At 43.1% G+C, this 60,948-nt stretch overlaps 3 protein-coding genes, 1 long non-coding RNA gene and 1 other non-coding gene across 8 annotated transcripts; 2 read left to right on the top strand and 3 right to left on the bottom strand.

Moving 5' to 3' along the window:
• Positions 5,805–9,756, bottom strand: LOC110430385. Its single transcript, XM_021448044.1, has 5 exons — positions 9,677–9,756; positions 8,814–9,007; positions 8,703–8,738; positions 8,355–8,615; positions 5,805–5,938 (listed from the first exon to the last, which is right to left on the bottom strand). Exons 1-5 carry the CDS (start codon positions 9,754–9,756, stop codon positions 5,805–5,807), a joined length of 705 nt encoding a protein of 234 aa, XP_021303719.1.
• Positions 15,961–24,617, bottom strand: LOC110430053. 4 transcript variants are annotated; one of them, XR_002447248.1, is made up of 5 exons: positions 24,358–24,617; positions 23,735–24,268; positions 17,538–17,759; positions 16,729–16,981; positions 15,961–16,608 (listed from the first exon to the last, which is right to left on the bottom strand). It is a non-coding gene; the product is annotated as an uncharacterized LOC110430053 (long non-coding RNA). The 4 variants fall into 4 exon arrangements; XR_002447249.1 differs by having other exon boundaries at positions 16,729–16,931; XR_002447250.1 differs by lacking the exon at positions 16,729–16,981.
• Positions 18,777–22,627, top strand: LOC8071225 (putative receptor-like protein kinase At3g47110). Its single transcript, XM_002440633.2, has 2 exons — positions 18,777–21,750; positions 21,861–22,627. Exons 1-2 carry the CDS (start codon positions 18,777–18,779, stop codon positions 22,220–22,222), a joined length of 3,336 nt encoding a protein of 1,111 aa, XP_002440678.1. The 3' UTR covers positions 22,223–22,627.
• Positions 24,677–24,758, bottom strand: TRNAS-UGA. Its single transcript has one exon. It is a non-coding gene; the product is annotated as a tRNA-Ser (tRNA).
• On the top strand, positions 29,867–31,507 carry LOC8071224 (class E basic helix-loop-helix protein 22). The gene has a single exon (XM_002440632.2). The coding sequence runs from the start codon at positions 30,410–30,412 to the stop codon at positions 31,211–31,213; it is 804 nt and encodes a 267-aa protein (XP_002440677.1). The 5' UTR covers positions 29,867–30,409; the 3' UTR covers positions 31,214–31,507.

Here is a 60,948-nt window from a genome sequence, read left to right as displayed (position 1 = left end):
GCAAGGCCAGAAACAAGGGAGGATTGAGCATTATAGACATTGAAAAACAGAATGATGCCTTGTTGATGAAGCATTTAAATAAGTTCTACAATCATGCAGAACTCCCCTGGGTGAAATTGACATGGTCCAAGTTATATTGCAGCAATCAATCTCCCCCACAAGCAAGAAGCCTAGTTAGATCTTTCTGGTGGAAAGAAGTCTTAAAACTATTTGGAGAATAGAGCAAACTCACAGAATGCACACCCAATCGAGGAAACAGTGTCCTTTTCTGGTCGGGCAATTGGTGCCCAACAGCCCTGAAAGACAAATATCCTCAACTCTTCTCCTTTAGCAGGAAACCCAAATGCTCCATCAGATTCTTCCTTGATCATGAAATGGAAGTGAACTTTAGACTGCCGCTATCAACTCAAGCTGCTAGACAATTAAGTGACCTTCTGAACTTCGAATTAAGTAGAGATTGGGATGAAAATGTGATTGATATTTGGAAACTCCCTAGCAACAACAGATATTTCAGCAGCAAGAAAGTTTACAAAGCCCTTACTCAGAATGTGGAAGAAGCTTCTCCACTCTTCTCTTGGCTTTGGTCCTCCAGCAACCTTGGCAAACATAAGTTTTTCTTCTGGTTACTTCTTAGAGACAGACTGAGCACAAGAAACCTGTTAAGAAGGAAAAACATGCACCTGGACGGATATAGATGTGTGCTCTGCTCCACAGGCTCTAAGGAGACTAGCTTACACCTCTTCTTTGGATGTACTTTCAGTCAGGCTTGCTGGAATTCCATATCAATTAATTGGAACCTGAATCTACCACCCCTGGACATGGTATTAGAAGCTAAAAGACAGTTTGGAAATGCCATCTTCCAGGAAATAGTCATTACTGGTTGTTGGGTTACTTGGACTTTGAGAAATTCCATCATTTTTTATAATAGATCTTGTAGCCTGTCACTCTGGAGAAGCAGATTCAAGGATGAGTTGGACCTGTTGTGCATCAAGGCCAACAAAAAGAGAAGAATCCCATTAACAGTCTGGAGAGATAGTTTCCTCTAAGCCTTTTTTTCCTCTTTTGGGCCTATGAGCCATGTAATTTATTTTTGCTTTGCTCTTTTTCTTCTTGTACAGAACATTCCTTTATTCAATTGAAATACAAAAAAATAGGTAGGGGATTTCCCTACTGATCCCCTTCAAAAAAACATGTGGAAGCACAAGAGGTTGTTGTGGGAGAAGATGCACTATGATGGAGGGGTGGCTCATCACGGACGCACACTAGCATGACTTGTGTGGTCAGGAGGTTGAAGCAAAGACATAGGGCATGTTTATATCTCATTCTCATGTGGATTCTAGATAGTGAATTTAGAATATGGATTCTAGATAAAAAAGAGAAATGTTTGGATGTCATTTTTTTAGTGGTTATTGTCTTTTGCAAAGTGAAAATCTCTAAATATAATAGGTTTATAATATATAGTCCTAAATATTTGAAGTTGCTTAGAGTCTTGAATATGTGTTTTATGTTCTTAGATTTTAAAATTCAAAATTCAAAATTATCAAACAATCTTGATGTTCACATGGTTAATAATAAAGTTGTAGCGGCCAACAAAGTCTACAAGTTTGTTGATGTTGAGTTTTTATTTGGAGTCTCAACTATTTGTTTTAAATTCACATATTTTGATACCAAATCTTTCAAGTTTTGAAGCAACATTGGACTGAGATACATCCACATGTACCAAAATTATAGTGCTGAACAAGATGTAAAACTTTCAAACTTCTTTCATTTGAGTTCATTTACTAGCAAAAATATTTAATACAAGATTACAAAATGTGTGTGTCTGTGTGTGTGTGTGTGTGTGTATATATATACACGGTAGCGCTATTCTACACCCTAGGTGTAGAATATTATTCTACACCGCAAGTTAAAACTGAGCAGAAAAAAATGCTAAGCACTACTGAACAACGTTCAATATCATTCATGACCATGTATACTTGCATACTTGATATACATACTATCCTAGATGATTTAGTATGATCATATACTACGTCTACATATACTTCGTTGGACCATATATATCGTAAATCTAGAGATACACACATGGGAGTAACTACTCCTAGGGAGTAGCATGTAATAAGGTCTTGGTGACCTCCCAATGGAGACATTGGTGGTCTCCTAGGCGTCAACCCTCTGTTCTTCACGTGGAGCAACGACGACTTGATATGTAGGGGACAAGGAGAGTCCCGGAGAAATTATATAGTGGACATGGTGTTTACCTAACCGAAAGAGTCAGGTGGCCGTGGTGGTGAGACTTGATGACTCACGAGCCACAACACTTGCTTTTGGTTGGCAACGGTCTTAGTGATTTTAACATAATGTGACCAGAAGAGACTTAGTGATCAAGAGAGGCATGCCATGGATTGTGTTTTTAGCAACTTATCTACATATAGTCAGATAATCGAATTGCCTCATTTGGTTAGTGAAAGGATCTGGCAAGTGACCTAGAGGGGGGGGAATAGGCCTTTTTCTGAAATTTAACAACCTTCAAAACAGTCAGAACGCGGAGCCTCCGAGCCTTAGTGTGGAGGTTCTGAGGTCACGGAGGTTCCGGGGTTATGCATGGAGCCTCCGGGGATCAGAGTACACAGATAAACTACAGCAGAATATAATGAATGAAAAACAGAACAATTCTAAATACCAGTCTTCCTGTTGAATGTGTTGAGCTATTTGAACAGCTAGATTCACCTAAATGATATGGACAAAGTAGATCGGATGCAAAACCTAAGGAACAAACAAATCACAAGTAAAGGCTGCACCAAACTCAATCACAAGACACACAAGTAATTTTTCCATGGTTTGGTTCGCCACAAAGGCTATGGAGTCTCCTACAACTCGCTTCTCATCTCCAACCTATCACCAAGGCAATAAGTTGGAGGGTTGCACTAAATCATAAAGGGTAATACAAACTTCTCGGTGCTCAACCACAACGGATTGGGAGCTCTCGGTCGACCGCTAGCCGTCTAGGAGCCAAGATCCAAGAGTAACGAACACACAAAGCGACTAGGGATTCACCAAGTGCACGGGAACAGAGAAGGATGATCTTCTTGAGGTTTCTCACACTCTCTAGAGTCAAATCCCTCAAGTAATCACAACGATTTGAGCAAGGGAGTTGAAGCACTGAGCTTGGGAAGAGAGAGAGCTTCTGTCGTAAGTCTGAGTGAATGAGGAACAGATAACCGTTGGGGGCTGCTGACAATTCTTAACGCAATTACTAAAAATAGACTCTTAAACCTATCCTTAGCAACGGCGTCAAAATTACTTAACATCACTTAAGCTAGGTTGTCATCCCTAACATGATGTAGAAGTGCTGGTATTAAATCTATATGCTTTTCTAGAAATAAATAAATAAATAAATAAATCCGCAAGCGCAGAGATAATACCATTGTAGCATTTTAACCAGGAGTATTCTAGATATCGCTATTGATATTTTTACCACTGGGAAGGGACTTGCAATGGATAATGAGCTATGAGCACGGCATGTAATCATGGAGACCTTAACCATGTCTTTATCTATCTCTCATGCAGGGTAAGTGTCATATGAGATAAATATATGAATATGAATAATAAGTGACAAATGATAAGTAAGAATTCATAGCCATATGATAAATATGATAATCATCTCAGTTAGATTACTCTAAGTCTATAGCACTAGCATGGTATTAGGACAATCTACAAGAATAAATCCTAAACTATACTGTCAAAGCATTGATTAGTGTAAGTACACCTAGCATTATCACTAGAAAATGTTATATCTATGTATAGTGATATTAGCGAGAAATATTATGAACATAGCAATCACTTCCCTATAATAATAGTGCTCTACAAACCTTATAATCAGGAGAAGGAATACAAAGGACTCAACAGGACTGTCACTCTCGCGATCTACCTCAAGCTCCGTACTATAAGGGGTAATCGCAGATAAATACGGTCTAGGCACCTCACCTACACAATATCTATCACTTACCCATCGCCCTAATGAGTAAGCGCTATACGATCCTATGCATAAATATAATTCTAATTTAACTATGATAATCATATAATCAAAGTAAACTGATAACAATATAATTGAGAACATAAGCAAATAGAATAAAGTCAATTATGATATAATCAAATAGATCAAAGCCATATTTATAGTAGCAAAAATTAATATAAATATAACAAAGAGAATAAGAGTTTACCAAGAACTGAAGATATAGATTCAGACCTCAAGATTGACTTGACTCCTTCTAAATCTATTCCTATGTAGCTATGCTAAAGAACTATAGAGATCTAATTGAGATGGTTGCTAAGAACCCTATAGAGACAGATCCATTCGAGGGACCCCTCTCTGTCTAATTCTTCTCTTGATCTTCTCAGAGAATTCTTCTTGATTCTCTCTAGGGGGGTTAGGGTCTTATTTATAGCCTCCTAGAAAGCACCATAGCCATTGGATCAAACCGACTTAAATGTACGCTTAAGATTACTTCTCAAAGGCTGTGGAGGCAGGATCCACGAGGTTCACCCTGATTGGTGGATCTCTCCGGGCGGCCGCCCCTGCCCTATGGTAGGCGAGCTCCATCTTTCAGGTGGTGTCTTCCCAAGTCTTCTGGAGTATTTCTGAGTTGATGTTTCACGTAATCTCTCTATGTAAATCAGACATGTAGACCTCCCTTTGTTCTTATTCTGATAACCCCCTGTAAAAATAGACAATCACCAAAACTTGTGGAATTCTGTTAGTGATAACCCCTATAGCTAGATAGTATTCTGATTTAAGTCCTTTCTCATGCTATGTTGATGGTTGAAAAGAGTACTTATCTACCGTCAACAGGGGCGAAGGGGATAATATAAGTACCATCCACGTCACCCACACAACGATTGGGTCAGACAGACCCCGGAGCCTCCGACCAGATCCCGGAGGTTCCGCGCTGGCCAGAGCAGAAAGGAATTCAGCATAGCTGGCTATTTATGGCTGGAATAATCTGAGATAAGTAAGGTAAAATAAGCACTTGGTTTCCTCCCAAACCACTATTAGTGTCCTCCTTGATAGTACGGCTTGTCCTATGACTCAATTTCAAAAGGCAAAAGAAATAACTTGCTCTTGAAGCTGTTGCAAACCATCCATTCGAATTTGGGGGTCTCCTCCTTTGTCAGTTTTGCACCCATGACTGATGTTATGCTGTCATACACTTGTCAAAGTCATTAGTTCTTTAATTATGTTATCAACATCACCAAAACCCACTTAGAGCTTGATTACACTTACAGTTAGTAACACTAAACCCTCATGAAAATGGCCTCCATTTGTAGTGATGTTTTACCATATGTCCACAGCCATGGTTACGGAACAAAAGGATCAAATTTTCTACATATATAGGTGGTCTGTGATATGAACTGGATTAAAAAAAAAACTTTCTTCATTTCAAATTATAAGTTATTTTGACTTTTTTTGTTACACATACAATTTGCTACGTACGTAGACTAACATATATATGTCTTGACACACAACAAATTGGATGATCAAAAGTGACTTATAATTTGAAACGGGTCAGAGACCAACTTGTATAGTTAGGCTATATCTACGAATCGTCCATATCCATGTCCCACTGTGGCACGGTGTGTTGCATGGCCGGCACGGATCGACGGGAATATCCGGCGGTCCTCTTGCCGTGTGTGTGTGTGTGCCGGCATCGATCGTGGCGTGTGTGTCAACGTCTGGTCCAGGGTGCCGTGCCTCCGGTCCGGTCCCGCCGCTCACTGTCCACACGCGTAGCTAGCTAGTGGCACCGTCACATGGGCTGGCCGGCCGCGCCACGACGACGTACGGTCGCGAGCGCGTGGGTGGCAACGACGACGACCCCGGCCGGCAGGCGCATGCAGCAGCCGAAACCCCCAGCCGCCGTCGTCCCTAGCTGATGCTGATCTGCATGCATGGGCACGCAGCAGCCAGCAGGCTAGGTACGTACGTAGCTAGCATGCATCCACGGCGCACTTTGCCTATCCCCCACGGCATCAAATGAGGCCGCCCCGGCGGCCGGCCAGGGCGCCCACCACCCAGCCAAGCAGCACCCGGCCGGAGAGAGCGCCTGCCTTGTCGGCACGGAGACGTGGGGGGATTATGGCCTTATTTAGTTCCATTTTTTTTTTACAAAATAAATACTATAACACTTTCGTTTATATTTGATAAATATTGTTCAATCATCGACTAACTAGGTTTAAAAGATTCGTTTCGCAAATTATAGGCAAACTATGCAACTATTTATTATTTTTTATCTATATTTAATACTTCATGCATGCATCGCAAGATTCGCTGTGACGTGGAATCTGATTTTTTTTTTAAAAAAAAAATTGAAACTAAACGAGAGGCCTATTCTCGAGAACAAGGATATATATCCGGGTCGGTCGAGTGCCCTGTGCCGTCTACACGGATTGGATATACGCGAGGGATCGCCGGACGCGTGCGATATGTAAACTCATTCAAAAGATATGTTTTTGTGTGAGTGGTTGTAAGGCTATTGTTTTTTTTTTTTTTGAGGAAGCCATTTGGCGCACTTTATTGATTTTGCAAGACAGTTACATCGTTCACCAAAGCTCCTAGCAGGAATCTAGGGGGTTCATCGACCCAATTATATGTAAGCTTATCCTGAAGCGCAACTCTAGCTAATTCATGGGCTACACCATTTGCTTCATGATTACAATGTTCTAATGAAATAGAAACAAAATCAGGCCACATCAGTTCACACTGCTCATAGATTGGACCACTGATTGTAGCCGTGAAACCCCCTTGTCTCATTGTTTGCACTACCTCCAGGCAGTCCGATTGAATTCTTATTCTATTGCATCCCATTGTCTGAGCTAAAGCTAGACCTTCTCTAAGTGCAGTCACTTCAGCAGTAATAGCATCAGACATGAATTCAAGGTAGCTTACCCTAGCCCCCAGGAATGAGCCCGTTGAGTCCCTTATAATCGCATCTGTTCCTCCCGATCCGAGTTCGGGTGTATAACTTGCATCTACATTCAGTAGTAATTCCCCTTCAGGTGGTCTTCTCCAGCCTTCTTCTTTCTTGCCAGTTCTCCCCACCTTCTTCAATGATCTCTGATAGTTCGTTGTTAACGTTGCAATGGACAGTGCTGCTCTTGTCGGATTTTGAACAGGTTCCCCATGAGTTAACTGCCGACGTTGCCACCAGATATACCAACCTCCCGTGAGTATTAATTCAGCAAGCCCAATGTGATTCAGTTCATCAATCTGCTTTGGCCTTGTAATCATCTCAGCAACCACAACTGATCCCGAAGGGTGAAGAGATAGCGCCGAGTTGATATTGTCAGCTACTCCCAGAATTCTCCAAATCTCTTTAGCTTGGTTGCATTCGAACAGAGCAACATTTTAATGTCCTCACAATGAGATTGACAAGCAGGACAACTGCTTGAATTTTCTATATGTCGATTTGCCAGAATACCTTTACATGGAATGAGACCATGTAACACCCTCCAACCAAAGATTTTTATTTTTGCTGGCACCTCCAGTTTCCATAGCTGAGACCACACCTTATCATCGCCTATTCCACTTGCTTGTTCATTAATTCTATTTTCTCTAAACTTATGTAGCCATTGTAGATGATAGGCCGATCCAACTGAGAATAAGTTATTCTTTGTGTAGTGCCACGCCACAGTATCTTCTCTTCCATCTCTTAGAGGAATCTGTAATATTCTGTTAACATCAATTTCCCATAACATAGACCTGATTAGTTGGATGTCCCATGCACCCGTGATTGGGTTAATGAGTTCCTCCACTCTTGTAATCAGACTATTTCCTCTCGGTGTTACAATCTTCAAATTATGACTTGATGGGATCCAATTGTCCTCCCTGATTTTTATTTGGGACCCATCTCCAACTCTCCAGATACACCCTTCCTTGAAACACTCCAAACCAGCAATAATACTTTGCCAAGTAAATGAACTTCCCTTTTTCAGCTTTGCATCCAGTAATCTTCCATCTGGGTAATACTTCGATCTTAATACTCTGGCACAGAGTGAGTCCGGTTCCACCAGCAACCTCCAGATTTGTTTAGCCAACAGTGCTTTGTTAAAAGCTTCTAGATCTCTAAAACCCATACCTCCTTTACTCTTTGGAATACATAGCTTCCACCAAGCTTTCCAGTGTATCCTTTTGTGATCACCATCATCACCCCACCAGAATTGGGATATGGCGTCGGTAATCCCTTTGCATATGTTTTTTGGGATTTTGAACACCATCATTGCGAACACTGGCACGGCTTGAGCCACTGATTTTATAAGGACTTCTTTTCCTCCCATGCTTAGTAGTTTTTCCCTCCAACCTTTTGTTTTTCCCCTCACCCTATCCACCAAGTACTGGAAGCAATCACTTCTGTCTACTCCAACCAAAGCTGGTAGCCCCAGATACTTATCAGTTAAGGACTCCGTCAAAATATTCAGTGTTTCACAAACTTCAGCTTTTGTATCTACATCAGTATTCGGGCTAAAAAAGATACTTGATTTAGCATCACTGATCTTTTGCCCCGAGTTTGCACAATATCTAGCAAGCAGATCCTTTAGTACTTCAGCATTATTGTTATCAGCTTGCATCAATATCAATGAGTCATCAGCAAACAATAAATGAGATACAGCAGGAGCATCTCTACAGACTTTTACTCCCTGCAACTCACCTCTATTTTCAGCACCTTTCAGCAGACTTGATAGACCTTGTGCAACAAATAGGAACAAGTAGGGTGATAGAGGATCACCCTGTCTCAACCCTCTAGTGGGTGTGAACATACCTGTCTCACTAGCATTCACTCTCACCTTATATCTTACAGATTTCACACAAGCCATGATTAAAGAAACCCATCTTCTATCAAAACCCATCTTCAGCATAATTTTCTCCAGAAAGCCCCACTCAACTCTATCATAAGCCTTATGCATATCCAGTTTTCCAGCACATAGACCTTTCTTCCCCTGCTTCTTTTTTATCCTATGAATACATTCATAGGCTAGCAAGATATTATCTGTAATAAGTCTTCCCGGTACAAATGCACTTTGGTAGTCACTGATCATGTCCGGCAAGATACCCCTCAAACGATTTGCCAGCAATTTTGATATAACTTTGTACACCACATTACAGAGACTTATTGGTCGAAATTGGGAGACTAAGGTTGGATCATTTACCTTAGGGATCAGTACTATCATTGTGTCATTCCATCCTTCTGGGATTTGCGCAGAATTCACAGCAACGAGTACCTCATTCACCAGATCATCTCCCACTAGCTCCCAAAATCTTTTATAAAACACTGCAGGCATACCATCCGGCCCTGGGGCTTTAAAGTCCCCAATTTGGAACAACACCTTCTTTACCTCCTCTCCCGTGAACGTATCCATCAGTCCTGAATTCATATCCGGGGTGACTAATCGACTGACATCAGCCAAAACACTGGGATCTGGATCTCCCACTTCTGATGTAAAGAGATTTTCGAAATAGTTTTGTATAATATTTCGCATTGCTACTTCATTCTCCTGTCTTTGTCCATTCTCATCCATTAAACCTTTTATTGTATTTTTCTTCCTCCTCTTAGTAGCAAAATTATGGAAGAAACTAGTATTTCTATCCCCTTGTCTGAGCCAGTTTGCCCTTGCTCTCTGAAACCAGTGGATCTCCTCCTGCTCCAGCATCAGCTCAAGCCGGACCATGATCTCCTTCTGGGATTCTGTGTTAGCTTCTGTCATAGGTCCCCTCTTCAGCCTTTCTAGCTCTTTCTTGAGATCAGAGATCCTTTTCCCGGGCGCCTTAAGGACATCCCTGTCCCATTTATGAAGTTCTTCATGCACCTCATTCACCTTTTTCTGAAAACGATGGGCCTTGCCCTCTCGCTTTCGCTCTTGCCCATGCAGCTTTAATCATTTCTTCCACCGTATCCTCCTGAAGCCATCTTGCCTCGAATCTTTTCATTGCACATCTATCAGGAGGGTTAAAGTATTGAGTATCCATCATAATTGGTCGATGATCCGACCGGTAGCTCTCACAATTTATAAGAGCCGATTGGTTAAACATCTGCGCCCACTGAATGTTTGCAACTGCCCTGTCCAATCGCTCTCGTATTTGGCCTCTTCTCCATGTAAACATATCCCCTCTAAAGCCCATATCATTAAGCTCACATTCAGACAATATGTCATGAAATGCTTGTAATTGTCTCTGGCTCCTCAATCTTCCACCTTCCTTTTCTGAATTATACAGAATTTCATTAAAGTCTCCCATGATCAGCCAAGGGATGGTTGGTTCCCCTTTTAGTGATCTAATGGCTTCCCACGTCAACACCTTGCGATTCCATTCTGGTTCACCATATAAACCCGTGAACCTCCAACCTCCCTCCTCATTAATAGTTACAGCATAATTTTTTTGACACTGAGTTCACTTGGATTTTTACTTCCTCCTTCCACATCAGCAGTAAACCACCGCTCCTTCCTTCACTCTCAAAAACAGCTTTGTGATCAAAACCTGCTCTCCTTCGCTCCCTCTCTGCCTTAGCATTGTCCAGATGTGTTTCAGACAGGAAAAGCACATCCGACTTCAATCGCCCCTGAACATCCAGGAGCGCACGAACTGCACGGGAACTTGACAGTCCCCGGCAGTTCCAAGCGATGAGTTTCATTGTGCCCGGCCACTCTCCTCGAAGGAGAGCGCCGATCTTGCATGTGTGTGGTCGTTGCCTTCCACGGATTGGTCCGAGGTCCTAAGCCTCTTCTTTTCTTGCAAAGCCAGTGGACTTACATTCGTAGCTGGTGGAGTATCGGTACTCCCAATTGGAATTAAAGCCCCTGTCATTGTTTGATCACCATCTTTATCTGCTTCTTCCTCCTCCTCTGACATTGGATCCTCCCCATAGTCATCATATGTTCCTCCACTACGGCCACCAACTACACCTCGTCCTCTACCTCTTCCTCTTCCTCTTCCACCTCTATCAGCTCTCCCAATTCCAAGGGCAGCAAATGGTACACGGAGCCATTCACCCCACCCCCAGCTCTCTTTTGGGTGAATACCATCTCCACACTCTGAAACTTCATGTCCCATGCATCCACAAAAATAGCAGAAGTTTGGCAACTTCTCGTATTGCACAAGATACTTCATTCTTTCTTTTAACATAATTGGAACCATCCTCACTAGTGGTTTATTTAGATCTAACCACACCCTGGCACGTAGGTAAGAGGTGGAATTAATCTTTCCATCCGTCACTACTACCTGGATTATATCACCCACCTTCTTAGCGATCTTCTCTGATAGATCTTTCTTCTTCATCAAACCTTCGGGCATACCTTGGATGCGAGCCCAAACCGGTATCCTTTCTAGCTTTATCGACGTAACCTCTGAAAAACCATCATATTCTTCCATAACCACAGCTGCAGATCTGAATAGCCATGGTCTTCCCTCCATTACCTTCGTCCAATCGCCCAAACAGTGGAACTGGGCGACAAACAGGTTTGGGTTTCGTGCTTTGAAGGTGACACCTTTGGCCGGAGCCCACGCGTTCCTCATCGCACTAAATAACGCCGCATGACTGAACGACTTCGTCGTAAGAACCCTAAAAAGGGCTAGCCACCTCGTCTCCTTGACAAGTTCTTCTAGTTCACCTGAGAGGTCCAGATCCTCTCCCTCTTCTCCTTGCAGATGCATATCATCCAGATGCTTTTCCAGATTTATGATCTCGTCCTCCTCCTCGCCTACCATCATCTTCCCCTTTGCCTTTTCCTCGCTAGCCGCCATGCTTGCCCTATATCTCGCTGCCCTCCCAGCGGGAACTCGCCGTGGGGGACAGGATTCAGGAGAATCACGTCGAGTTTGACGTGAGAAAACTGGGACTCCGGCGCCGTCGCCAGAGGAGACAAAACCCTAGTTTTTTAGGGGAAAACTCTCCGTAAGGCTATTGTTGGTTATGTACTATTTTTTCATTTGTCATAGACATATTGTAGTCATTGTTACGAGCTTAGGTTTTTATATTCATTTTATTTCAAAAACTTTATTTTCATATAATAATCCCAACACATCTATATATTTATCGAGTGCATGTGGTGATGATAACGGTAAAACTATACTTTATTTACTCAGGGACCTGATCACATCCATCACACTCAGTATATAGTAGATCTTCTTCGATTTTTGATTATGTCTGATCTGCTTTAACTGAGTAGTTCTAGATTGCATCTTATTATAGCATATTTTACTATTCGTATTTGCGTGTAAGTTTTGTGTTCAATTAGTGTAAATTAATTGTTCAATATTAAGAATAGTCATTTGGATTACATGAACAGTTATCTGTTTATTTTTTGGTGTTTTTTTGTATGTATGTTTAATTTGGTTCACCCTTGTAATCTTCTAATTTGGCTTTTTATAGTAATAATTTGGTTAATTTTTTTGTTCTATTTATTTTATCTGTTACAAAAATCGAGTATTTGATGGCATTGATTCTGTCATCTATCCAGTTTCGAGTGTTTTGAAGCCGGGCTTTACTATGGTACACCCAAGTAACTGTGAGCCCTTCATTTAATTAGATCGAATGGTTAGAATCATCCATTACTTTCCAGGAGGTAATATGTGAAATTATATTTATTTAATTTTTAATTTTGGGAAAAATACAATAAATGAGGAAAGTTTAGATATAAATATCTTTTTAAGATCTAGTACATGCATATGAGATCCGCAGAATCTTTTTATTTTTGCAACTTTAGATATGACATAATTTAATTAGCATACACTATATAATAGTTTTGTACAAGTAACACAGTGTTGTACGTAGGTTCTAAATATACTGGAAACACATATGTGTCCAAACATATATAAAATTCTATGTTCGTACAAAAAATTTCATGTAGCAACTTTACATGCTCAATAATATACGTGATAACTTTTTATTACAAAGGCCTCTAAATTATGTAACACAATTTTAATCAAGTTAGCATAATATACACTAGATTATGTAGGGTGTGCAGCGTGCAACGTATTTTAACATGCTGATTTAGAATCATAAAAAAATTAGTCATCTTTTAGGTAAAAATATCAAAACTTAAAATATATAAAAATAATCTCATTCAAATATGGATACATTAAAATATTTATTCAGGGTATTTAGTTGAATACTCATTGCTTTTGCTAAAAACTTTTGTACGTAGGACATATATGTACATGTATACGTTAGCAAAAAAATAAAACAAAAATAATAGGTATTCACGGTTAAGCCCAAAAGGAAGAGGCCATGCGCAAGGAAAGGAAAGGCCATGCTCCAGATTCTCTTCCTGATTTGAGGACTTCACAACATTAAGGATGGCAGCGGGTCGGTTTTGGTTCGGATATCCGCGGGTTTCGGGTCCAGCGGTTTTGGTTTTGGTGGTAGTTTTTCGTCCATGGTTTTCGGGTTCAGGGCCCAGAAACCGATCGGGTTTGGTTTTGGGTTTGGTTTTCTACCCGTGGATATCCAATGATATCCGAAATAAATCATTTGAAATTAAAATTTATATTTTATAATATGATAATAATAATTTATTTACTTAGATTATTAAATTTATTCAATGTTAACTCATGAAAATATTTATTATTTGTTGCATCTTGTTTATACATGTGAATATGTGTCTATATATCCACGGGTTTGGGGTATCCGTTCGGGTTTCGGGTATCCGCGGGTTTGGTTTTGGTACTAAATTTTCACCTGAATCGGTTTCGGTTTTGGTTTCGGGTTTCGACTTCGGGTTTCGGTTTTGGGTGCACGGAGACTCCACTCGATCCAAACCCGACCCGTTGCCATCCTTAGACAACATATCTTTTTTCTTTTTTAGATTGACTAATTCATTAACTGACTAAAAAAGAAATTAAAGAATCAATGACTCAGATTTATTTGAGATATTACCTCCTAAGAAGTAAAGGGTGTACCGTAGCATTGCCCTTTGAAGCCATATAACACTCAGGTGTAAGGTACTTTTAAAACACTAGTTGATCGTAAACAGACTCGATGATAATGATGCCGATAAAAGGACTGGGAAGACGGTCAACGGACGCCTGCAGTGCGTGGCGGGCGGCAGCTATCGTTGAATATGTTCTAAATTCAATTGTACTATATTATAAAGGTCGACTTCTATCTAAATTAGAGTTTCATCTAATGTATGGTCTTGTAAGCCGTCGCACGGCGTTGTAATCCAACTCTTGATAATAGTAAAGAGTGTTTGCTGGTTGGCACCCGTGATTTTACCCCTTCGTATTGGAGGGGTTTTCCATGTTAAATCTTGTGTCTCTGTTATGTTTTGATTTTATGTGTTCTTCGTCGTTTATTCGCCGTCATTCACAACAGCTATTCAGGTTAAGGTGAAAAGTGGGTCGATGATTGCAAGGTTTGGGAGCCTTGTTTAGTTCTAATTTTTTTTTTATAAAATAGACACTGTAGTACTTTCGTTTGTATTTGACAAATATTGTCCACTCCTGGAATAACTAGACTTCAAAATTTATCTCGCAGATTACAGATAAACTATATAATTAGTTATTTCTTTTATATATATATTTAATGTTCCATGCACATGCCATAAGATTCGATATGACGGAGAATCTAAAAAAATTTACAAATTTTTTTATTAACTAAACAAGGCCCAACTAAAAGCCGAATTTGGTCCATCTCAATTCTGGGCTCATTGCAAGTTAGGCTATTCGGAAAATTCAGGTACCAAGACTAGGTTTTAGGTATTATAAGTAAGTATAGATCGGGTTTGGGTTTAAAGTTTTTTTTTCTCCACCCTTAAACCTTAGAGCATATATCCATCAATATATGAAAGATTATTATGTCCAAAAAGTTTGGTTCTAGAACCCTTTTAAGAACTATTGGGTACGGCAAAAATACGCCTCACCAACAGTTCCCTTTTATTTATTTATTTGTATAAACACATAGAGGTGTACATACCGAATCATCGACCATGAACGAAATAACTCACTGAGGCCTTCTTTGGAAGCAAAGGGGAGCAAAATCCAGGGACAGAAAACCCGCCACTAAGAACTAGAATAGTAATTAAGATGATATTCTTATGGATTATCTCTCTAGGGAAAAGTCTAGATCCCAGAGGGATTGGAGTTTTCAAAAATTAGGCCTGACGTGGTCAGCCATTTTGGTACACTGACTCATACCCAGAACCTTTAGGCCTTGTTTGGATGTTGTCGGATTCATCTCAATCCACATGTGTTGGAGTGGATTGGGGTGGAATTTAGTTCAAGTTCTACTCCAACCCACCCCAACACATGTGGATTGATACGAATCCGACTACATCCAAACAAGGCCTTAAAATATAAGATTCATTGTCTGAGTCACCTTAGTGATGGGCTGATGGCAACACTTTTCGTGTGTAGAGAGTAAATTTTGTAATACAAAACCCAGGCACCAAAATTATGAATTGATATGCGTTGACTTTGGTTGCCTCCTGCGCTCAGCGCGTCTTAATTAAGGAACTAAACCACACGCCATCTTTTCTTTCTAAGAATCATGTATGACAAACCAAGAGTATTAGGACATTTCTCTCCACTAATTTGTCTGAAAAAAAATCCCAATACATCACTTTTTTGGTCGGAGGGAGTAATATGTAAGTTTAATATGATTGGAAAGAAATATGGCCATTGGTGAAGCTCTTGCTCAAATATAATACACTAATAACACTAGGATTACATGGAAAGGGAAAGAAAAATGAACCGGAGAAAACCAGCTGACCCTTTGCTCGAGACTTGTTAATTTGTTTGGGAGGAACCACCGGTTCCTCTCCCGATAAAAATTGCTAGCCATCGGTCATAGAAATTCAATCCTGCTTGCGATTTTAATCTATGTATATGCTGTAACATCAGTTTATCAAGCTGGTACCCGTACTTTCATCACACTGCATGCCAGGATGGTTCTTGGTCTATTCACAACACCAAAGAAACAAAAAGGTTCCATCTTATTCGATCATTGCTCTTGGGATTCTGTTTGTTTTCTGTTAGCTAATTTCTGCCTGCTCAAAGCACTTATTTCATATTACAGAGATCTCTTACATGTGTCCGTAACAAAATCTTTACAGCATTACAGGTGTCTGATAATCTTGCAGCCGCAACATGTTGATCTATCCTCTGTTTTATGCAGCAGCATGTTGACTACTGCTGCTTGCTGGTGTCATGGATTATGGGTCATGGATTTGTTTGTGTTGGAAGTACAGTTATACCCTTTGAAATAGATTTACAATGGTCCACTAAATTTAGGTTCCAGTCCATACCTTAAGTTCCTCTTGATAGGTTCTTCCTATTTTTTAACCATTATTAGATCTCACCAAATGAGTGACTGCCATTTATTCAAAGCACTGTAAAATTTCTCAAATCCATATACCTCAGTTACACTTATACTACGAATTTAAAAGTAGAATAAAAGACAAGAGAGATGCTCAAGCGAGCATAGACACGGTCGTCCACACAACACTGTCCCCCTGAGAATGCTCACTGCCCTGCAGGATGCATATGGGGGCAGAAAAAGACTGTATATCATACACAACAGCCCCCAATAGCACAGCAATCAGTACCTCCCTGTACCGGAGGATCTGCGACAATGACGTTGAAAATATAAATACCAGGCCATGAACATATATGCAGAAGGCACAGAGCAGTTGATCGAACACGCTGATCACTCATATAAATGATGAAACATATGAGCTACTTACCACCCGGTGCTTCACCATGTATAATTGCTGATGTACATCTGTGAATCATTAGTAACATGACCAACAAGATAACAAGAAGCAACCGAGCCAGGAAAACGCAGCCGTTTGCTGGCATTTTCCCAGGCATCGATCGAGGATGATTGCTAGCTACAAAATCACAATGCTTCTGGCGCCTATTAATAGCCGTTGGCAGCAGGCTGCAGCTGCAACCAAACCACTGTAAGATAACCTGCCGCTGCTCTTGTTTGTTTTGCTGCAGCAGGAAGTTGGCAAGTCTCAGTCAATTCCTTGCTGTAATTTCTAAATGGACCGTTTCAGCACAAGACTTGACTGCAAGTCAAGAACTTCTCTTAGGAAATTGCTAGGAAAGCCACTAGGGCTGTCTTCTCTTAGGAAATTGCTAGCAAATTGACGGGCAAAGAAAAAACGCATGCATACAAATACAAATACGCAATGTATCAGGTTCTACATCTCTCTTGTTGTATTATTATTAGAAGTTCGTCTATGTCTCTTTGCTACTAGAGTTTACTTATCTGTGACTCCTGTTGTAACCGAACTTAACTTGGTCCTTACCATTACCAACCCCCGTGTATATAATAAAGCTGGCCGGCAGCCTTGCCAAGCCATTCCACACAATAGTTTACATGGCTAAATATTTTATATATGTGTGACAATCACCTGGATATGAAGATAAGTCTTTGCTGCGCTTTGTGTGTAAATTTGACAAGTCTCTTTGTGGTCATGAGTCAAGTTCTGCCTAACCGGCAAAATATGTAATGCAAGCTAACATTCAAAGTTGACACACTTACCGCTTCTTTTTTTAAACAAGGAGCTGCTGTCATACATTTCTTGGTTTATACTATATGTTTATGGCAATGTTGTAGACTTGTAGTGAGCTCAAGCGAAACGGGCTGTTGAAACTTTGTTCCAACGGTCTTCATGATGATTGCTGGTCCACTTATCGGCTTGCTCTGGACATATATTGCTGATGTTGACTCAGTAAAAGTATGCCAAGGACTGAATTCATCGTGCTGGGTTGAAAGATTAATGCAAGACAGTTAATAATCCAACCATGTCGGTTTCAGAAAAAAACTGATATCTAATGTTCGTGATACATTATTGAACAATGATATTGCTACAAGATACATAAGTATTGTTGGTGGCTTGCAATATTATATTGAAACTTGACTAGGCCAGACATAAGTTTGTCAGTATCTTCCCTCTACTACTTTGGTTCATTATACCGCGTTCAAAATAATTCTTAGATGTGGCCAGTACAAGTCTACAAGTACAATTGACTATGGGCTAAATCAAAGCCACTTCTGGTGAGTGCTTTCTTAAATGCTCACTGTACACATTGTTCAAAAAATGATAGAAGATCCACAAGGGGATTCGTTATGTTTCTCAGTTTCTGGGACCAAATCTTATAGCAAGGAGTGCTAGAAAATAAGTAACTGTTTTCAGGTCTAGCACTGAAGCAAAATATAAGTCACTTGCTAATGCAATTGTGGATAAGGATACAAATGCTTCAAGGTGAACTATCAGTTTTATATTCAAAGGTTTCCTATTCTTCGGTGTCTGCAAATCCAGTTTTCCATGTCAGAACTGAACAAATTAAAATGAATTATCATTTTGTGACAGAACAGGTTGCTCAAGAACTTTTGTACTTGTGATGATCAACTGTAAGTTTTCAAAAGTTTAGGAACAATTCAACTTGTGCAAGCTGTGATTGAGGGATAACCAAGGATATGCGTAATATATCAGGTTGTCTCTTTGTATTAGAAGTTTTGTATAGGTCTGTTTTGTGCTACCCTGTACACGGACCTAGAGTCCTCATCCTGTAATTGTTCCTGTTGTACAAAACTTGTCTTAACCTTTGTACCAGCCATCTCTAAAGAAGCTGGCTGAGCCGTTCCACACAAGTCTTTACAGCAAGCTGGCTGCAGCCGACCTGCCTTCTATAAATGCAGCATATCCACCACTATAGAAAATCACTGAAGGCAAAAGCACACGTCCACTGCAAAATAACAATGTCTCACAGAACATATATGGCCCCTGTAGGCACTCTCAGCTCCTCACTGCCATTGATCATTCTCTTGGCTTCTCTTTCGGCACTTGCTACACCTTCACTAGGTGCTACACCTCTTCATCGTGAATCTAACGACGACATGGAAGCACTCCTCTGCCTTAAGCACCACCTCTCAGTCTCAGACCCTACTGGGATCCTACCTTCATGGAAGAATGATTCGACGCAGTTCTGCAGTTGGTCCGGTGTTACATGCAGCAAGAGACACTCATCTCGTGTTGTTGCACTGGACCTTGAGTCACTCGACCTCCATGGCCAAATACCTCCTTGCATTGGTAACCTCACTTTCCTCACAAGGATCCACTTGCCAAATAATCAACTGCATAGTCAGATCCCAGCTGAACTTGGCCAATTGAATAGGCTGAGATACCTTAACCTCAGCTCCAACAATTTTATTAGTGGCAGGATCCCAGAGTCTCTATCATCATGCTTTGGCTTGAAGGTCATTGATCTTTCAAGTAATTCCCTCAGCGGAAGTATCCCGGAAGGTTTGGGGAGCCTCAGCAACCTTTCTGTTTTACATCTTTCTGGTAATTATCTGACGGGCAACATTCCAATTTCTCTTGGAAGCAGCTCTTCTCTTGTCTCTGTTATTCTCAACAACAATAGTCTCACAGGACCAATACCATTGCTACTAGCTAATAGTTCATCGCTTCAACTATTGGGCTTAAGAAACAATTATCTTAGTGGAGAGCTTCCTCTGTCACTGTTTAACAGCACATCACTTCAGATGTTAGTGCTTGCAGAGAACAACTTTGTTGGATCCATACCTGTTCTCTCAAATACTGACTCACCCTTACAGTATCTTATATTGCAATCAAATGGTCTTACAGGTACAATACCTTCCACTTTGGGGAATTTTTCTTCCCTTCTCTGGCTCACACTTGAGGGTAACAGTTTTCATGGTAGCATCCCGATGAGTATAGGTACAATAGCAAACCTGCAAGTTCTAGGCATGACTAACAATGTTTTGTCAGGGACTGTTCCAGACTCCATTTACAACATGTCAGCACTCACACACCTTGGCATGGGTATGAATAATCTCACTGGGGAAATTCCAGCTAATATTGGGTATAACCTTCCAAGAATTGTAAATTTGATTGTGGCTCGAAACAAGTTCACTGGTCAAATCCCTGTTTCGCTAGCCAACACCACCACTCTCCAGATCATTAATCTCTGGGATAATGCATTTCATGGTATTGTTCCTTTGTTTGGATCCCTGCCAAACTTAATCGAACTTGATCTAACCATGAACCACCTTGAAGCTGGGGACTGGTCTTTCTTGTCGTCATTGACAAATTGCAGGCAATTGGTGAATTTGTATCTGGATAGAAACACCCTCAAAGGAGTCTTGCCGAAATCCATAGGGAACCTGTCCAGTACATTAGAGGTATTGTTTTTAAGTGCAAATGAAATATCTGGTACCATTCCAAATGAGATAGAGCGCCTCAGAAGCCTCAAGGTTCTTTACATGGGGAAGAACCTCCTTACTGGAAATATTCCTTACTCCCTAGGTCATCTTCCAAACCTGTTCGCCCTAAGCTTATCGCAGAACAAACTTTCTGGACAAATTCCACTCTCCCTCGGTAACCTGAGTCAACTCAATGAGCTCTCCTTACAAGAAAATAACTTGAGTGGCCGGATACCAGGCGCTTTAGGACATTGCAAGAACTTAGACAAGCTGAACCTCTCTTATAACAGCTTTGATGGTAGCATACCAAAGGAGGTATTTACTCTTTCTTCGCTTTCTAATGGCTTGGACTTGTCTCACAACCAACTCTCCGGACAAATACCACTAGAGATTGGCAGCTTCATCAACCTTGGCCTGCTGAATATTTCTAATAACATGTTGACTGGGCAAATACCCTCCACTCTAGGTCAGTGTGTTCATTTGGAGTCCCTCCACATGGAGGGGAACCTTCTTGATGGGAGGATCCCAGAATCATTCATTGCTTTACGAGGCCTCATTGAGATGGACATTTCTCAGAACAACTTCTACGGTGAAATCCCGGAGTTCTTTGAATCTTTTAGCTCTATGAAGCTTCTCAATTTGTCCTTCAACAACTTTGAGGGACCAGTACCAACAGGTGGGATATTTCAGGATGCACGTGATGTGTTCATTCAAGGGAACAAGAACCTATGTGCCAGTACCCCGTTGCTACATCTGCCACTATGCAATACAGATATATCTAAACGACATAGACACACCTCCAAAATTCTGAAGTTTGTAGGATTTGCTTCTCTTTCGCTAGTCTTGCTATTATGCTTTGCAGTCCTTCTAAAGAAGAGAAAGAAAGTTCAACGAGTAGATCATCCATCCAACATAGATTTGAAGAATTTCAAATATGCTGATCTAGTCAAAGCAACAAACGGTTTCTCATCAGACAACTTGGTTGGCTCAGGAAAATGTGGATTAGTCTATAAAGGAAGATTTTGGAGTGAGGAGCATACAGTTGCCATCAAAGTATTCAAACTTGATCAACTTGGAGCACCAAACAGCTTCCTTGCTGAATGTGAGGCCCTGAGGAATACTAGACACCGTAATCTCGTGAAGGTGATTACTGCATGCTCAACAATTGATTCAGCAGGACATGAGTTCAAGGCTGTTATTCTTGAATACATGTCTAATGGCAGCCTCGAGAACTGGCTCTATCCAAAACTGAACAAGTATGGAATTCAAAAACCATTGAGTTTGGGCTCCAGAATAGTAATAGCAATGGACATAGCTTCTGCTTTGGATTATCTTCATAATCATTGCGTTCCCGCTATGGTCCATTGTGATTTGAAACCCAGCAATGTACTTCTTGATGATGCCATGGTTGCACATCTTGGTGACTTTGGATTGGCTAAGGTTCTTCACACTTTTAGCTATTCAAGCAATCAAAGTTCTACAAGCTTAATTGGACCAAGAGGATCAATCGGATACATTGCACCAGGTGAGCATTTTCCCTTCATATGTATGTTTCAGTTTCCTACTCTCTGAGAATATGCTTTTATGATTAACAATATCATGAAGGTACAATGATGATAAATTACAATATTGCAGAATATGGCTTCGGGAGCAAACTCTCAACAGAGGGCGATGTCTACAGCTATGGAATTACCATCTTAGAAATGCTCACAGGGAAGCGTCCGACAGATGAGATGTTTTCTAAGGGTTTGACCCTTCACAAATTTGTGGAAGAAGCATTTCCTCAAAAGATTCCTGAGATTCTAGATCCTTCTATAATTCCGGTTACAGAAGATGGTGGTAATCATACAATGGATGAAATAACAAGAACCATCATGGATCTTATTAAGATTGGTATCTCATGCTCTGTAGAGACACCGAAAGACCGACCAACAATGAAGGATGTTTATGCTAAAGTCATCACAATCAAAGAAACATTTTCAGAGCTATGCCACTGAGGAAAGGAACAATTATTTTTACTTTTGAAATTAGGGAGCACTACGTTTTATTTAACTTGTTTGAGGCAAAAGCTTAGCAACCATTTGCAATGTGAGTCTTGTCCTATATTTTGTTATTCGTATGTAACGTTCAAGAAGTTGAGACCTGAGAAGTCCGTTTGCTTGTTTATTTTGTCTAACTGATGGAAGCTCGGTGATAGCAGACTGGTACTTTTAGACCCTGCTGATCACGACAACAAACTTTAGTGAGATTTCAGTGTTGATCTAACTTGTCAATGCTATGTCCTGCTCAAAAGTCATATTCTACTTTGGTTAATTTACTTTTGTTAAGTTTGTTTTTGAGTGGATCATGTACATGTCTACTGTCACGGTCATGCTGCTCGACAAGGTCTGGGAAATGCGCTTGGTGAGCGCAGGATAGTATGTTTGTTCATGGAAAATTTTGCAGTTTGGCAGGTGAGCTGGAGTTTGTCGTGCATCGTGTTTGAGTTAACACTTGAATAACAGGCGTAATATCTTAATAACACTTCAATAACAGTCATCGTCAAAGAAAGGGGATCGTCGGAGGGAGGGAACATAGAGGTGGTCGCAGCGCGCAGTCGCCGCCATGGGAGGAGATCGGGGGAGGGGCGCACAGGAGGCGGTGCCTCCTGGTGTTGGCAACGTCGGGCACCTAGAGCACACTGTCCATCCCACGGAGTGCAAGGGCTCGGTCAAACAGGCAAGGCAGGCAATGGCAGTTGTGGTAATTTCAAGAAAATAGAGTAGATGGGCATCAGAAGGAAGGCAGAGCGAACCTATGCAATCGCCGTTTCGAGTCTTTACGAAGGAAACGGGAAACGATTCACTCTGATTCTTCGTTGTAAACCCGTTTGGAACTCTACAGATTCTTCCTAGAAACGGATCCGATTCGGCCTTCCAAGCACACCCTCAGTTGATAGTTGCTCTATCGAAATGTGTGACAAGCTCCAATGAAAAGAAGCAGGTCTTAGTTTCTTAGGCTTGCACCTCTGCACGCAAGGGCAGCGACAGAACACACACAGAGCCCTCCCAAGGGCAAGTGTGCAGCCACTAGGTGAGACTGAGACGCCAAAGGCCAAAGCTAAACAGGGTTAGTTAGCATCTCGACCAGTGATTAGTGGCGGAGGCAGGATTTAAAACTTGGGTATTCTCACTTTCACATTGAACAGAATATGACAAACGGGAATATAAAGAGCCTTTTCCTTATCATTTACTGCATCAAACTTTTCAACAATTGTTGCTTTAGGTGAAATGACGGAATTATATCTCTCTTGAGCCATATTGTGAAAACTAGTCATAGCTCTACAATGTTTAGCAATCCTCTTCTTTCTCATGTGCCAATTTCTACCCCCCTCACAAAAGCATCTCCACTAGAACTATTAATTTTATGTTTGAACAAATATCAAACAAAAAAATGTGGCATCTTTCTCAACACTATATTCAAGCCATCTAAATTCATGAAACCAAGTTGCATGAAGCACCGAGGCTTACCTCCAACGCTCCTTACAGGAAAATTGTGACTCCGTTGCTGACACGGCCCTAATGCAATGTATGCCTTGATCACAGAATTCCGGTCATTAACATCATTATCTTTTGATTGGAATCCTCTTTCCTGGATAATGAGAGAGAAGGCCAATGTCATAGATAGCTTCATCACTTGATTGATTCATACTATGAGTCATCACCATCTCTGATAGGGGACCAAGTAGAAGGTTCAGCTCCTTCTGTAGAGTACTGCTGATGTTCTTCTTCTTCGCCCACTTCTGTGGTTGCTGCTATATATCAGGTCCATTGCTACCTATCTCAGGTTCTGCACTTCTCTGACTGATTGCTATCTTATTCTGGGCTTCTGGCTCTGTAGTAACTGGAACAACAGATGGATTCTGAGGCTGAGCGTCACTCTCGACAGTAACTGGTTGCAACACTGATGGGGAGGCTGATTCTACCTTTCTTGCCTCTACTGCTCTATCCCACAATGTCTCCAAATTAACTGATTTGTTCTTCATTTTGCAAACCAAAACAAATCTATGGAAAACATATATGCACACTATTAGGTAGAACTCAATACCAATAGCAACTAGCAAATATACTGAAGATTGAAACTGAATCCTCACCCTCACCCAAATCTGCAAATCAGACCACTGCAATTGCTTTGTTCTGCTCCAAATGCTCTCTCTCTCTCTCTCTCTCTCTCTCTCTCTGCGACTCTGCCCACCGCCCCCTGCCAGCCTGCCGACTCCCCGGGCCGCCGCCTGCGGGAGCGCCGAGCCCGCGCGGCCGCGCCAGGTGCCCAGGCCGGCGGCCGCCCGCCGAGCCGGTCTTCTCTGTCGAGGGGATCGCGAATGGGGAACAGCGTCAGGGCCGGGAGCCCAACAGAATGACTGTGATGATACTCTATACAAAAAAAATATGAGAAAAAATTAAAAAAAAAACCGTCGACAGCAGGGTTCGAACCTGCGCGGGCGAAGCCCAACAGATTTCAAGTCTGTCTCCTTAACCACTCGGACATATCGACAATTTGTGATGAATTATCTTTAGAAGATTATTTTAGGCATTGCAACAATATTTTCTGAGCTATCTTGTGTGTTTTGTATGTTCTACACTTGTGTTAATATCGAACTATAACCTCCAGGGTGAGGAATTTGGTCGAGTAAACTTTTGCATCTCCATTTTCGCAGTTGAATCTCTTTGTTACATGTATCTAGTTTTTTTATAAAAAAAACAATTCGACACACTTTATTCAACGAGGATAGTTAAATCATGAATAAAGCTACTTGATTTGCCTCGTGGCCGGAGTGCTCAATGGATATGTATTGGAATCCGCTCCACATAGTGTTAGGCCTTGTTTAGTTTATCCCAAAAACTAAAAAGTTTTCAAGATTCCCCGTCACATCGAATCTTGTGGTACATGCATGAAGTATTAAATTTAGATAAAAATAAAAAATTAATTACACGGTAATAAGTAGCCCGGGGCGGAGGGAGTACCTACTATATATATATATATATATATATATATATATATATATATATATATATATATAATGCACGCGGCAATAATAAGTAGGCCGGCGCGGCGCCCGTCCGTCCCCCAACCGTTGGGCCTGCGGGCTGTGTGATGACACGTACACGTAGGCCGTAGGCGTGCGCGCGCATGGGGGGTACAGGCACCTACAGGTACGTCGACGAGCGAACGGACGGGCCGTACGGTGCCGATGCGACATGGAGGGGAGCAACCTCCGAGTGCTTTGCCAAGCTGTGATGCGCGTCCCGCTCCCGCCGCACGGGACAGGGACAGGGACAGGGACACGGATCCGCTATCGCTGTGCTTGTTGTTGCCGCCGCCCCAGCTGCGAGGCGGCAACTAGCAACCACGTCTAGTTGGATGGGCGCTGACAAGAGAACTAGATGCATAACAAAATCCAATTTCTAGCATGGTATTGGATTCAATACTACCGTCATTTTTTTAAGGTGCTGGCAAAGAGGTCTATGCTGTTCGTACTGGAGTCTTTATTTGTTTATTTTTCCTATATCTCCATGGATCTAGACTTTTATAGAATTATAATGTGATAAGTTTTTAGCCTAGTTGTTCATCTTTTTCCATCATTTGGAAAGCAACAAATGATCATTTTTCAATCAAACTTAATTTTGAATTTAGTTATTTAGTAATTATGGACTATTTGGAGAACAAACTATTAATTTTTCATAGCTATTTGTATAAGATAGATAGACAAGACGATATGCTTCGGGGGCGTTGTCAATCCAAAACAAAAACAACAAGAAGGAAACACACACTTGGGCCTTGTTTAGTTCACCTTAAAAACTAAAAAATTTTCAAGATTCTTCGTCACATCGAATTTTGTGGTACATGCATGGAGCATTAAATATAGACGAAAACAAAAACTAATTGCACAGTTTATCTGTAAATCATATAAATCTTTTGAGCCTAGTTACTCCATGATTGAATAATATTTGTCAAATAAAAATAAAAATGCTACAGTGCTGAAATTTAAAATATTTTCGGAATTAAACAAGGCATTAGAGTCGGTACCTTGCTAGTACCTAGTAATCAATAACGTACTGCAGCCGTTGATCGTCATCTCTCTTTCGCGTGTCAGGTGTTGTGTTGGTAATGGTGGGCCGTTTCTAGCTCCGTGCACGCTGGCTAGGCTAGTACTGTAGATCCAGGTCCGGGTGTACTACTACCTCTGAAGCCTGAAGTTGTCGGCGGCACGAATCTCCAAGCAGCAGGGCCAGGGTTCTCAGGGACGAAAAAACCTTTTTGGTTCCAATTTTTTTTTTGAAAAAATAGATATTGTAGTATTTTCGTTTGTATTGTCTAATTATGAACTAACTAGATTCAAAAAATTCGACCCACAAATTACAGACAAACTATATAAGGGTACAATTAATTATTTTTTTTATTTATATTTAATATTTTATATATGTGCGTAAGATTTAATGTTTGAACTAAACACTTGCTCTTGCTGCACACAATGGTCATCGGCGGCGGCACACATCTGTATTTGTGACACTGCGTGTCGTCTTGCGTTTGCGTGAGGACAACGGGATCGGATCGGAGGCCGAGCGTTACCTGCAGCAAGACGCGGCATATGTTCCGAGCCTTGCCAGCATCGTGGATCAGGCTCTTAATTGTTCATTATTTTCCTTTTTGGTCTTGTTTAGATTAAATATTTTTTGAATTTAGATGCTGTAGGACTTTTGTTTGAATTTTGGTAACTATTATCCAACTATGAAATAATTAGGCTGAAAAAATTATCTCACAAATCACAAACAAACTATGCAATTAATTATTTTTTATTTATATTTAATATTTCATGCATATGCCGTAAGATTCATTGTGATGAAGAATCTTGAAAAATTTTTAGATTTTGGATACAACTAAACATGACCTTGATTGTTGCCATGGGAAGCTCTTGTTCGGTTCTTCGTGCTATACTCCCTCTTACCTAAAAATAAAGTTGTTTTAGATAAGGTTTGAGTTAAACTTTAAAAATATAAATTATAAAAATGTGAACACTATATAAATAGATTTGTCTTGAAAAATATTATATATATATATATAATTTTTTAATTAATATTTTTATTATAAACATAAGAAGTTAAAACTAAGTTTTGGAGATCGTGACACTGTTTTAAACGACTTTTTTATTAGTACGGAGGGAGTACGTTGAAAGTCTTCACTCTTGTCAAGCAAAAAAAAAAGCCAAGGTTTTGTTTAGTTCCGAAAACTTTTGGTTCTTGGAACTGTAGCACTTTCGTTTTTATTTGTCAAACATTGTCCAATTATGGAGTAAGGTTTAAAAAATTCATCTCGCGATTTACAGGTAAACTGTGCAATTATTTTTTTTTCTATATTTAGTGCTTCATGCATGTGCCGCAAGATTTGATGTGACAGAAAATTTTGAAAAGTTTTTGGTTTTCGTGGTGAACTAACAAGGCCCAAGCATCTGGTCCTACACTTTCCCATCGTTGAATCACCCTTGATTAGTTCGTCCCAAAAACCAAAAACTTTTCAAGATTTCCATCACATCAAATCTTGTGCCGCATGTATAGAGCATTAAATGTAGACGAAAACAAAAACTAATTACACAATTTGCCTGTAAATCGCAAGATGAATCTTTTGAGCCTAGTTAATCCATAATTAGACAATATTTGTCAAATAAAAACAAAATGCTACAGTACCCCAACCAAAAATTTTTGGGAACTAAACAAGGCCTAACCCATACTGTTGTTATTGGGCTGCACTGAGTCAAAACTCAGAAAACACGAATTTCAGTCGATTGTTTGCGTTTACAAAAAAATACACACATGCACGTCACACAGCAAAACTAGCATTAGATATTTAGATTAAAGACAGAGGTTGCGCATGCAGATGTGTGAGACGCATCATGCATGACACGCTCAGCTAACAAAAACTTAAGGAAGCAGCTAGCGAGAGATCCTGGTCGATTGGGTCGTTTTCATGTGGCGGCAACGGTAACTAATTACTTATAACCTTAGTCACGTATCATCATTGATAAACATATCCAGATGAACACATGATGCTTGCATTGGATGGTTATTATTGTGATTTATATAGTCTACCAAATTATATATGGTGTCTGACCCCATTGTTTCGTGGCCAAATTGACCACAAATACGACCTTAATGCTTAGTCATTTTTTTTGGGAAAGACACCCAAGAAAGTGTCTCACATCTGATATACTTCATCTGCTGAAAGCTTCAACTCCTAGAATCCGTGTTGGTCAAATTTTTTTTAACTTTGATCAACTTTATAAAAAAGAGCATCAATATCTATGACATAAAATAAGTATCTTATGAAAATATATTCTATGATAAATCTAATGATATTAATTTGGTAATATAAATCTTAGCGTTCTTTTCTATAAATTTAGTCAAAGTTTTAAACGTTTGACTTAAGACAACTTTAGAAATTGCAGCTTTCAAGGACAGAGGGAGTATATATCAAGGAAAACAATAATAACTTGTATAAAAAGAAAACTTGACAAAAATAACCTCTAAAAAATAAGAGTACATAGGAAGCAAATACTTATTTCCCCCTGTCATGAGTAACATTTTTAACAATTGCATGATCTACGTTCAAAACACAACTTTTTTATGGTTTTATTGACATTTTTTTTTGTTACAACATACCTCTACGCCCCAGAACAAGTACAAATCTCGCTTATCAAGGAGTTATTATTGTTTTTAGTCTTTTGCTCTTAGTTACTTTTGGTATTGTAGTCGTGTTGCTCTGTTGTACTTCTGTTGTTTAAAAGAAAATATAATTTTTTTTATTTTCAAAATGATGTTTATATACAGGTCGTGGAGAGCCCAGCAGAGATGAAACTGAGCTCTAGCCCTCAGTTGCTCTGACTTGTAGATGCAGTAGTTTTGGCACCTACTTTGTACAATAAGAACAAAGCGTCAAAAAACTGTCAATCAGTAGACATTTGAAGAGTAAATGGGATTAGTGGGCTTTGTTTCTTACGTATATGCCAAAAAAAAAAAAACTCACCGTAGCCCAAATCAACCATTGCTTTGCTCCTAGAAGTCATGTGCTATTCAGCTCACCTTTGAGGGTCCCATTTGGAACCTAGAAATTTCACGGGAATCGTATACAAATTCTACAAGAATCAGTTATATTTAACAGGAAAGTCACAAGAATAGAAGTTGCTTCCCATGTTCTTGATTTGGTGCAATGGTGTCATGCTCCGCCGCTGTTTGTATGTATACACAAGACATTGCACTTTTCAACTACTACTGCTTAGACAATGACAATAGCGGTAAATTAAACGGCGTGACACGAACCATCACGTACAAAGTTTGACAGTAACACAGATTCAAATGTACTCTCAAGTCATTCTAAGAATTTTGAAGAGTCAAAGTATTTTCATGTTTGACCAAAATTATAGAGAGAAATACTAAAATTTGTAACGTAAAGTGAATATACTATGAAAATATAATTAAGGAAGAATCTAATGATATTTAGTTAGTATTACAATAATAATTATTTTATCATAAAAGTTTGGTCAAACTTAGAAAAGTTTGACTCTTCAAGATTCTTGGAATGACTTACAATTTATTTGGGATGGAGGAAGTATTGTTTACTTCGCGCGATCAAGTTTGACAAAACATCTTATCGAGAGATAATATCTCACTTCTCCTTTTCCTGTACTAGCAGATAATCCCAGTTGCATTTTTTTTTCTACCACCATTTTTTTCTTCTTCATATGCTTACACCAGCAAATTAAAGCCGCACTCTCTGTCTGTCTGTGTCTGTGTCTCTGCTCTCATCACCCACAGGACAACCTCTTTTGATTATGCCCACTAATCTTGCCGTGTCACATGCTCGTTGGTCGTCGGCAAAAGTCAGCTTCGGATCGCAGATCAGAAGAGAAGAGAGATAGAGAGAGAGGAGAGGAGAGAGAGAGAGAGAGAGCAGATAAAGGGCGCCGGTGGAGGTGATGAGAGAGATCAGAGATGAGCAGCAAGTAGACAGCCTTCTCATTCCTCAACTCTCAAGCTAGCTAGCGGCACCTACTTCTTTCACTCTGCTTCCCCCTCTCTCTCTCTCTCTCTCTCTCTCTCTCTCTCTGGGCAAGAAGAGCAGTCGAGCAGAGTGTAGTGCAGTGTGCACAGTGCATGTTCGCCATGGCAAGCGGCGGCGGCGGTGGCGGCGGCAAGGAGGAGCCTGGGTTGTTGGTGAAGCAAGGGAGCAAGCTGCACGCCAAGATGCTGTCCAAGGAGGCGGCGGCGCAGCTGGCGGTGCCGTCGTTCCGGGTGTACTACCCCGTAGCCTCGGCGGGCGCGGTGCCGTTCCTGTGGGAGTCGCAGCCGGGCACGCCCAAGAACGACTCGCCCTCCTTGGCCGCGCTCCCGCCGCTCACCCCGCCGCCGTCCTACTACTCCTCCTCCTCCGCGGGCAGGAGCGGCGCCGGCGGCCGCTCCAAGACCCACCGCCCCGGCCGCGGCCTCCTCGGCGCCATCTTCCCCAGGAGGATCACCCTCCTCCGCCTGAGGCCCGGCGGCGGCGGCAGCAGCAGCCGGACGACGCCGGCGGCGTGCTCGTCCGCCTGGTCCTCCTCCTCCTGGTCGTCCTCCACCAGCTCGAGCTCCAACACGTCGTCCACCATGTCGCCCGTCTTCACCGTGCAGTCGCAGTCGTCGCCCGCCGTGCACGTGGTGGGGGCTTCCCGCGGCCACCACAGGCGCGCGTTCTCGGCTGGCGCCAGCGGCGGCGGCGGCGACGACGACGACGACGCGGAGGCGGAGGAAGCCGCCACGCCGCGGTGCTTCTGGACGGACCGCGAGTGCTGCGAGAGGCGGGTGATGGTCAAGGGGTGCGGCGTCGCCGTGGCCGTCAGGAACGCGCTGGCCACCGTCGTCGCCGGCGGCAAGCCCGGCCGGCGAGCTGCCGCCACTGCCACTACCAGCGCCGCAGCATAGAGAGGCTTTTTGATTGATATATGAATATGCTTAAAGCTCAGGGTGTGCTTTGCATTTTGCCGCAGCAGGTGTAATGTAATCTATGTGCTTTGTAGTAACTTGACGTGCAATGCCAAAATTAATCGTGCATGACATATATATATGAAACATATATATATTTATAACAGTAAGTATCTACGTCATGTACGCATGTGTGTATGTATTTTACCGTATATATATGTGTGTATATGTATCCTCCTGTTTACTATCTGGTCCTGCAAAAATATTTGTGCTTGTCCCAAAGTTGTTTTTTTTTTGACAAGTGTCCCAAAGTTGTTGAGTGTATTCACCACAGAAACGCTGGTGACCTGGGTGGTAGATCCACAAGATGCTACTCAATACTCTTTTTTGTATTTCAGACTCTTTTTTTTTGTATTTTTACTTCTCAATCTATATCTTGGAAGTTATATTTTCAGTACTTGACTTCAGTTTCTCTACAATTTCTCCTAAAAGAAACTAGTTTTATTTTGTTTATATATTGAGGCGTAGAGTACCTTTTTTTCCCCCAAATAATCATATATGTTTATTTTGGATATTTGGTATGTTTCAACTAGTTGGCATTATCCCTTTGGGGGCTGTAAAAGCAAAAGTTTCCAATAAAAGTATCCAAGATCAGACTATATGAATAAAATCTAATAGCAAAGCAAACACGAACTGCCTAATACTTCCGGACAAATAACCTCCCTTAATTCCATCCAGTTTGTCATTTGGATCATCTACCTAGCTAGCTTGTCCCAACTCCCAAGTAGTAACTAAAATAGTTTATGAGACCCAATGGAGTCAGTCTTTGATGAAGCTTCAGAGAAAATTAAGCACAAATCTAGGGGTTAATGATCCCCTGTCTTGCCACCCTCACGATCCATAACTGATCTGTCACAAATCTGCCTGCAATTGTTTTCTCCAACTTACACCAATTTGAAATGCAATATACTACCATTTAGTAACATGGAGTTCTGAACTTGGCTGAAATATTTTAATTGTGGCACACAGTTAGTTTAAGGTTCTTGAGAGGCCATGCATGGATTTGCACCCTCGGACATTGTTCTTGACTCTCTTGCTTGACCACCATTAATCACTGTATCAAACTTTGTTTAATCCTCTCTGATTGTCTTGAGAAAAAAAGGATTAAATCTTGTTTACCCAGTCCAAGGTTCCTGGATGCAGCTACCAAGAAGAAGACAGTAGTAGTTAAGCTCTGATGTTCTTTCAGAATTTGAAACTCTGGAAAAGAGAAGAAACTATCGTGTTCAGGCCTTGGGGTGATGTGGATTGTGGACTATGAATTTTAACACAATTTATTATCATCATCTACATGTCATGAATGCATGAAAGTTGCTGCATCAAGTGTGTCTGTCTAGACAGTTATGGTTTAAGTGATCTCAGTTCATCTATTTGACCTCCATCAGGTTCAAGTTTATCCATGCAGTCACTGTCTGATGACACACTCTGAAATTATCTCTTATCGAAATGACTCACCTGATGCTATCCTAAATTAATTCACAACAATTCATGCCATTTGTACTGAGAATCCCAGAACATGAAAGTTCAGTTACACCATTACTACAAATGTACTAGCAATTCAATCATCTTGCAGAAACTGAATTCCTGCATTGCCCTCTTCATCCCTTGAGAAGAACCGGAGAGGTGTCTGTTGGCCAAACTTCCTGACCAGAATGAGGTGGTCAGTAAAGGCAAGGGCATCAGGGCCACTGGCTAGCCAGCTACCAGCCCTGGCTGGGGGGGGCTCCATCTCCTCTGGTGCTGCACATTGCTATGGATGGCCATTGATGCAGAGGCTTGCCTTGCCCCATATGCGGGGCACCAAGTAGTTGAAGCACTCACAGCAGGGAAGAAGACACTGAAGTTATTGCACTTGCTGGACCACCTCATATCATCAAGTGCTGAATTTTTTTTCTGAGAAAAAAATGCATACAGGTGCAGAGATGGACCCATGTTTCACTCACTGCATGTGGTGATAGGTTTAGCTGGAGGATGAATTCAGCTAGTTATCCAGGCTGTTTTAGGCAAATGACTATGTTTAATTGTTTGCATGCAAAGCATCATATTCTTCACTTGTCAGCACTTTTAGTAACTTGAGTTCCTGCGAAATGAATGGCGACCCATGTGTGAGGGCAGAAAAATTAGGTGCAATTTCACATTGATTGATGCATACAGATAACAGACAACTGATGTTCTAGGAATCGTTCATTTAGAGCTTAAGACAGGTCAAGGCTGCCCTAAGTGATAAGCAAAGTTGTGAGATACCTTTCAAATCACAAATTCATTATCCTTCAGATCAGTACAGAGTACATATCAGAAGGGCATTCGAATCAAGGTTTGCCTAGAACAAGTAGCTAGCTAGCTGCACTTTTTTTAAGAAAAAAGGAAAATTCTGGATTATGTATGAGTTACACACTTAACCAATCCTTTTTACAATTCCATCCTCTTGATGTAAAATGGCAAGCTCACAGAAAGCTGAAAATTAAAATCCAACAACAGCTGAGCACTAAAAGTCTATCAGAAGACAACCACCTATGCTTGACAAAGATCTCCACTGCATCCATTCCAGCACACGACTAGTCCATTTTAGCCTCGGCCTATCGTTCTCTTTCTGAAGTATGGACCAGAAACACGTCCCAGCAAAAGGTATGGGTAATTTGGGCATGCATAATGACTTGTTCATATATAGCTAGCGTCTAAACTGTGGAGGAACATCATCATAGCCAGCCTCTTGCAGGACCCTGTCAAATGGATTAGGTGTGTTGCATGATCCTATTCCTGACTATCTGTCATAAATTAGTGTGATTCTTAACCTACAGCGAACCTAACCCTTAGCTGTTAATTGATTACAGATCATAGCAATAGAGATCTGCACAGGAAACTTGCACTGACAAGTAGTAGTCTGAACAACAAACTTATTGATGCAGCATACCAGCACATGTCACTTTATCTTTTATAAAAAACCGAAAGTACATGTTACTTTAATTTGTACGGGGGCATACACACACCGATAGTTCAGACTTCAGAGTACGGCATGCATGAGAATCCCAAACGAAGACATGGATCAATCAGCAGCTGATGTGTGTGCGCTAACTACAGTGTAATGCCAAATGACAAAAGTTCAGATTGGCACCTCGTAGCTGCAAGACTGTTTTCTACGTGAATAATGCTCATGCCCAAAAGGAAAAACAATAAAAGCCGTTGATCTCCAGCTACTATCTGAATGATCGATACAACATTTTGGCGCCATGCATGTCCTTTACGTATATCCAACCAAACAATTCTTGCATCTTTTGCAGGGAAGAAGATAAGAATCTTGCTTGCTTTTAGCACGTAGTACCTAGTACTCCTTATGAACAGTAGATATGAAAGTTCAGATGGAGCATAACCAGATTTCAGTGGCTTTTGTGTATGTTGAATGTAGTCCAGGTCATCATCCTACTAACTTGACAGCAGAGTTTGAGATTAGACGTGAAGGCAAGGCACGCATGTGTTGCTTGCTGAGAAAATTGACGAAAATTTTAAGTTAGGTACGTATATTTTTTTTTTAAAAAAAGAAACAAATATTACTGATGTGGACCTACTAATAAGTTTAGTTTCTACTAAACATCAGTACATCACCAACAACCGCCATGCAATCTGCATCCATTATAACTTGTAAAGCGTAAAGAGGTGACATAGACGTATATAGGCGCACTATTCCCATTTTATCGTTTGTCCCCTGATGTTACAGTAGTCGCAACGCAAGGCCTGAAGAAGGCCAACGACAAATTCATTCCTTTTGTAAAGGATTGGAAGGGAGGAGTTGTGTTGGTCTTTTGTCCACAATTTGACAGTTGATACTGATGTGAAACCGTGGAGCTTCCAGAATGAAATTTAAGGTTCTTTAAACTGCAACCTCCCTGTACTAGACATGTAGTGGTTAGGTCAAAGCTTATACTGTGAAAAAGCTCTCTCTCTCTTTTCTTCTGATGAAAAATGTGGTTCATATTTCTCTAGATAGGAAGCATGCATGCCCTCTGACGAAATTATGAAAAAAAGGGTCTTTAAACTACAACCTTCCGAGTAGTTGTTAGGTAGAAGCCCCATCTTGTGTAAGGATACATTTATTCTCCTGCAGACCAATCGATGTAATAAATCATTCCAGTGTCAAATCACGGATAATGCAACAGCTTGTTCATCACCTCATCTTTCTTTATACTATGTTCTTTCTCTAATGCATTCACTGTTGAGCTTGTAAATTCGTACAGTACGCATGTGCAATGCATCCTATGCGTTTGCTCTGATTGATGTGCAACCACAAACCAGTAATATATAAATAAAACATGCATGATAAAATTAATATGAGCTGCAGGTAATTGACTATTGCTGTACCTATATATTATTTTTTCTCAAGACATGTAGTGTAGGAATGATGATGCAGCAGATGGTATTGGTATTGGTACTACTGCTACTACACGCGCGTACACACGGTGCTGCAGCATGCAGGTACTACATGTCATGATGCATGCCACCTTTTGCAACTGGAAGAAGGATCTGGAGCCTGGTGTGCGTGTGATGCAGCATCGTCTGCAAGTTCCAACAATGCATGCAACAAGGCCGGCCGGGGCGAAAGGCATATGATATTCTTGCGTTTCGGCAGTTTTCTGCTCTGTCATCACTTATCATCGGTCGATGTGTGTGTGCGCCTGCATGCAGTGGGATCGAGCAGCAGCATGGCACTAGCAAGCATGGCCATGCCATGAGATCTGGAAAGGGCCATCAATGGACCATGCATGGCCATATGGGAAGGCGAAAGACAAGTGAAGGCGCACTGCTACATAGAACCTGTTCGCTTGTCTTATAAGTTATATTTTAGCCAACAATATTTTTTTTTTATAATAAATCAGCAATCAGCCAACAGACTAGAAGAATGGATGGAATGATGGGTGGTTAGATAAGTACCATGCAAACCTACTCCTTGACTAGGGGCAGCATCGGCGACACATGCTATCATCACGGCTGCTCATCTGCTGGGCGTTCGTGTATGTATGCGACTACTGCCTCCGCACATGCTGCATGCTCCGCTCTATTTCCACACGGAGGCGGCGACGACGGTACCGGCCGGCCTGCCGGCGGTCCCAAGTACGTCCGTCCCAACAAAGCGAGCACCGGCCGAGCGTAGGTACTTATGCATGGAGTGGCTGGCTAGCTGGCCCAAAACCAAGTGTCGGATACACCTAGGTAGCTATCTAGTGTCGGTGCTCGATTAAGGCCTTGTTTAGTTTCGAAAAAAATTTCGGATTTGACTACGGTAGCACTTTCGTTTTTATTTGATAAATATTGTCCAATCATGAACTAACTAGAATCAAAAGATTCGTCTCGCGATTTACAGACAAACTGTGTAGTTAGTTTTTGTTTTCGTCTATATTTAATGCTATATGCATGTGCCGCAAGATTCGACGTGACGGGAAATCTTGAAAACTTTTTGGATTTCGAGGTGAACTAAACAAGGCCTAATTGGTCTCGCTTACCTCCGCTACAGGACCATAATAGATCTGGTTGGGCGAATCTCTCGGAGTTTGATAGAAAACAAGAGAGAGGAGCCATCAGCACTAATTTCTTTGCTTAATACATGTAGTCATTGATCGATTTTTAATCACCACTTCAATATAGTTACTTAAAGGGCACTCCCAATGCAAGCAGTTTTTATAGCCTAGGACATCGTACCACAAAACTATCGTACCCTGTGCAAGATTTTCTACAATATATGACATAAGTAGTAATAGAAACCATGCTTACTCTATCCATGGACCACAAGTAGTTTCTTATCCATCAATAACCATAAAGATCTAGTTTCTCAGGACCTGTTTGGTTAGAGGTGTTAAAGTTTAATAAGTACCGTAGTATTTTCATTTTATTTGGTAATTAGTGTCCAATTATGGACTAATGAGGCTTAAAAGATTCGTCTCGCAAATTATTCCGTAGCTGTGTTTTTAGTTTCGTATACATGCATGTACGTATCCAAATATTCGATGTGATAAGAGTTAAAGTTTAACAACGTCAACCAATCAGGGCCTTAGTTAGACTTGGTTTCTTGGATTTTTCCTTTCTCTCCTCGTTAAATCACTTGCCACATGAATAAATTGTCTACATGGTAGTGCAATTAATATCTATAGAGTCATCCTCGGATAAGAATATTATCTCTAGATTCGTGATAATCATTTCAATCAAAATTGATTATCTTATGTCTCTCTATTCATTTCCTAACATAGTACACATTTAGGTACCTTATAAGATTTATCTACTTATGATAAATTTATTAATTATTCTATATGTGTTTTCACCCATTGCATTGCATTGCATATTTATGGGTTTTTATTTAGAAAATGTATTTAGATATAACCTTAAATTAACTTATATCATCTGTGGCTCCTATCCTCTAGTGCATCCTCTCTTTATATATTTTGGCTTCCATATTTAAATCTTGTAAGTTGTCGCAATATTCTTATCCACATATTAAGCTTGAACTCTAGTGCTTATTATATCGTAATTATTTACTTTTATGTTGTTTTTTAAATGGATTTGAGGCCTTTGCATTAGTTACTTTCGTTTTATTTGAATAAATATAATCAAGATGTTAAATTTCCCCATCAAAGAACTGTACTTGGTTCAAAAGTAGGTTACTTACGTATAGCCTACTAATATTAACATGTCATGGTATTCTAATCAAAATGTACAAATAACTTATATAAACTAGAAGCTCATATATAAATTAATTAGTCATAATTTTAAATAAATCGTTACTGCCATTGCTTGTCAAATCATTTTTTTTTCAGGAACCGACGGGACGGAACGTATAATTGCGAATTTGGATGTATATAAAGTTTGGGCACGAGATACGCCTTTCGCTTGTCGCGAGCGAGGGGATCAATTGCTTGGACAGTCCGACACGACAGTTGCCTTGATTTCTGAGGGATCTTGCTTGGACACAGTCCGACAGTGGCGACATATCTCCGGTTCAGAAAACCTTTGATTTAATTTTGTCTAACTATGGACCTGCATACATACAGCATTATAACCATAGAGTATGTTAAACCATGTACGGCTGCGGCTACCTAATGAACATGCATGCTCAGGTCGTCCAACGACGACGCTTGCATGCAGCTACTAGACTAGACTAGTTGAGCAACTAGCTAGTGGGCGCGTGAGAGATGAGATACGAGCATTATATATATATTATGTGTGGTTGGTGAGTGGCGATGGCGTGGCTGAGGAGGTGTACTTTATCACGAGGAATCCATGAAATGTAGATACAAATACGGTAAAAGTTTGAATCTTTCTATTATCTTCTTAATTTTACGTGGGTGTGGTCGCACCCACACTGAGCAACATAGCCTCGCCCATGCATGGATGCCTGCCTAGTGCGTGCTAGCTTTTGCTGCTGGCTGTTGCATGATGCCGATTGCCGAGTAGAGAGTACGCGCGCGCTGCATGCACGGCTGCAGATCGATCGAGTTTGAGACATGCACGAATGATGAATTAATGGAGCTCCCATATAATTCCCACTTCCATGCATGGCTGCATGAATCGATGGGTGGAGCTGCCGATCGAGAAGGCGCCGCCGGCCGGCCGGCCGGCGTCCGTGGCTGCATGCATGCATCTGAAGATCGATCTGCTGGGTCAGCTGCTGCTAGCCTCACCGCAATTGTTGGCCACTCGTTCCGCACCACTCACGCACTCGGCCAGGGCCACTCACCACCACCTGCTGCTGCTGCTCCGATCCTACCACACTAGCTAGCTAGCTACTACTACTACCACGGCAAAATCAGTTCTCTGATGATCTGAGGCCTTGTTTAGATCCAATTTTTTTTTCGGATTTTAATACTATTTAACACTTTCGTATTTATTTGATAAATATTGTCCAATTATAAAGTAACTAGGTTTAAAAGATTCGTCTCGTAATTTATAGACAAACTACGTAATTAGTTTTTGTTTTCATCTATATTTAATGCTTCATACATATGCCGCAGGATTCGATGTGACGAAAATCTTGAAAAGTTTTTGATTTTTTGAGGTGAACTAAAGAAGGTCTGAAAATATCTAATCCTATTCATAGTACCGTAACAAAAATCAGGCAGCGTATCGAGGCGCGCGTGAATCAGCCTGGGCACTTTTGAACCGAAAACCGAACCGAAACCGAGGCGAATACTCGGTTTTTCGGTTCGGTGTCGGTTTCCAATTCTGAGAAGTTCGGTGTTCGGCTTCGGCTTCGGTTTCACTACCAAACCGAGCCGAACATCCGAGAAACCGAAATTGAGCCACGAATGGAAATCGTCCCCAGCCCCTGATCTCGACTCCACTCAACCACTCGGCCCAGTCAGGCCCACGAGGCCACGACTGCTCTCACCACTCTCATCTCTCATCCGTTCATCTCCTCCCCTCGGCCCCGTCCTGCCATCCCCATTCCCCAACTCTCTCCTCTCCTAACCCTAACTGAGGCGGCGGCGGCGGCGTGCCAGCGCAGCGCTCGGCGCATCCGCTCCCGGCACCCAGGCGCTCGACACACGCCACGCCCGCACCTAGGGTCCCAGGCGCTCGGCGCAGGGCGCACCCACACGGCCACACCCAGGCGCTCGACGCTCGGCGCAGGGCGGCATGCGGCGGCACCCAGGCGCTCGGCGGCTTCAGCGCACGCATGGCCACACCCAGGCGCTCGGCGGCTTTGGCGCACCCGCATCTGCACCCAGGCGCGAGCGCGACACGTACGAGTCTACATCTTGAGCATGTTTTCTTGCTGTTAGAGTGAAGGGCCGAATGGAGCTTGTTTTCTTTACTGTTTTTTATGCCTGATGATGCTTTGTATGAATATATTCTATACTGTCTATTTGCATCTAATAATTGAACTTTGTATGAATATATTCTATACTGTCTATTTGCATCTGTGTAATATTTATCATCGATTGGTACTTGATGTCAATGATATCAGTTCTGAATGTCTGTGCTCTGCCGTTTCTGGCATCGGTTTGTTCGGTTTCAAACCGAAAACCGAACTAAAAAACCGAAACCAAAGTTGTCGGTTTCTGGTATTTTTGCAAACCGATCGGCGCTCATTTTCTGAAAACCGAAGTTTAGAGAAACCGAATAAACCGAATCGAACCGTCGGTTTAAACCGAACGCCCAGGCCGACGCGTGGATCAGCAGCGACCGGGCTGCAACATTGCGTTTTGGACTGGGAGGCCTTGTTTAGTTTTAAAAAAATTTGTAAAATTTTTTAGATTCCTCGTCACATCAAATTTTACAGCGCATGTATAAAATATTAAATATAATTAAAAATAACTAATTACACAATTTACCTATAATTTGTAAGACGGATCTTTTGAATATAGTTACTTCATGATATATTTGTCAAATATAAACGAAAATGTTACAATGTCCATTTTATAAATTTTTTTAAACTAAACAAGGCCTAACACGATCGACCAGTGCAAAATCAACATGACATACTGTATATAGCCCACACAATATATATATGCCTCCTGTCTTCTGGCCCAGGGACGACCAACGTCTGTGAGATCTGGGCCTTTCGTCAGTTATCCACGCTTTCGTTCAATCTTACAGGCTTACAGCTAGTGTCTCCTTTTGATTTCTCATCAAAAAAAAAAAGAACTCCCTTTGATTTTGCCACAAGGTGACAATCTCTTCTAGACCTAGACATGTATCTCTTAAATATTTACTACTATAATTATGTAAAATTAAATTAAATTTTCATGCATATATGTTTGTAGGGACAAATGCAATTTCTACTTGTTTTTGGTTAATGGATCGATTCAAATTAAAATGCCATACCACATGTAATTAATTTAAGTGCGCCAAAAAATGTAATAAATTCAAGGGAGTAAAGAAGCAAGCTAAACTTGTTCTCTCGATCAAAGAAAACACACTATTGTGTACCCATTTGCATCCACATATGTGCTAGTTTAGTACCGTAAATATTTGTAACATATTTATTAATTGTTAAAGTGTTAAACTTGAATTCAAATAAATATGCTAACAAACGTCCATCACTTGAAAAATACATGGTGTAGTTTTCCAACAATAAGTATATCCTAAATCTTATGTGCAAAAAGATAGAGAGGCCTAAGATTTATTTTAAAGATTCATATTTTTTTTGTAACCTTTATGTTAAACCACATGAGATGTATTCTAGAAATTACAATATGAAAGAAAATAAAGTAGCAAACCATATGACCACAGACTTTGTAACCTCCATTTTATTAGTAACAATAGCCACTTAATCTAACAGCTCTAAATTACTCAAGGTACACCTAAAGTATCAATCTAATCTCCATCTATTACCCACATATGCCATTCTAAGATATAAAATTTATCTCCATACTAAATTACCCACTTTTATCATTATTTACAAATGATTTACACTGACACCTATTATTATTATAACTAGGTGAATTCCCCGCGCGTTGCTGCGGGATTTTCTTAAAAATAAGTGAGTTATTATACATACATAATATATTGAATGTCATATAGTAATGTTATTCCTCTGAAGAAGCTAGAGTAAGGAACAATAAATTGCAGCTCCTTCTACATACAAAAAATTGCATTTGCTATTTTTCTATACTGTTTGTTTGGCTGATTAGTCATGACAAAACTATTGTTTGCTGATTTATTATAACAGAAAAATATTGCTAAATAGTTGATAGATTTGGCCGGTGCAGCTCGTTTGTCTACTCAACCGAAGCTACCGTCAGAGGTAACACACACGCGTTCCAAGACTGATTAGTCTCGTGCACTTTTGAGTATTATTAGTTAGTTACACAAAGCCGGACAAGTTTTTGGTCAAAGAACAGTGCAACAACGTTGCCGGCACGATGTGCGGGTCAAACAACTGAAGCAAGGATCGGCGTGCAGGCATGAATAATGCATCTCCTTGCAAGCCACGCACTTCACTTGCAACATCACTAGCCACACATGGTACTATACAGTTTTTATCAACAAACCGCCCCAAGTTAATCTGTTTGGATGAGCTTTAGATTCTTAAAAACAGTCTGTAAAATCTAGATTCCGCGCAAAAATTGGTGGGGGTGTTTAGGGCAGTCCCAATGGGCAATAATAGTGGTTTCTAACTCTATTAAATGAGATGCCACGTAGGCAAATATGGTGACATGGCAGGTCAATTAATGAGGATAGAGAATCAAATTAGAAGAAACCGTTTCTCCGAGGAGAAACCACGTCTACCCTCGCCCCAACGCACCTAGAAACGACGAAATCGCCGTTGGGAAGAAACCGGTGGTTTCTACTGTCGCCGCGCCGCGAGAGCCCGCACCGGCCAGGTTCTGCCGCTGCTCGAGCCCAGCCGCGTCCTCGCTCGGACACGCCGAGCGCGTTGGCCGCGTACTCACGCTGCCCGTGCTCTTGCCCGGCTGCCATGGCAACTCGCCGAAGCCACCGCGCTCGCCCCGTGCCCGCACAAGCCATAGACAAAACTCGTCGGAGCCTTCTCGCCCGAGCGCACCGCCGTAGGAACACCTCGGAGTCACTTTGCTCACGTGCGCCGCCACAGAAAATCGTCGGAGCCGCCTCAATGGAGCACCGCCATGCGCGTGGCACGACCAGAACTCGACGCCGCCGCCTCGCACCACGCACGCGACCGCGGGAACACGTCGGAGCCGCTTTGCTCGCATGCGACGCCGCGCTGCTGCGGAAACTCACCGAAGCCACTGTGCTGGCCCCCGACCACGCGCGCCGCCGCAGGAACCCACCGGAGTGCCTTGCTCACGCGCCGCCATAGGAACTGCTTCGCCCGCATGCTGCCATCAGAGCCGCTTGCCCCGCCGCATCTGCTAGCCAGAGGCCCGGAGCTATGTGCGCTCGCCCGCGCCTCCATGCTTGGCCTTTGCATCTGCTCGCCTCGCTCGTCTGCGCTGCCGCTTGCAAGCTCGTGTGCTAGTCCTTTTGGTTGGTAATGTGTTGCTCGTCGTCGTGCTTGAGGTTTGGCCAGTAGGAACGAACGGATGAGCATCCGAGATGGAGAAAAATATAAGGTGGAAAGAGAAAATAGACTAATATTTATTACTTCAAGACACTACCATTGTGGAAGATAGTTTCTACACATAATTTTTTGTTGACGTGGCCGTTATAGAAACCGTGTCTAGTTTCTACCATTGGGACTGCCCTTAGATCTTCAGTTTTTAAGAATCCGGCTTCATTTATTGCTCACAGGTCACAAGAAACTGACAAAAGCTCGGATTAAGCTTATCAGCCGAATCTGTCAGTCATTCAATAGTGTTTTTCTCTCACAATAAATCAGCCAACAGTACTTTCTACCATGGCTTATCAGCCAAACGAACAAAGAATTTGGCAAAAACCGACAGCAAAAACTAATCTATTTGGATCCCACCCAGTTTCTGAAAACCGGCCATATTCTAAAAAATTGGCAAAAACTGCAGGGATCCAAACAGGACCTTACTAGAGCACCATTAATTTAAGTCCATGCAATATAGGTACTAGTTGCATGCTAAAATATCATGAGTGATTTTTATGGACTATGGTTCTTGATTTGTTGTCATCCACCTAGTAATATTTTCCTAAAGATGTACGCAACTATAGCCAACCACCTTTGCTAGCTGCAAAAATTAAACTTACAACGACATGGGCTAGCCCTGGAGTCGAGTTCCTTTCTACCAATGTATGGGCTTTGCCCTCTTCCCTTTTCCTCTTCTTTCACACCACTGGTGCACTAGAGATGCTACAGTGAATTCTCAAAAAACTAGAGATGCTACAGTAGCAAGAGGGAGGAACCAAGGAGGTCGAGCAATGTCGGCCACAGCTAGCAGTTCTCCACGGCTACTTCTTTCTCAAGACCTCTATTGACCACACCGAGCCAATGCCCTATAATTTTAGGTGATAGTGCCCAAACATTAATGAAGACACACATAAAGTCCAACCGCCTTCTAAAATGCTAGGCTATTAACAGAAGTGGTAACATTTGTCTGCCTCCTAAAATCGATCTATGGAGGAGGTAATCAAAATCCAACTGCCTTCTAAAATCTATTTACAGAGGCGGGCGCTTAAGACAACCATCTCTAAAAGTAGCCTACTTACAAAGCCTGTCATCTTAAGGTGCCCACCTCTATAAATCCATTTTCAAAGATGAGCACATTATAAGGCCCACCTCCAAAAAGGCTAAGGCCCAATTGGCCTAGGGAGGCCCGATATCAAACTTATGTATATATATAGCACTTAGGTTTTCACTACTCTAATCAACTCCCCCTCTCTCAGCCTCCAGCCGCACGCAACATGCCTCCGCACTCGCCCTCTTCTCTCTCTCTCCCTCACTTGCCTTCTCTATCTCTATCTCTCTTTCTCTCCCCTCCTCAGAAGCAACAAGCAGTGGCGGCGCACAAGGCCTCCACCACCAGCACGTGGTGGCGACGCTCGGGACGGCCACCACAGGCAGATCCAGTGAGCACACATCTCTTCCAAGGAACAGGTAATGGTGGTCCTTTGTTTCTCCATCTCTCCTACTCTTTCTCGTAGGGCGGATGATGGTTTGGCCAGCTGCAGTCGGTGCTGCTCGTGCCTCACCGATGGTAGATCCGACAGTAGCGAGCGAGCAATGTCAACGCCGCTCAGAGTTGCGAGGCTCCAATCTGGCGAGTAGCGGCAATGGCGCTCGGATCTGACCATTGGAGCTAAAAATATGGCCCACAACAGCGATGACGGATGCGGTGGCGGTGGTGCAGACACGGAGTGCAATGGCATGCTTGATTGGGCTCAATAGCGGGCTCGATTAGGCTAGCTCTACTTTTTTTAAAAAAAAATTGATTAACAGAGTGAAAGCCCAAGTTTGGTTTTGGTAATTAATGACACCAAGTTGCTAATGCCTTGTGTTTAAGAGATTTGAGTTAGGTATAGCAACACATGTGATGAAGGTGCATGGTGGCATGGAAAGGTGGCCACATAATCAATCACAAAGGGATGAAGCATGAAGTGAAGATCATGGTGATAGACGAGGAGCAAAGTTATCAAGGCAAAGGTATAAAAATAGGGTTTTACTTTTGCCGGTCTAAGATGAGTAGAGAAGTGATTGACCGGGTTTAGGATAAATAGCTGACTATCAAGAGGGGAAATCACGGTCATCTCTCGAATCAAGTGCTACTAGGTCCATATCTTGAGCATATGCATTAGGATCTAGTAAAATGCTAACCTAACTCATTTGGGAAATTGTTTGTGAAAAGCTAACACACATGCACTTTGGTGGTGGACACTTGTTGGTGTTAGCTCTTTTACAAAGGAGGTGGAGTTCCTAGGGTTGAGAGGGGTGTGGGTTCCTCTCTCCCTCCAGCCGAGCTTGCGAGGCGGGATTCGGCGCTTTTGAGAAAATTAAGTGTATATTTTCTATTGCGCCGGTGGGAATTTTGGAGAAGTTGCGGGAGAGAAAACACTCACCGGACGCTGAGTGCAGAGGCACCGGACGCTGGCCTCAGAGTCCGGTGTGCTTGACCCTGCTAGGGCTGAGCACCGGACGCACTCTGAGAGCGTCCGGTGGTTAGCGTCCGGTGTGCGGGTGTTTTGCGACCCTCTCTGCGCATGGGTCCGGTGAGCACCGGACGCTACCGGTGCTTAGCGTCCGGTGACCCGCAGGTTTGCGGAACTCTCTGCGCATGAGTCCGGTGTGCACCGGACGCGTCCGGTGTGGACCTGCAGAGCGTCCGGTGTTCCGCAGGTGACCGTTAGGATCTGACACACGAGATTCAAGTAGGACACGTGGCCTTCCCCTGAGCAACGGACGCTGGGGGTCGAGCGTCCGGTGACCACTTAGTAGCGTCCGGTGCCTCCGATTTCAGCCCAGTGAAAACAGCCAACGGCTAGTTTCTTTGAGGGGCTTATAAATAGAAGGTGGCCGGCTTTGGGAGGCTCTCTCTTGCACATTTGATTACTTGATACATACATTGAGCTAGAGAACATATAACACTCCAAATTTTTGAATTTCAAATTTAGTTTAAATTTGATTAAATTTTGGCTTAGTTTGAATTTTTGGGAATTATTAAATAATTTACAAAATAAAATAAAATAAAATAAAAGGTAGAAACATGTTTGATTTTGCATTCATGCTGCTGCATGATTTTTGCTTGATTTTATTTATTTGTTGGTGCTTGTTTTGTTTTGTTTTTGAGACAAGAAAATAAATAGGAGAAATCTGTTTATAAAAAAAGGGGGCAGCGCCTCCCCCTCGGCCCACAACCGCGCGCGGCCCAGCCGCACAGCAGCAGCGCGCCCAGCTCCCGCCCCCTGCCGCTAACGCGTGGGCCCGCGAGTGGGACCCACCGCCTTCTTCCACCTCCGGCCGTTTCGGAAACGGACGGCGCCGCCGCCTCGGTTTCCGCGTGCACGCGAACCGAAGATCGCCCCAGCCTATAAAGACCCCTCTCACTCGCCCGCACGCGTCCCTAGACGCCCTAGCCGCCACTCCCAGCCGTGCGAAACCCTAGCCCCATCTCGCCGAGCTCGCGCCGCCGCCGTCAAACCCGCCGCCGTCGAGTTTCTCATCGCCGTCATCATCTCGCGGAGATGAGCCCTCCATCGCGCTCGCCGCACCGAGCCGCGCACGCCCGTGCCCTTGGCGTGCCCCCTGGTGCCCCGGTTCGCCGTTCCCGCGAGCTTCGGCCCGCGCCCATGGCGCCGCCACGGCCGGCCGCCCCGCCGCCTGCGCGTGCCCTGCCCCGCGCGCGGTCCACCGTGGACCGCGGCTCAGCCCCCGCGCGGCCGGTCCACGTGGACCCGGCCCATTGCAGCCGCCTCGCCCGCTCCCGTAGGCGCGGTCCACCATGGACCGCGGCCCCCCTGCCCCGCGCCCCGGTCGACAGCACAGCGCCGTGGACCGGCCACTCCCTCGCCGCCACGTGGCCAGGCAGGCCACGGCCCCGCGCTCTCCTGCCGCTTTTGCAAAAAGGCCCTCGGGCTTATTTGAAATCAACCCGCGCCCCACTCAGTTATTGTTTTTATTTAAAATATGCCCCTGCTTTTACAGTTTAGGCCCTTCACCCGATGGTTTTTATATATTTAATCCAAATCTCTTTTTAGTTCAGTTTTAATTAGTTTTAATTACGAAAAATAGTTCAGCTTATCTACAGATTTGCCATCCAACTTGTTTTAGCCATAACTTTTGCATTGTAACTCCGATTTAGGTGATTCTGCTCGCTATAGTTCCGTCTCGTCGAGTAGAATACAGTAGTATAGTTGCTTTCTGTTTTCGCATGCTCTGGTGTACTGTTTCTGATTAAGCTTGTTTGCTTGCATGTATTGCTTCATTTGTGTGATGATTGTCGCGTTTAGCCAACGAGACGTTCGTGAAGGAAGAGGATCAGGATCCCGCTGAGTTTGAGCAACCCAACAACGATCAAGGCAAGTGCAGACACCGTTTGATCATTTTGAACCTATTCATTAATGTCATTTACTTTATATGCATGTGTCCAATGAATGCAAGCCCTAAGGACATGACTAGCTTTACTTACTATTCCTTGTTCACCTGGGGTTATGTATATGGGTAGTCTAGGCTATACTAGGTTTGCTTAGCTGCTCTACTCATCTTAAACAGATTCCTAAACAAGTAATAATCTCTACTCAACTTGATGCTTAAACTGTGCTGAATCTTTGGTCACTGCGGTGTTGACAATGTTGGATGCTTACGAGCATCGTGATGATGGTGGGGACAGGGGGAGCGGGTACTGTTGGTGGTCCGGTTTGCCGGGCGTACCCATCTCTGCTCTCCGTAAGGACTTAGTCAGGGAGCGGCCCCCTGGGACATACAGTGCAGCTCCAAGCTATATGGCTCTGGCTTGACTAATTAGCAGGACCTCCACTAGTAGGGTGTTACTTTCCGGGTAGGCGTGAGGAAGTAACTTGGGTAATGAATATTAAGTTGTCGGTTGATCGGTACGCCATGGCTATGGGTATCGACTGCGGAGCGCCCCGGCCAAAACTTGCGAGTGGCATCCTATTAGTTGGACCCTGTGAAAGGTCTCGTAGTGAGACCCTGCCTGCTCACCTTGGTAGTGTTTTGGGGAGTCGCGACCCCGGGCAAATGGGAATCACGACTTGGAGTGAAAGTGCACACCTCTGCAGAGTGTAAAACTGATATATCAGCCGTGTTCATGGTCACGAGCGGCCCAGACCCTCACTTGATGAGCAAATTGGATTCACTGGATACTTGGAGATGGACCTTGGCGAGGTTGCTACCTCGTGTTTTGGCGGAATGGCTATTCCGTGTTGGTAGGATTGCTATCCTGTGTTAATGATTGGGGTTAATCCCCGGATTACTATAATAATTAGGATAGTACTTTAAAAGATGCTAATTACTACTTACACTAAATAAGGGTTGGGTTTATGCTACTCATAATTAGTAATAGGTTGTTCTTATAATAGTCATAATTAAAAGTGATCAACTAAAATGCTACCGCAGTCAAACCAAGTCAGTTTTACCTTGTTTAAAGCCATGCATGTCATTACTTTCCGTCTGTGCTTGCGGAGTTCGACATGAGCTCACCCTTGCTATAATCATTAAAGGTTGCTCGGACAATCAGGAGTACAATTGCGATTTCCCTGAGGACTACCCTGAGTCTCCTGGTTGTTAGGCTCGTGTGGTTCTGCCGTCGACCTTCCTGTGGCAAGGTGGTCCTGCTACGTCGGCGTTTAGTTTCCCCTTTAATTATGGAGCAGTTTAGCTTATGTTTCCCCTTCGCACTTTGATAAACATTTGGCTTGTAATAATGGTACATTTACTCTCATTTATGTAATTCGTTTGAACACTGTGTTTTGTACCATTGATGATGTCGGTCCATGTGTGTGAATTTGAGATCCTGGCGCACATGTGATTTGGCACCCGAATGCTCTTTTACATCCGGGTGTGATAGAAGTAGTACCAAAGCCGTATTGACCGTAGGATCACGCAGCCTAGTTAGAAACAGCCGCTTAGAATGTCCCTTTTGGGTGGAATACACCATTGGATCTATTAACTACCTTACTAACATGTCTCATTAGACTTTATCTATTAGCTTTATCTACTTACTTTTACTAACAGTTCAGTTTTAATCACTCTACTTCCTACATTTATTACCTTGTCATCATTTATTACTTCCTGCTTCTCATATTGCATTTATATTCTTGTTTCAACTTTTATTACTTATTATTTGAACCTTTCTTTTATACCTTGTCTTTTATTATCATTCTACTCATATTACCTTCTTGCTCCTTGTTTTTCATTTGTTATTTGAATTATGTTTTATTTCTGCCTTGACAATAAATTTCATTACCTTGTTTTTACTTCATACCTTCATTACTTGCTTTTACATCTTACCATAAATACCACCAAAGTTCATATTGTCCATCCACAGCATAATCTTGGTTCATCTTCATTACACATACACTATTATCTTCATTTATGTTATTCATTTATCTATCATTGTCAGGATCTATTAACCGTTTCCTGCATGTCTATGATCTAATGCATAAGTAGATGACTCGCCATTTGACCTGCCGCAAGAGCGTCATTCGTTTCCGTCCCGTTCAAGCTGTGGAGTTCTCGTTGACTGGTCGCGTGGATAACATCGTGTTCCAGCCTAACCAGCATCTTGATGACGGTGCTAACCTCCAAGACGCGGAACCCTATGAAGGACAGCAACCACCTCAAGTTCTGGTGGTGCATGGAAGGGCGCCTTGCTGGGTCGCCGGAGGAGGTGATCCCTTCGGCGATGACGATGACATGGATGATGATGATGAGGATGCACCTGGAGGACCTGGAGGACCCGGTGGACCTGGAGGACCTGGAGGACCTGGAGGTCAAGATGGACTTTTCGCTGCTGATGATGGGTGGATTGTGACAGTCTGCACAAGGGATGGTGGAGAGTGTTTCTTCCACAGCGAGCTGAAGCGTCTCCTTGACCAACAACTAGGACATGGCATGTTCTCAGTGGAGTACCGCAGTGAGCACTGGAGTCACCCAGACTACCCGGCGTACTGGAAGGTTTGGGCACACGTCGGCAGGCCTAACCCGACGCCGAGGGCACTGAGGATCATGTCCATACATGAAGCTGTGGCAGAGAGGTCTACCCAGATGGCGGGCATTAATGATGCTGCTCGTCAGGCTTTCTACGCATATCGTGATCACTTCTTCGAGGAGATCAGCCAGGACGAACGCCGCTACTACCCTCGCCGTCTCCGTGGAGAGTTAGCGATGACTATTGCTTCCACCACTGATGAGCAGGACCCTCGCATTCACAGGACCGTCAAGCTGGTGGCGGTCACTAACACCGAGCTCAACAGTTCACTAGTGGAGCTGAAGCAAGTGAGGAAGGAGCTGGATGACGCCAGGAAGAGGATAGCGCAGCTGGAAGCTCAGATCACTGGAGTGCCACCGCCTTCACCTCAGTGGCCTGCTTTCTCTCCACCCCGTGAAGATCCAGCCTATGGAGATGCCAGCGCTCGTACTACTATAGAATAGGAGCTATTCCCAGCTTAGTAATAAATAGTGCCACGCTTAGAACGTTAGCACGATCTTAGTTATGAGAATCTAGTGCTTAGTAGTTTGCTTAGTGTGGTTTGCTTGGTCTGTGTGAGAACTTGATTTATTATGGTGTTAATGGTGTGATTTGGTTCTTTGTAATGAGTGCGATGAGTTGTGGGTTATGTCCCCAACGCATCAAGAACAAGATTAAGTATTAAGTTAATATGAGATAGTTAGTTTGGGTTAACATCGGTCTCCTTTATTTGTGCTTTATCATATTTCATATCGCTTTATCTTATCAGTCTTAATTTATCATGATCAGTTCATTATCTATATATTCCATCTGTTATGAGTACTGTGTTTATCAACTGAAAAAAGGAAGTTACTATCAGCTAGTTCACACTTTGAGGAAAGATTATTACTTTGCAGTTTACCTTTCATATCAGATCTACACATATGAACTACACCTGATATTATTATATTATTTCTATACATCATATGCCTGTCAACACTAGGAGCAACACCAATGGAGGAAACAATGGGCAGTCCAACAACAACAACAACAACAACAATGATCACAGTGGGACTAATGCCAACCCTCCTCCTCTGAATCAGCCCATGACCATAGAGCAGTTGATGACTATGCAGACTCAGCTGATGCAAGGGATGGCCCATATTATGAACCACATGCAGCAGAACCAAAATCAGAACCAGCAGCACGGAGGTAACAACGCGTTTGCCCCACCTAGGGACAAGCGTGGAGAGTTCATGAAGGGACGTCCACCGTTCTTCTCTCACTCAGCTGATCCTATGCAAGCTGAGGACTGGCTTAAAGCTGTGGAGAAGCAGCTGATCATTGCCCAGTGCAATGATAGGGAGAAGGTTCTGTATGGCTCTGGGCAGCTTCAGGGAGCCGCACAGGACTGGTGGGATTCGTACTGCTTCGCACATCAGGACCCGGATACTATCACTTGGGATGAGTTCAAGGTCGCCTTCAAGACTCATCATGTGCCTGCTGGATTGGTGAAGCTAAAGAAGAAAGAGTTTCTATCTCTGAAGCAGGGCTCCATGACAGTTTGTGAGTACCATGACAATTTCACTCAATTGTCGTGGTATTGTCCAAATGAGGTGGAGAATGATGAAGACAAGCAAGACCACTTCCTGGAAGGTTTGAATGATGGTCTGTCCTACATGATGTCAAATGTCAAGTATGCTAGCTTCCAGGAGATGGTGGACAGGGCATTGGTGCTTGAAAGCAAGCGCCGTAAGATGGAAGACAAGAAGAGGAAGTATAACTCCTCTCAGCAGCAGGCTAGTGCCAGCCATCCCCGCTACAACAACCAGCAGGGCCCTCAGTGTCGCCCTGCATATCAGTCAGGCAACCAAGGACAGCAGCAGAATGTCAGGTACAACAATCAGAGTCAGCAGACGAGCCAGCGCTACAACAACAACCAAGTGCAGCGCCCCGCTAGTCAGGCGCCTCGTCAGAATGCCCCAGCACCATCAGGCTCTCGCCAGAACTCCAACACTGTCCTAGCAAAGCCCAATGCCAACCCCACCCCCACTAGAAATACCTGCTTCAAGTGTGGTCAGCTTGGGCACTACGCGAATGCTTGTCCCCAAAGGCAGAAGAACAACAATGGAAGGGTGAATCATGTGAAGCTGGAAACTGCTGAGGAGGCTCAAGACATGGTAGTTGGTACGTTCCTTGTCAACTCTTGCCCAGCTACTGTTTTGTTTGATACTGGAGCATCACATACTTTTATAAGTGCACAATTTGTTGAGAAACATAGTATAGCCACCTGTACCATGCAAAACACCATGATAGTTAAATCACCTGGGGGAAAGATGCATACCAATGCTTTGTGTCCGGGAATGAGCATTACAATAAGGGGGGTAGATTTTCCTGTTAATCCTACTGTGTTGGGTTCAGAAGGTTTAGATATGATATTGGGAATGAGATGGTTGTCCAAGTTTAAGGGTACTATTCAGTGTGCTGAGAAGTCAGTTGCTCTAACAGCACCTAGTGGGAACAGAATTGAGATCAGAGTTTCTATGTCACCTAGCAGTGAAGGAACAGTTTACCATGTGAGCAGTGGGTCAGTAGAGGATATTCGAGTTGTGAAAGAATTCCCTGATGTGTTCCCAGAGGATTTGCCAGGTATGCCACCTGAACGTGAGATTGAATTTGATATTGATTTATTACCTGGTACTGCACCCATATCTAAGAGACCTTATAGAATGGCTGTTAATGAGTTAGAAGAACTAAAGAAACAACTAAGGGAGTTACAGTCTAAGGGGTATATCCGTCCTAGTTCCTCACCTTGGGGAGCTCCAGTTATCTTTGTAGAAAAGAAGGATGGGACAAAGAGGATGTGTGTAGAGTATAGATCTTTGAATGAGGTCAGCCTTTGCCTAGAATAGAGGACTTGTTTGACTAGTTGAAAGGAGCTTGTGTGTTTTCCAAGATAGATCTGAGATTAGGTTATCACCAGTTGAGGATTAAACCTAGTGATATCCCAAAGACTGCCTTCACCACCACATATGGACTTTATGAGTATACAGTTATGTCTTTTGCATTAACTAATGCTCCAGCTTACTTTATGTATCTGATGAATAAAGTTTTTATGGAGTATTTGGATAAGTTCGTGGTAGTCTTTATTGATGATATCTTGATCTACTCTAAGACTGAGGAAGAACATGAGGAACACCTGAGGCTTGTGTTGCAGAAATTGAGGGAACATCAGCTCTATGCCAAGTTGAGTAAGTGTGACTTCTGGTTGAAGGAAGTGTCTTTTCTTGGTCATGTCATTTCAAATGGTGGAGTTGCTGTTAGTCCGAAGAATGTGGCAGATGTTCTTAAGTGGAGTCCGCCCCAGACTGTTGGAGAGATCAGAAGTTTTCTTGGAATGGCTGGTTACTATCGGAGATTCATTGAAGGATTTTCCAGTATTGCCAAGCCCATGACTGCTTTATTAGAGAAGGGTAAGCCATTCAAGTGGAATGAACAGTGTCAGGCTAGCTTTGAGGAGTTGAAGAAGAGGTTGACTACTGCACCAATTCTCACTTTGCCTGATGTGACTAAAAGTTTTTCTATCTATTGTGATGCTTCCAAGCAAGGTTTGGGATGTGTACTGATGCAAGAGGGAAAGGTGATTGCCTATGCATCCAGACAGTTGAAGAAACATGAGGTGAATTATCCAACTCATGATCTTGAGTTAGCAGCAGTGGTCCATTCACTGAAGATCTGGAGACACTATATTCTGGGTCATAAGTGTGATATCTACACGGATCACAAGAGTCTGAAATACATCTTCACTCAGAATGACTTGAACCTGAGACAGAGAAGATGGTTAGAATTGATCAAGGACTATGAACTGGAGATTCATTACCACCCTGGCAAAGCTAATGTAGTTGCTGATGCACTGAGTAGAAAGAGTCAAGTGAACATGTTGGAAGCCACGGAGTTACCGATGGAACTACTAGCAGAATTTGAGTATCTCAATTTGGGGTTTGTTGCTAACACCCAAGGTACTTCTATGGACATAGAACCAACTCTTGAGCAAGAGATCAGAAAAGGTCAGAAAGAGGATGAAGAGATCAAAAAGATACTTAAGCTGCTAGAGGAAGGTAGAGCACCTGGATTTAAAGTTGATCAAGAAGGGATTGTTTGGCACAAGGACCGATTGTGTGTGCCTGATATTTAGAGCATCAAGAATGTGATACTGAAGGAGTGCCACGAGTCTGCTTACTCTATTCATCCAGGAGGTACTAATATGTATCAGGACTTGAAGCAAAATTATTGGTGGCCTGGTATGAAGAAAGATATTGGTGAATATGTGGCATTGTGTGACACTTGTCAGAGAGTGAAAGCGGAACATCAGAGACCAGCAGGATTGTTGCAACCGTTGAAGATACCTGAGTGGAAGTGGGATGAGATCAGCATGGACTTCATAGTTGGATTGCCGAGATCTCAACGAGGATATGACTCAATATGGGTTGTAGTAGATCGATTGACCAAGATAGCTCATTTCATACCGGTCAAGACTACCTACCATGGGGATCAGTTAGCAGACAAGTATATGGAACGGATTGTGTGCCTGCATGGAGTTCCTAAGTGGATTGTGTCTGATAGAGGTACACAGTTTACATCAATGTTTTGGGAGAAGCTACATGATGCTTTGGGATCCGAGCTCAGATTCAGTACAGCTTATCACCCTCAGTCCGATGGTCCGACAGAGAGAGTCAACCAAATAGTGGAGGATATGCTCAGGTCTTGTGCTTTACAGTATGGAGATAGTTGGGATACTAGCTTGCCCTACGCCGAGTTCTCCTATAACTATAGTTATCAGACTAGTCTTAAGATGACCCCTTTTGAAGCCTTGTATGGAAGGAAGTGTAGGACTCCATTGTTCTGGAACCAGACTGGTGAAAGGCAAGTGTTTGGCCCTAATTCATTGAGAATAGCTGAAGAGAGAGTTCAGTTCATCCGACAGACTCTGAAAGCAGCTCAGTCTAGACAGAAGAGTTATGCTGATGTGAGACGAAGGGAACTTGTGTTTCAGTCAGGCGATTATGTATACCTGAAAGTGTGTCCGATGAGAGGTCTAAAGAGGTTCAATGTCAAGGGAAAGCTAGCTCCAAGATATGTTGGTCCTTTCAAGATTTTGGAGAGGAAAGGAGAAGTGGCTTATCAGCTTGAGTTGCCTGCTAGTTTATCCAATGTGCAATGTTTTCCATGTCTCCCAGTTCAAGAAATGCCTGAGGGTGCCTGAGGAACAGTTGCCACTAGAGGAACTGGATTTACAGGATGATCTAACTTATGAAGAGAGTCCTATCAAAGTTCTGGACACCGCAGAGAGAATTACCAGGAGTAAAACTATCAGGATGTGTAAAGTACAATGGAAACACCATTCTGAGGAAGAGGCAACCTGGGAAAGAGAAGATGACCAAATATCCAAATACCCTCAGTTATTCTCTGGTTCATCCTAATCTCGAGGATGAGATTCTTTTAAGGGGGGTAGGTTTATAACACTCCAAATTTTTGAATTTCAAATTTAGTTTAAATTTGATTAAATTTTGGCTTAGTTCGAATTTTTGGGAATTATTAAATAATTTACAAAATAAAATAAAATAAAATATAAGGTAGAAACATGTTTGATTTTGCATTCATGCTGCTGCATGATTTTTGCTTGATTTTATTTATTTGTTGGTGCTTGTTTTGTTTTGTTTTTGAGACAAGAAAATAAATAGGAGAAATCTGTTTATAAAAAAAGGGGGCAGCGCCTCCCCCTCGGTCCGCAACCGCGTGCGGCCCAGCCGCACAGCGGCAGCGCGCCCAGCTCCCGCCCCCTGCCGCTGACGCGTGGGCCCCGTGAGTGGGACCCACCGCCTTCTTCCACCTCCGGCCGTTTCGGAAACGGACGGCGCCGCCGCCTCGGTTTCCACGTGCACGCGAACCGAAGATCGCCCCAGCCTATAAAGACCCCTCTCACTCGCCCGCACGCGTCCCTAGAAGCCCTAGCCGCCACTCCCAGCCGTGCGAAACCCTAGCCCCATCTCGCCGAGCTCGCGCCGCCGCCCTCGAACCCGCCGCCATCGAGTTTCTCATCGCCGTCGTCATCTCGCGGAGGTGAGCCCTCCATCGCGCTCGCCGCACCGAGCCGCGCACGCCCGTGCCCTTGGCGTGCCCCCTGGTGCCCCGGTTCGCCGTCCCCGCGAGCTCCGGACCGCGCCCATGGCGCCGCCGCGCGTAGCGCCGCCGCGGCCGGCCGCCACGCCGCCTGCGCGTGCCCTACCCCGCGCGCGGTCCACCGTGGACCGCGGCTCAGCCCCCGCGCGGCCGGTCCACGTGGACCCGGCCCATTGCAGCCGCCTCGCCCGCTCCCGCAGGCGCGGTCCACCATGGACCGCGGCCCCCCTGCCCCGCGCCCCGGCCCACAGCACAGCGCCGTGGACCGGCCACTCCCTCGCCGCCACGTGGCCAGGCAGGCCACGACCCCGCGCTCCCCTGCAGCTTTTGCAAAAAGGCCCTCGGGCTTATTTGAAATCAACCCGCGCTCCACTCAGTTATTGTTTTTATTTAAAATATGCCCCTGCTTTTACAGTTTAGGCCCTGCACCCGTTGGTTTTTATATATTTAATCCAAATCTCTTTTTAATTCAGTTTTAATTAGTTTTAATTATGAAAAATAGTTCAGCTTATCTACAGATTTGCCATCCAACTTGTTTTAGCCATAACTTTTGCGTCGTAACTCCGATTTAGGTGATTCTGGTCGCTATAGTTCCATCTCGTCGAGTAGAATACAGTAGTATAGTTGCTTTCTGTTTTCGCATGCTTTGGTGTACTGTTTCTGATTAAACTTGTTTGCTTGCATGTATTGCTTCGTTTGTGTGATGATTGTCGCGTTTAGCCAACGAGACGTTCGTGAAGGAAGAGGATCAGGATCCCGCTGAGTTTGAGCAACCCAACAACGATCATGGCAAGTGCAGACACCGTTTGATCATTTTGAACCTATTCATTAATGTCATTTACTTTATATGCATGTGTCCAATGAATGCAAACCCTAAGGACATGACTAGCTTTACTTACTATTCCTTGTTCACCTGGGGTTATGTATATGGGTAGTCTAGGCTATACTAGGTTTGCTTAGCTGCTCTACTCATCTTAAACACATTCCTAAACAAGTAATAATCTCTACTCAACTTGATGCTTAAACTGTGCTGAATCTTTGGTCACTGCGGTGATGGCGATGTTGGATGCTTACGAGCATCGTGATGATGGTGGGGACAGGGGGAGCGGGTACTGTTGGTGGTCCGGTTTGCCGGGCGTACCCATCTCTGCTCTCCGTAAGGACTTAGTCAGGGAGCGGCCCCCTGGGACATACAGTGCAGCTCCAAGCTATATGGCTCTGGCTTGACTAATTAGCAGGACCTCCACTAGTAGGGTGTTACTTTCCGGGTAAGCGTGAGGAAGTAACTTGGGTAATGAATATTAAGTTGTCGGTTGATCGGTACGCCATGGCTATGGGTATCGACTGCCGAGCGCCTCGGCCAAAACTTGCGAGTGGCATCCTATTAGTTGGACCCTGTGAAAGGTCTCGTAGTGAGACCCTGCCTGCTCACCTTGGTAGTGTTTTGAGGAGTCGCGACCCCGGGCAAATGAGAATCACGACTTGGAGTGAAAGTGCACACCTTTGTAGAGTGCAAAACTGATATATCAGCCGTGCTCACGGTCACGAGCGGCCCAGACCCTCACTTGATGAGTAAATTGGATTCACTGGATACTTGGAGATGGACCTTGGCGAGGTTGCTACCTCATGTTTTGGCGGAATGGCTATTCTGTGTTGGCAGGATTGCTATCGTGTGTTAATGATTGGGGTTAATCCCTAGATTACTATAATAATTAGGATAGTACTTTAAAAGATGCTAATTACTACTTACACTAATTAAGGGTTGGGTTTATGCTACTCATAATTAGTAATAGGTTGTTCTTATAATAGTCATAATTAAAAGTGATCAACTAAAATGCTACCGCAGTCAAACCAAGTCAGTTTTACCTTGTTTTAAGCCTTGCATGTCATTACTTTCCGTCTGTGCTTGCTGAGTTCGACATGAGCTCACCCTTGCTATAATCATTAAAGGTTGCTCGGACGATCAGGAGTACAATTGCGATTTCCCTGAGGACTACCCTGAGTCTCCTGGTTGTTAGGCTCGTGTGGTTCTGCCGTCGACCTTCCTGTGGCAAGGTGGTCCTCCTACGTCGGCGTTTAGTTTCCCCTTTAATTATGGAGCAGTTTAGCTTATGTTTCCCCTTCGCACTTTGATAAACATTTGGCTTGTAATAATGGTACATTTACTCTCATTTATGTAATTCGTTTGAACACTGTGTTTTGTACCATTGATGATGTTGGTCCATGTGTGTGAATTTGAGATCCTGGCGCACATGTGATTTGGCACCCGAATGCTCTTTTACATCCGGGTGTGACAGAACACTCCCTCCACTCATCTCCTTGCTTGATTGCTCATCCTAGTGAGATTGAGTGAGATTCAAGTGCATTGCTTTGAGAGTTGCATTTAGTGGCACTTGATTCTTGAGTTTGCTGCGGATTTCTTGTTACTCTTGGGTGTTTCCCGACGCCCTAGACGGCTTGGAGCAGCGGTGGTGTTGAGCTCGTGATTGGAGATTGTTTCGAGCCTCACCAAGTGATTTGTGAGGGGTTCTTGAGCCTTCCCTGCGGGAGATCGCAATTGGCTACTCTAGTGGATTGCTCGTGGCTTGGAGGATCCCCATCTTGTGAGTAGATGTGCGGCACCCGCTGAGGGTTTGGCTTTGGATTGCCAATTAGCTCGTGATCCATCAAGTGGGTGTATCGCCATAACGAGGAGTAGCTTGCCGGGAAGCAAGTGAACCTCGGTAAAAAATCTTGTCATCTCTTGCCGAGGTCTCTCTTGTGATTGTCCACGTGATTGATTGGATATATTTCTATTCTACAACGTCGCCATTTGGACCTTTCACAGAGGCGGGTGTCTTTTTCATTAAATGGTTAACCGTGACAGTCATGGCACCCTAAACTCTAAACCCTAAACCCATATGTGCACCATCACCTTTATGCCTTACAGTGAGGAAACCCCAACCTCTCCTTGCCTTGAGTGCCTCATTCGCATTTGGGTCGCTACGAGCATTGCCAGTGTTGTTTGCGAGCTCGAAAGTCATAAGGCTAAGAAGCTATGCAGTCACCATGCATATATGGATATCAGTGACCTTAGACTATTGAGAGCTTTCCCAATGCTCTAGCATGGAGTACTGCCTCAAAGGCCACATTGTCACTCGTCGTCCACATCACAGTGTATTGCAGCCTCGCAAGGCGTGAGTGCCTCTTGCAGAAGATACCAAGGCTTCACCTGACAAAAGTAATAGGCAGCGGTTGAAAGTGTGTTGGGCTACAGTCTAGAGCGCATTGGGCAGCTGTAGGATGGTGGTCTGCTCTGCAAAACAGTCAAAAAAGCTAAAGAGGAAAGAGAGACGTCAATATGGTTCTGAGAGTTTTCGTTGGGCACTTGATAGTTCAGACTCATGATACCTACATGTATTTCTACTTTTTCTTTAGGATAACAGACTTGTTAGCGCGCGTTGGGGCTGGCCTGAGTTGGCACAACCATGTAAGCCCAAGCACAATCACGAATCCTCTCCGGTCTCCACACTGATCATGTTGGTCCAAAGAATTGGACCCCTACACTGCAATAATGACACATTGAGCCACGACCAAAGCTTCATTCTTGAACCACCACACTAATTAAGGTACAACATCTCACACACATAGGGCTAAACATCTCATCATTAATGTAGGGAGTAAACTTCAGAAAAGTACTCCATCTATTTTAAATTATAAGACATTTTGATTTTTGTAGATGTATAGCTTTTGCTATGCATTTAGATATACACCATTTCTAGACACATAGCGAAAGAAATATATTTAGAAAAGCTAAAATATCTTACAATTTAAAATAGAAGAAGAAATATAAGTTTATACACTATATATGCTAAAGGGTGTTTTATAGATAAAGAAAGTTTTAGTCGAATTCAAGGTCATCACATCGAGTTCATATATACAACCATCTTGATACCACCTTTCATCTCTACTCGGGCACTTGTAATATACTCCCTCCATATTGAAAAAAGGGACGTCCTGGAGGAGAGACCTGATTTCGTAAAAACAGACGTCCTACACAGCTGAGGCATATCATGGACGCGTTTGCCCTCCGAGCCGCCCGTTCGCGTGCGTCCGTTCGCGTGCTCCTCGGCAATCGCACGCATTGAAGCCGAAGCGAGCCGTTTCGCATTCACATGCATCACCCGCCCGCCCGCAGTCTGCACCGCCCGCATGCTCGTCTCTCTCTGCCACCGATCCGTTCACATCGCCGAGCCGTTCGCAGTCTGCCGCGCGCTCACCTGCACCTCTCCGCCACCGATGGCTCGCCGCGAGATCGCCGCTCGTCGCGAGATCGCCGCGCGCCGCGCTCTTGCCGACGCCGGTTGCTCTTCGCAGGACATCGCAGCCTCGTCGGGATCCGTTGCGTTGGAGGCGGCAAACTCCGTCGACATGGTTCCGGACTCCGTCGAAAAATCTACTCAGTGCCAAAAAATAGCGCGGCCACCAGGGATCGAACCGACCACCTAACGGCCAACCTCCCAA

The sequence above is a fragment of the Sorghum bicolor genome, chromosome 9, assembly GCF_000003195.3.
Source record: "Sorghum bicolor cultivar BTx623 chromosome 9, Sorghum_bicolor_NCBIv3, whole genome shotgun sequence".
Classification (NCBI taxonomy): Eukaryota; Viridiplantae; Streptophyta; class Magnoliopsida; order Poales; family Poaceae; genus Sorghum; species Sorghum bicolor.
The sequence above is the reverse complement of the archived record's forward strand: the minus strand, read 5'-3'. Positions and strand labels throughout refer to the sequence as shown.

Bases quoted from the DNA above. Each gene is read 5' to 3' on its own strand.
- LOC110430385 (XM_021448044.1), bottom strand. From the start codon at position 9,756: ATGACAGAAGCTAACACAGAATCCCAGAAGGAGATCATGGTCCGGCTT. The intron at 9,008-9,676 runs GTTTCAGAGAGC...ATGTATTCATAG, and splicing joins GAGCAGGAGGAGATCCACTG to GATAAAAAAGAAGCAGGGGA. The intron at 8,616-8,702 runs GTGAGTTGCAGG...TATTGATGCAAG, and splicing joins GAAAGGTGCTGAAAATAGAG to CTGATAACAATAATGCTGAA.
- LOC8071224 (XM_002440632.2), top strand. From the start codon at position 30,410: ATGTTCGCCATGGCAAGCGGCGGCGGCGGTGGCGGCGGCAAGGAGGAG.
- LOC8071225 (XM_002440633.2), top strand. From the start codon at position 18,777: ATGGCCCCTGTAGGCACTCTCAGCTCCTCACTGCCATTGATCATTCTC. The intron at 21,751-21,860 runs GTGAGCATTTTC...ACAATATTGCAG, and splicing joins AATCGGATACATTGCACCAG to AATATGGCTTCGGGAGCAAA.